Genomic DNA, 71,156 nt, shown 5'->3' with positions numbered 1-71,156 from the left:
CAGAACTCCCTTTGGAGTTCAATTATGCTTGTCACAGCCTTGATCTTTGTTCCACCCCTAATGTCTCCTGGCCCCACCCCCAAAGTCCCCAGATATTTCTTGAATTGGACTTGAATTGCACCCCCCCCGGTCCAATCTTTTTGAAACTTGGGGGGTATTTTGGGAAGAGGCACTAGATGCTATCCTGAAAATTTGGTGCCTCTACCTCAAAAAACAGCCCCCCCCCCAGAGCCCCAGATACCCGCAGATCAATTCTATATTATTTTCTATGGGAATAAATCTCCATAGGGAATATGTTGAGTATCGGACTCTGCACCCGCGCCGCGCAAGCCGGGACGTCCTCGGGTTACCTGGCGCAGCGCGGGAAAAGTCACCACCAATCAAGACCAAGCGCGGGAAGTTTAACTGGCCAGGATTGGGCTGGCCAGCAGGGGGGTTGATCCGGGGTGCATGTATATATTAGCGGACCCGGCCGCGTGTTCCCCAGTTCTGTAATGTATCAGCGATTAAAGACCAATGCCTTTACCACGTCTCGTCTCCCAGTACATTACACTGGCGACGAGGATGGGATCTAGATAGGTCCGGCCGGAGACGAGGAAGGCGAGAGACCGCAGGATCGGGCAGCCCGCCGCCACCATGGCGAACTCGAGCGTAACGACGGGCCATCTTGCGGAATTCAACCCGGAGCACCCCGAGAGATGGGAGACCTACACCGAAAGGGTCGAGTGCTACCTGCGGGCGAACCTGATCGACGATGACGAGAGAAAGAGAGACGTCCTGCTGAGCGTCTGTGGCGAAGAGACCTTCGAGATCGCACGAGGTCTCTCCGCTCCAGCTAAGCTGACGGAGAGGACCTACCGGGAAGTCGTGAGGCTCCTCACGGGCCACTTTTCACCCCAACCGTCCATCGTCGCCCGCCGATTCCTCTTCCACAAGAGGGACCAAAAGTCGGGGGAGACAGCGGCGGTCTACCTGGCAGCCCTTCGGCAGATCGCCGGAAATTGCAACTTTGACAAAAGGGACGAAGCCCTGCGGGACCGTTTCGTCTGGGGCCTCCGCGACGAGCGATTGCAGCAGAAGCTCTTCGCGAAGGAGGAGCTAACGCTACAACAAGCCTTCAACGAGGCAACGGCCTTCGAGAGGGCCACCAAGGCGTTCGGCCAGCCACGAGGTGAAGCAGTCCACCAAGGGGAAACGGAGCCAGAAGACCGAACAGAGGAAGAAGCGTTTCAACTCCGGCGGCCCCAAAGAACGGACACAAGGGCCCCCACTAGACAGCGAGCGACGGAGAGGGCCACCGCCACCACCGGTCCCAGATGCGCCAGCTGCGGCGACCCCCACGAGCGCCGGGACTGCCCGTACCGCAACCTGGACTGCCGCAGCTGCGGAAAGACGGGCCACATCGCTCGGGCTTGCCGGGCCAAGAACAGCCGCCGACAACCATCAGCGCATCACGACTCCCTGGACACCCACACGACGGCATCCACCACTCTGCAGGTATTGAACTTGCCCCTATCGGCCCCAGACAAGGTCAAAATGTCGGTCCTAATCGAGGGCGCCCCCTGCACCATGGAAGTGGACTCGGGTTCCTCCATCTCCATCATTTCGGAGGAAACCCTCAAGAAACTATGCCCCCACCGCCGCCTTCAAACGAGGCCAGCGGACTTCGTACTGAGGGACTTTCAGAAGAACCCAGTACACATCGTGGGGTGGGCCCGGGTGCATGTGGAAAGAAGGGGTTTCAGAGGGCCCCTGGACATCCTAGTGGTCAAGCGCCAACTGACCACACTTCTAGGGTTGGCTTGGTTCAATCCCCTGGGGATCCAGCTGGTGGGGGTGGACCACTTGCAGGCAAGCAATTTCGACGGGGTCTGCCATGAGTTCCCCGAGGTCTTTGATGGGTCTTTGGGGAGCTATAAGGGTCCGCCCATCACCCTACCGATTGACCCAATGGTCAGGCCCATAAGGCTTAAAGCGAGGCGCGTCCCGTTCGCCCTTAAGCCTAAAATAGAGGCAGAACTGGACCGCCTAACGGCCCAGGGCGTCCTAGAACCGGTAACATACGCGGAATGGGAAACCCCCATAGTAACGCCCGTCAAACCCAATGGGGAGGTGAGGATCTGCGCTGACTACAAGTGCACGATCAATAAGGCGCTACAAGACAACCCCTACCCAGTCCCGGTGGTCAGCCACGTCCTAGCAGCGCTAGCCGGGGCGAAGGTTTTTGGGAAGCTGGACTTAGCACAAGCATACCAGCAACTGCCGGTCGACGCTAAGACAGCGGAGGCGCAGACGATCGTGACCCACAGGGGCGCGTTCAGGGTTAAACGGCTGCAGTTCGGGGTCAGTGTGGCTCCGGGGATATTCCAGAGCATAATGGACTCTCTCCTTAAAGGGATCCCCGGAGTTCAACCCTTCTTTGACGACGTTTTAATCGCCGCCCCCAATGAAGGAGAGTTCTGCTGCCGCCTGCGCGAGGTCCTCAGGCGGTTCCAAGCGGCGGGGCTGAGAGTCAAAAAGGAGAAATGTTTGTTAGGGGTCCCGCGAGTGGAGTTCCTGGGGTTCGCCGTGGACGCGGCGGGGATACACCCGACGGCGGACAAGACCAGGGCCATAGTCCAGGCTCCGGCGCCCAAATGCAAGGCAGAACTACAGAGTTTTTTAGGATTGTTGAACTTTTATCACACGTTCCTACCGCACAAAGCCGCCGTAGCGGAACCGTTGCACCGTTTGCTGGATAAACAGGCCCCGTGGGTCTGGGGCCAACGCCAAGCCGCGGCGTTCCAAGCGGTGAAGGACCTCTTGGTCTCTAACGCGGTACTTCACCACTACGACGAAAACCTACCCCTGATCCTAGCTTGCGACGCCTCCCCCTACGGAGTAGGAGCGGTTTTGGGGCACCAACTCCCGGACGGGAGGGAAGTGCCAGTCGCGTACTATTCACGGACTCTATCTCCAGCGGAGCGGAACTACGCTCAAATTGACAAGGAGGCCTTGGCGATCGTGGCGGGGGTGCACAAGTTCAACGACTACCTCTACGGTAGGCGTTTCACCATCGCCACGGACCACAAGCCGCTCCTGGGCCTCCTAGCTCCAGACCGTCAGACCCCCCAAATCCTATCCCAGAGGGTCCTGAGGTGGAACCAGTTCCTGAACTCCTACACGTATGAACTGATCCACCGCCCGGGTAAAGCCATGGGACACGCCGATGCCCTCAGCCGCCTGCCGCTCCCCATGACAGAACCGGATCCCGCCCCGGCACATGGGGTAATGCTCATTGAATCGCTCCCCGAGCGCCCCCTGCACGCGGCGGAGGTGGCTCGGGCAACAGGGAGGGACCGCATCCTGGCACGGGTCAGGGACTGGGTGGGGAGGGGGTGGCCATCAGGCAAAGTCGAAGACGCGTTCAGGCCATTCGCGTCCAGGAAGGACGAGCTATCAACCCACAAGGGGTGTGTGCTTTGGGGCAGTCGGGTGGTGGTTCCCCCCCCCTTGCGCAAGCAGGTGCTGGAAGACCTCCACGAGACCCACCCGGGCATCGTGAGGATGAAAGCCCTGGCCCGTAGTTATGTGTGGTGGCCGGGCATGGATGAGGAGATAGAGGGGTGGGTGAGGAGGTGCCAACCCTGCCAAGAATCCCGGCCCGATCCCCCATCAGCCCCGGTCCACAGATGGGAGTCTAACAGGCGACCATGGTCCCGCCTCCACTTAGATTTTGCAGGCCCGTATCAGGGCCAAATCTTTTTTATACTTGTGGATGCCTACACAAAATGGCTGGAGGTGATTCCAGTAGCCTCAACCTCCACAGCAGCAGCCGTCCGGGCACTCAGGAGGGTCCTATGCACGCACGGGATCCCAGACACCCTGGTGACGGATAACGGTACTGCATTCACCTCCCGGGAATTCCGGGAGTTCACGGAGAGGTACCTCATACGACACATAAGATCCGCACCCTTCCATCCGGCCACCAACGGCCAGGCAGAGCGGATGGTGCGGACCGCCAAGGAAGCACTGGGGAGAATAGTACAAGGGGATTGGGACCACCGCCTCTCAGCCTTCCTGTTCCACAACAGGATCACCCCAAACCCTATAACGGGATCCAGCCCCGCAGAACTGCTTATGGGGAGGAAACTGACAACACGCCTAGACAGGCTGCACCCCGACCGGGCCCCCGAGGTCCGCGGGTCCCCAGAGGTCCGGGAGGCGGTGCGGGGGTTCTTTCCGGGTGACCCGGTATACGCGAAGAACTTCGCAAGCGGTCCCGAGTGGGTCGCGGGGAGAGTCCTTAGGGTGACAGGTTCCAGGTCATACGAGGTGACCACCGAGGGGGGCCAGGTACTAAGGCGGCACATAGATCAGCTGCGCCGCCGCACCCTACCCGAAGAAACAGAGGAGGTAGGGAATAGGGATCCGCGGGCAACCGAAGGTCCGGAAGGGCGCTCGCCAATACAGGAACTACCCACTTATGACGCCCCCAGAGACACCGAACCAGAGCCGGAGCCTGAAACAGACCCCAACATCCCGCAGCCAGAAGCAGCATCGCCCACAACGGAACCAGCCTCCGCACCAAGAGCGACCCCGAGGAGATCGACACGGGAACGGAGAGCACCGGCGTACCTCCGGGACTATGTGGTTTAAACTAAGGGGGGAGGAGTGTTGAGTATCGGACTCTGCACCCGCGCCGCGCAAGCCGGGACGTCCTCGGGTTACCTGGCGCAGCGCGGGAAAAGTCACCACCAATCAAGACCAAGCGCGGGAAGTTTAACTGGCCAGGATTGGGCTGGCCAGCAGGGGGGTTGATCCGGGGTGCATGTATATATTAGCGGACCCGGCCGCGTGTTCCCCAGTTCTGTAATGTATCAGCGATTAAAGACCAATGCCTTTACCACGTCTCGTCTCCCAGTACATTACAGAATAATAGAGTTCCCAGCAGACATTTCCCTCCCCTCCCCCCCACCCTGCTTTTTGACGACCCTGAAGCAGGGGGAGGGCCTCCAAACCGGGGGATCCCCTGCCCCCACCTGGGGATTGGCAACCCTACGAAATGCTGATTGATGCTTTGGGGTCGGGAAACAATTTTTTCTCCAGGCCAGTTTGGCCCAGGGATCCTGGAGGATTTTTCCATCTTCTGGGCATGGGAGCCTGCAGGTATTTGTGAGTTCCCTGCATTGTGCAGGGGGTTGGACTAGATGACCCTGGAGGTCCCTTCCAATTCTAAGATTCTATGATTATATAATATAAAGCCTGTCACTAAAAACAAAAATTCTAATTATTCTGTCTCAGGGGTGGCCAAACTGTGGCACGGGAGCCACATGTGGCTCTTTCACATATATTGTGTGGCTCTCGAAGCCCCCAACACGCAATGACTTGGAAAAGGTGGTTCTCTCTTTAAATCACTTCTCCAAGCCAAGCCAGCTGGTGGCTTGGGGAATGCATTTAAAGTTAAAGTTGCTTTCTTTCCACTTGTCTCTCTCTCTCCTCTGCCTCCATTTGCTGGCCTTCCTTCCTTCCGGCTCTCAAACATCTAATGTTCATGTCTTGTGCCTCTCAGACATCTAATGTTTAGTCTATATGGCTCTTACATTAAACAAGTTTGGTTGCCCCTGTTTTATCTGAATAGGGCTGACCGTCCAACATCAGACCATCCTGGGTTATCCAGGTAAAGGCCATTCCACTACTGTGTGTTCTCAAGCGCTGGCAAGTCGCACCTGCCTCATGGTGACCACGTCAGGTTCTCGAAGTAAGAGATGTCAGAGGTAGTTTGCCATTTCTTGCCTCTGCGTGGAGACCCTGGACTTCCTTGTTGGTTTCCCATCCAAGAATTAAGCAGGGAGGAGGAGGAGAAGGAGGAGAAGGAAAAGAAGGAGGAGGAGGAGGAAAAGAAGGAGGAGGAGGAGAAGGAGAAGGAGGAGGAGGAGGAGAAGAAGGAGGAGAAGGAGAAGAAGAAGAAGAGGTGGTGATGGTCGTATTGGATTTATACCTCACCCTTCACTCTGAATCTCAGAGTGGTGTACAACCTTTTTTTACCCTCCTCCCCCACAACAGACACCCTGTGAGGTGGGTGGGGCTGAGAGGGGTCTTCCATAAGCTGCCCTTTCAAGGACAACTCCTGCAAGAGCTTTGTCTGACCCAAGGCCATTCCAGCAGCTGTAAGTGGAGGAGTAAGGAATCAAACCCGGTTCTACCAGATAAGAATCCGCACACTTAACCACTCCACCAAACCGGCTCTCAGAGGTGATATGATCACCATCTTCAAGTACTTGAAGGGCTGTCATATAGAGGATGGTGTGGAATTGTTTTATTTGGCCCCAGAAAGCTGCATCAGAACCAACAGGTTGACATTAATTCAAAATAGTTTCTGGTTCAACATTAGGAAAAACTTCTTGGCTGTTACAGCGATTCCTTGGTGGAACAGGCTTCCTCGGGAGGTGGCGGGCTCTCCTGCCTTGGAGGTTTCTAAACAGAGGCTAGATGGCCATCTGACAGCTATGAGGAGCCTGTGAATTTAGGGGGAGGTGTTTGTGAGTTTCCTGCATTGTGCAGGGGGTTGGACTAGATGACTCTGGAGGTCCCTTCTCATTCTATGATTCTATGACTGTTAAGAGTGGTTCCTCAGTGGAACAGGCTTCCTCCTCGGGAGGTGGTGGGCTCTCCTTCCTTGGAGGTTTTTAAACAGAGGCTAGATGGCCCTCTGACAGCAATGAGGATCCTGTGAATTTAGGGGGAGGTGTTTGTGAGTTTCCTGCATTGTGCAGGGGGTTGGACTAGATGACCCTGGGGGTCCCTTCCAACTTTATGATAACATGAGTATGATCGTGCTGTTGCAAAACCAAGGTGGGTCACCTAACCCAACCTGGCCCCAGTTGCCTACAATTTCACCTTCCTACTGAGGCTGAAGGAAGACTGTCTTCCCAAAGGCAGGGCTCAGAAAACCACAAGCGGATGAATTATCCCGAACTGCCCCGTTCTTTCTCGGAATATTGGGCTTTGTCTGTCTGCAAAACCTCAACTGCGTCACAAAGATTCGCTGTTCCACCACATCCATCTCAATTACAGGGTGTCACAAGCCACCATTAGGGAGGGCGTTGCAAGCCACACCCCCATTCCCCGCCCACACCCGAAACGCTTCACCGGGTTGCTTAAGTAAACTGTGCTCTGGATGAGGCAACAACCAACACTGATCACTAGAAATCCTTCCTGGAGGTATTCTTTCTCAACTCTGAATGGGACAACCTGGCATGAGATGGAGCCCTCTAGAGGGGAATAGAGGAGGGATGGCCATACTTGCTCAACATAAGAGCCACATAGAATACATGTCAGATGGCTGAGAGATTGACATCAGATGTTTGAGAGCCTCAAAACATGAACATCAGATGTTTGAGCACAGGCAGGGAAAGAAGGAAGGAAGGAAGGGAGGGAGGGAGGAAGGAAGGAAGGAAGGAAGGAAGGAAGGAAGGAAGGAAGGAAGGAAGGAAGGAAGGAAGGAAGGAAGGAAGGAGGGAAGGAAGGAAGGAGGGAAGGGAAGGAAGGAGGGAAAGAAGGAAGGAGGGAAGGAAGGAAGGAAGGAAGGAAGGAAGGAAGGAGGGAAGGGAAGGAAGGAGGGAAAGAAGGAAGGAGGGAAGGAAGGGAGGAAGGAAGGAAGGGAGGGAATGAAGGGAGGGAAGGAGGGATGGAAGGAAGGAGGAAGGGAGGGAGGGAAGGAAGGATGGAAGGAAGGAGGGAAGGAAGGAGAAGAAGAGGAAGAAGAAGATGATGATGATGATATTGGATTTATATCCCACCCTCCACTCCGAATCTCAGAGTGGCTCACAATCTCCTTTATCTTCCTCCTCCACAACAGACACACTGTGAGGTGGGTGGGGCTGGAGAGGGCTCTCACAGCAGCTGCCCTTTCAAGGGCAACCTCTGCCAGAGCTACGGCTGACCCAAGGCCATTCCAGCAGGTGCAAGTGGAGGAGTGGGTGCAAGTGGAGGTTCTCCCAGATAAGAGTCCGCAGACTTAACCACTACAACAAACAGGAAGGAAGGAAGGAAGGAAGGAAGGAAGGAAGGAAGGAAGGAAGGAAGGAAGGAAGGAAGGAAGGAAGGAAGGAAGGAAAATAAAATAAAATAGATTGGGGGAAGAGGGATGTGGAAAGAAAGCAACTTTATATGAATTCTCCAAGCCACCGGCTGGCTTGGCTTGGAGAAGTCATTTAAAGAGAGAAATGCCTTTTCTAAGTTGGCCAATAGGGCGGTGGGGGTTTCGAGAACCACACACTCCTATCCCAGGGGGAACTGCCGTTTGACCACCCTGGGGACAGCATATTTGTCAGAGAAGGATGGACGGAGATGAGAGCAAAACGGACTGGCTGAATCTCACCTGTCCTGGCTGCAAACTCTTCAACAGGGCCATCCTAAACCCTTCTGAGCCCACTGACACCCATGGATTTAGAAGGGAGCAATTCAGCGCGGCCAAGGTGGAAGTGCTCCTGCACTCTGCCTTTCCAACCCGTGCCATCTATCAGGTGGGAATACTTATCCTGCGTCGCAGGGATGTTTTAAAAATGGTTTATTCAAACAGCCAAGGCACATTTTCCCTTAAAAAATTAATGTGGCCAGTTATCAGGGCTTTTTTTAGTAGCGAAAGCCCCAGCAGGAACTCATTTGCGTATTAGGCCACACCCCTGACATCGCCATCGTTTCACGTGGGGTCTTTTCAGTAGAAAAAGCCTGGCAGTAACTTATTTCCATATTAGGCCACACCCCCTTGATGTCAAGTCAGCCGGAACTGCGTTCCTGTGAGTTCCTACTCTCAAAAAAAACCCACAACCCTGTTAGTAAACATTTGAGCAAACCGAACGATCGGTCATAAAACCCAAATCAGCATGCTTACTACTAAACTACTACTAGTATACTACTTGTAGCAGCAGCGCCTTAGAGGTCAACAAGGCGATTAGGGCATAAACATTCCAGAATCAAAGTTCCCTTTGTAAGATACAACTCAGAACAGAGGGTCCTTACAATCCCAGTCAGAAGGGAGGTGTTGTAAGTACGGCTGCCAAGTCCCCGGTTCCTAACCCATCGGCCCACATTGGGCCAGCGGGGGGAACCTCCCCTGATGTTGTCGGCATGATGACGTCAGCCAGAAGTGACGTCATCGAGCCGGCAACATCGCATGGTGACCACTCTAGGCGTTTCCGGGGAAACTCTGTGGTTTTCCCGGACGCTCTAGCCATTTGGGAGGGGAAAACTCTATGATACCATAGAGTTCCCCCCCTCCCAAATGGCTAGAGCGTCCGGGAAGACCATAGAGTTTCCCCGAAACGCCTCGAGAGGTGTAATAGAGAATTGCTCTGTAGGTACCTGAGGCTCTGGGAAGGCTGTTTTTTTGAGGTAGAGGCAAACAGATTTGCAGCATAACCTCCAATGCCTCTTCTCAAAACACCCTCCAAGTTTCAAAAGGATTGGACGAGGGGGTCCACTTCTATGAGCCCCCAAAGAAAGTGGCCCTATCCATTATTTCCAATGGAGGGACGGCATTTCAAAGGCATGCAGTCCCTTTAAATGTGATGGCCAGAACTCCCTTTGGAGTTCAATTATGCTTGTCCCAACCTTGCTCCTGGCTCCACCCCCAAAGTCTCCTGGCTCCACCCCCAAAGTCCCCAGATATCTCTTGAATTGGACTTGGCAACCCTAGAGAAGCCAGCGTGCCTTTGCAATCAGTGGCTCTTGCACTGTTTTCCCGCGTTCGTGTGCTCTCCACGTTTCGTTCTTGAGCAACAAGCCGGGCGTCAGGCCAGCAAGAGACCAGTGGTGTAAAAAACATCGGGTCAAAAACCAAACCAAGCGTGGTGCCACAGTAGGGTTGCCAATCCCCAGGTGGGGGCAGGGGATCCCTCGGTTTGGAGACCCTCCCCCCGCTTCAGGGTCCTCAGAAAGCGGGGGGAGAGGGAAATGTCTGCTGGGAACTTTATTATTCCCTATGGAGATGTATTCCCATAGAAAATAATAGAGAATGGATCCACGAGTATCTGGGGCTCTGGAGGGGGGCTGTTTTTTTAGGTAGAGGCCCCACATTTTCAGTACAGCATCTAGTGCCTCTCCCCAAAATATCCCCTAAGTTTCAAAACGATTAGACCAGGGGGTCCAATTCTATGAGCCCCATAAGAAGGTGCCCCTATCCTTCATTATTTCCTATGGAAGGAAGGAATTGAAAAGGTGTGCCGTCCCTTTTAAATGTGATGGCCAGAACTCCCTTTGGAGTTCCATTATGCTTGCCACAGCCTTGATCTTGGCTCCACCCCAATGTCTCCTGGCTCCACCCCCAAAGCCTCCTGGCTCCACCCCCCAAAGTCTCCTGGCTCCACCCCCAAAGCCCCCAGATATTTCTTAAATTGGACTTGGCAACCCTATGCCACAGGCTCTTATAAGCATTGTTGGTGGTCATGTCCACTTATGATGGAATTTTGGGGAAAGGTTCAGGAACAGATGCATAACACAACAACCTATCATATACCCCACTCAGCAGAAACTGTCTTACTACACAGTTGGGATGAGTTTAAAATAGGGTTGCCAAGTCCAATTCAAGAAATATCTGGGGACTTTGGGGGTGGAGCCAGGAACAAGGGTGTGACAAGCATAATTTAACTCCAAATACCTTCCTTCCATAGAAAATAATGGATAGGGGTACCTTCTTTGGGGGCTCATAGAACTGGGCCCCCTGGTCCAATCCTTTTGAAACTTGGAGGGTATTTTGGGGAGAAGCACTGGATGCTATATTGAAAATTTGGGGCCTCTACCTCAAAAAACAGCCCTCCCAGAGTCCCAGATACCTGCGGATCAATTCTTCGTTATTGCCTATGGGAATAAGTCTCCATAGGGAATACCAGAGTTCCCAGCAGACATTTCCCTCCCCTCCCCCTGCTTTCTGATGACCCTGAAGCGGGGGGAGGGCCTCCAAACCGGGGGATCCCCTGCCCCCACCTGCGGATTGGCAACCCTAGTTTAAAATCCCCTCAATTCGTAAAGAATTCATCGCAATTTTATGCACGGCAGCAAAAGTGACATTCGCGACGTCTTGAAAGACCTTTCTGGTTTCGATTGTTCGTCTTGGCGACCTAATTTTGTGAAGACAAGCCTTCTTATTTAAACGGTACCCCTTCACTTTAATAATTTTGTACTCGTTCTGGTTTCCCCCCCCCCCCCTTCGTTTCTTTTTCTCCTTAAATATTCCATTTGTATTTGCGGGCATGCAGATGGGACCAAGGGCCGAATGAATGAGCACTGGATCGAGACTTACCCCTTTTAGCCCACAGAGCGATGACCAAGAAGAGCAAAGGGGCAGAGTTCATCTTTTAAGGTCCCACGCAGTCTCCTGAAATACAGCAGGTGCAGACCATCTGGAAGACTCAGTTTCCCTTTGGCGTGCAAAAAGCATCGGGTCAGAAATCAAACCAAGCATGGTGCCACAGGCTCTTATAAGCATTGCTGGTGGCAGGGGTCCTTTTGTAGAAAAATAGGCGGTGGAGCTCATTAGCATATGCTGTCCCCATCCCCGAAGCCAAATGGAAACCGATGCAAGAAAGGAAAGCCCCGGGCGAGCGAGGCCTGATTGGGCTGGCTAGAGATCCAGCCAGCCCAAGCAGGCCTCGCTCACCTGGGGCTCTCCTGGGCTGTCGCCCCCCCCCCCCAGTCAAAAGACCAGCAAGCCACCCGCCACCCAAAATCACATAAGAAGAAGAAGATATTGGATTTATATCCCGCCCTCCACTCCGAAGAGTCTCAGAGCGGCTCACAATCTCCTTTACCTTCCCCTCCCCACAACAGACACCCTGTGAGGTAGATGAAGATATTGGATTTATATCCCGCCCTCCACTCCGAAGAGGCTCACAATCTCCTTTACCTTCCCCCCCCCCCCACAACAGACACCCTGTGAGGTAGATGAAGATATTGGATTTATATCCCGCTCTCCACTCCGAAGAGTCTCAGAGTGGCTCACAATCTCCTTTCCCTTCCTCCCCCACAACAGACACCCTGTGAGGTGGGTGGGGCTGGAGAGGGCTCTCACAGCAGCTGCCCTTTCAAGGACAACCTCTGCCAGAGCTATGGCTGACCCAAGGCTATGCTAGCAGGTGCAAGTGGAGGAGTGGGGAATCAAACCCGGTTCTCCCAGATAAGAGTCCGCACACTTAACCACTACACCAAACTGGCTCTCCAGTGGAGAAAGGGTGAAGAAAGAAGTGGAGAAAGGGTGGCACAGACTTCTCCAGGGGGTTAATGAGGGCTGCTGGGGCTGTGGCAGAGCCCCTGGTGGCTGTCTGTCTGTCTGCTCTCCTAATCCAGGGATTGTTATGCAGCTGCACCTCCTATTCAATGGACAAAGTAGATAGGTGGGGAGGAAGATGGGGAACCCGCAGGAAGGTTCAGGAGCTGTGCTCCTGTGAGCTCCTGCTGAATCTGAGGCCTGGTTGGTGGTCATGTCCACTTATGGTGGAATTTTGAGGAAAGGTTCAGAAACAATATAACACAACAACCTATAACAGGGGTGGCCAATGGTAGCTCTCCAGATGTTTTTTGCCTACAACTCCCATCAGCCCCAGCCAACATGGCCAATGGCTGGGGCTGATGGGAGCTGTAGGGAAAAAACATCTGGAGAGCTACCGTTGGCCACCCCTGGCCTATAATATACCCGTCTCAGCAGAATCTGCTTTACTACACAGTTGGGACGAGTTTAAAATCCCCTCAATTCGTAAAGAATCAATAGCCATTTCATGCATGGCAGCAATAGCGGCATTTGCAAGGTGTTGGAAGGACACCCATGTACCTGCTATCAATAAATGGCTGAAAAAAAGCAATCGATTTTTGTCTAATGGCTAAAATTGCACATACATGAATCTGAAACAGGCTCAATTTGGATGCCATTTCTTACTTACCTTTCGAGTTTAGATTATCTGTCTTGGTGACCTAATTTTGTGAAAGCGACACTTCTCCTTTCAATTGTATCCCTTCACTTTAATAATTTTGTACTCGTTCTGGTTTTTTCCCCTTCGTTTCTTTTTTTCCCTTAAATATTCTATTTGTATTAGGATGTATGTATTTAATTTGCCGACCTTTGAATTTATTATTTTGTCCTGCTTATTATGACGCTGCTACTGTATTATTACTATCATTATTTTTTGAAAATTTGATACTTTTTTTGGGGGGGGGGAACCAAACCAAGAAACAGACAATTCCATCTCTGCAAAGCCTAACATGTCTCAGGGACCTTTTTGCCCCTTCCTTGGTCCCCTTTTCAGGGTCCCTTCTTTTCATGTTCCATCCACATCCCTTTATTTCATAGAATCAGAGTTGGAAGGGACCTCCAAGGTCATCTAGTCCAACCCCCTGGGTTCCAGTGAAAAATAAGCCTCCAAACTGAAGAAAGACGGATGAAACGTCTTGATATCTAGAACAGACATCTTTGGAAGGGCTTCCTTTAACCCCATGAACTAAATACTGGAATATGGATGTTCCTTTGTGATTGGAAAGTTTGTCGAACTACTTTTGAACTGATTTGTGGGGAAATCCTTTTGAAGCGTGTTTTTGTTCATTTGAAGTTCTCTGTGCAAGCCCGGTCACAACACCACTGACCTCCACATTGCATTGTCTTGTCATTTAAAAGTTATGGTGTCTCTTAGCAGTTTTTTATTTACCCACCTGGGCATTGGCACCTGTTATGTCTTGCATTTCAGTCTTGAGGTTCACAGCGAACGCTACAGAGGCGACCAGTGGAAGCCCACTGGTCCCCGGATGTCGCTCGCTAATACGCCCCGCCAATCAAGATCTGTGGCAGGAAGTTTAACTGGATAGGATTGGACCTGGCCAGACGGAGGGTTGTTCCGGGGGATGTATATAACCGGGGCACGGCCCGCGTTTCTTTCTCTTGTGATGTACTCGCCAATAAAGTATGTTGCCTTCAACACGTCTCATCACTCAGTACATTACAGCAAGGCTGTAATGGAGGCTTCCAACAGTGTGGGACTGGTGACATCACACCGCTCCTTGTCCTGCTTGGCCTGTCCCCCTAGAAGGCGACACCCCGGTTACCTGTTCGGCCACATCTACCTGCCTCTTCCTATCTGCGGATGAGGGCTGTAGGTTTAGGAATGCCTGGCACAAAACCCTGTCGGAAAGAACTGGCAGAGGAGTGATGGTATCTCAGGGTTTGGCTGCAGACAGCAGATGGGGTGGCGTGCGTTTGGAAAGGAGCTATCATTATGGCGGTAAATCAGCAATCCGTAGGTTTTCGGTGTCCTGACCCGGATGGCCCAGACTAGCCTGATCTTGGCCTTGGTTAATACTTGAATGGGAGACAGAGTTGCCATTCCTCGTGTGGGGAAGAGAGGAAACAAGTCCTAAGGCAGCCTCAAGAGTTTTATCAAACCAAAGCCTCAAGAGTTTTATCAAAAAGACCAGCCTCAAGAGTTTTATCAAACAGTTTAAGCAAAAGTGCAAAAAAATCACCCGGAAACCCAATGTCCTTTCAGTTCAGAGTAGACGTTCATAGTCTTTATGGTGGAGACCTGGGAAAGAAGAAGAAGAAGAAGAAGAAGAAGAAGAAGAAGAAGAAGAAGAAGAAGAAGAAGAAGAAGAAGAAGGAGGAGGAGGAGGAGGAGGAGGAGGAGGAGGAGAAGGAGGAGGAGGAGGAGGAGGAGGAGGAGGAGGAGAGGTGGGTGGGGCTGGAGAGGGCTCTCACAGCAGCTGCGTTTCAATGACAACCTCTGCCAGAGCTATGGCTGACCCAAGGCCATGCTAGCAGGTGCAAGTGGAGGAGTGGGGAATCAAACCTGGTTCTCCCAGATAAGACTCCGCACACTTAACCACTACACCAAACTGGCTCTCCGAAAGAAGAAGTTGGCAAAGCCGTGAATAGAGAGTCCAATGCTCCTGAGGTTTCTTTCAGCACACGTCGGTGTAGGGACAATCGGCAGCCCAGCACGAGAACGCAACAGGGAGGCGAGCATTGCCCTGTTTCACCGAAGGCTTTTACAAGCTTCAAAACACATTCAAACATTTGCAAGAGGCGCAAAGCTCAAATATTCTGGTACTCTGCAGAATATTTGAGCTTTGTGCCTCTTTGTGAATGTATTTTGAAGCTTGTAAAAGCCTTCAGTGAAACAGGGTAATACGCGCCTCCCTGTTGCGTTCTCGTGCTGGGCTGCCAATTGTCCCTACACTGGCGTGTGTTGAAAGAAACCTCTGGAGCGTCGGACTCTCCATTCACGGCTTTGCCAACTTCTTTCCCGGATCTCCACCATAAAGACTATGAACTTCTACTCTGAATTGAAAGGACATTGGTGTCAGGCAATGCCAATTCTCTTGAATGCAAAATGTGTAATAAATGTACATGCAATGTCTAACCCACATTACTAACCATAAAGTAAGCTGAGCCCATCAAAGTAGAATATTGCTAGCGCCCAGCTTGGGCCTTTCTCACAGTTACTAACAAATGCAAGAATTTGCCCTTTGAAGATAAAGCGCCTCCAGGGACGAGCTCTCCAGCTAGTCCCAGGAAGGAAAACCACAGGAAGAGATAAGAGACGATACAGTGCGAATATTCACACGTGAATACAGCTTTGTTTAGAATGTGTAGCTTTGTTTAGAAAACCTTTGATGTACCATCTTTAAGTATGCTCTGCAACATTACTTAGTATCAGTCCCAATTCTTGGCTCACTGCATATGGATTATCAAATAAAACCTTACTTTGTTTCGACTCAAAGACTGGTTACTTTGAAAGCTAATTGCCTGACGATTGGGTTTCCGGGTGACTTTTTTGCACTTTTGCTTAAACTGTTTGGTAAACTTTATATTTTCATACTTGAGGCTGGTCTTTCGTGGCTGCCTTAGGGCTCGTTTCCTCTTTTCCTTTCCACATTACTCTTTGTGTCGCTGCAGTCCCCAGGTGGGGGCAGGGGGTCCCCCGTTTGGAGGCCCTGCCCCCCACTTCAGGGTCATCAGAAAGTGTGGGGGAGGGGAGGGACGCCTACTGGGAAGAACCGTTCGTGCATACTGATAAGATATGGCTGTGAGCTGTTGCCAAAGCATGGGTTCCGGATTGTAAAAATAGCGGCCAGAGGAAGTGTAAAGGAAACACAAACTTGAACCTAAGACTCGTGTCGCTGCTAGTACACCTGTTGAATTACTAAGAGGAACGGCCAGGCTATCTGCGTCTCTCAACAGTAGGGTTGCCAATCCCCAGGTGGGGGCAGGGGATCCCCCGGTTTGGAGGCCTTCCCCCCACTTCAGGGTTGTCAGAAAGCAGGGGGAGGGGAGGGAAATGTCTGCTGGGAACTCTGGAGATTTATTCCCATAGAAAATCATGGAGAATTGATCTGCGGGTATCTGGGGCTCTGGGGAGGGGCTGTTTTTTGGGGTAGAGGCACCAAATTTTCAGTATAGCATCTAGTGCCTCTCCCCAAAATACCCCCCCACACACACGTTTCGAAAAGATTGGACCAGGGGGTCCAATTCTATGAGCCCCAAAAGCCCAATTCTATGAGCCCCGGCCCTCTTCCGACTGGCTTACAATTAACCGACACTGGGAACTTCGGATGGTGGTAGGGGCATTTTGATAGACCGCTGGTTTTATGTTTATGTTTTATTAACTTATTGTTTTAAAATGATGTTAATTGATGTTTTAAAAGTTAAACCCTATGTTAATTTTTATGTGTTGTGAGCCGCCCTGAGCCACTTCGGTGGGAAGGGCGGGATATAAATCAAAATATAAATAAATAAATAAATAAATAAATAAATAAATAAATAAATAAATAAATAAATAAATACATACATACATACATACATACATACATACATACATAAAAGGCACCCCTGTCCTTCATTATTTCCTATGGAAGGAAGGAAATTAAAAAGTGTGCTGTCCCTTTAAATGTGATGGCCAGAACTCCCTTTGGAGCTCAATGATGCTTGTCACAGCCTTGATCTTGGCTCCACCCCTAATGTCTCTTGGCTCCACCCCCAAAGTCTCCTGGCTCCACCCCCAAAGTCCCCAGATATTTCTTGAATTGGACTTGGCAACCCTACTCAACAGAAAGACAGCAGTTTTTCATTCCTGGCAACATTTAAAGTTTGAGTTTCTACTAAGGACTGTTTATTTGCTATGAAGGACATTTAGAATTACAGTTACAAAAGTGACTGAGCAAAAGAGTGCTTTGCACTTATATTGCAGTGTTTGGTTTTCTTGCTTTGCCTCGTCCCCAGGTGGGGGCAGGGGATCCCCCGGTTTGGAGGCCCTCCCCCCGCTTCAGGGTCCTCAGAAAGCGGGGGGAAGGGAGGGAAATGTCTGCTGGGAACTCTACTATTCCCTAGGGAGACTTCTTCCCATAGGAAATAATGGAGAATTGATCCGTGGGGGTCTGGGGGGGCCTTGTTTTTTGAGGCAGAGGCACCACATTTCCAGTATATCATCCAATCCCCCTCCCCAAAATACCCCCCAAGTTTCAAAAAGATTGAACCAGGGGGTGCAATTCTATGAGCCCTCCCCAAAAGGTGCCCCTATCCTTCGTTATTTCTAATGGAAGGAAGGCATTGAAAAGGTGTGGGGTCCCTTTCAATGTGATGGCCAGAACTCCCTTTGGAGTTCAATGACGCTTGTCACAGCCTTGTTCCTGGCTGCACCCCCAGTGTCTCCTGGCTCCACCCCCCAAAGTCTCCTGGCTCCACCCCCAAAGTCCCCAGATATTTCTTGAACTGGACCTGGCAACCCTGGAGACCACCAAGGAAATCCAGGGTCTCTAAGCAGAGGCAACCCACCTCTGAACGTCTTTTGCCTCGTAAACCCTATAGCGGGGGAGGGCCAAAGTGCCGCTCTTTAATCACACATATCGTACGGCTCCCAGAGGCTGAAGAGGAACTTCACGCAGGCTTACTCTCAAGTAAGTGCGCTTAGCATTGGGATCTTAGTCAGCCTCTGAGTGCTGACCCATAGGGAGGCGACTATTTCCACCGTGTGGGAAGCAGGGAAGGAGGGGGGAATCGGCAGGCTTGCAAGCTCTTCTCTTCTGCCACAGAGGTCGTCCAGAGACCTAAAGTGGGGAAAGAGAGTGCAAGAGCTGAAGGAGCCACTGAAAGGAGGGATGGGATTAAAGAGGGCAGTGCAGGGTTCCCCCTTAGTTTCACAGCTCGTGTAGGAGATGTATTTACTAACCTTGGTGTCAAGGTAAAGAGAGATGCCTAATGATGCAAACTGTGGTCAATGATTTATACAGTACATGTGCGTGCCTTTCTCCCACTGATGCCAAGAAATAACTCCCTAATCTTTCCCTATGCTGGTTTTATGAGGACTGTTATTCCCAACTTTTTATCTTTTCTTTTTTTAAAAAAAAAAAGCCTCTTTCTAGCATGGTCATGTTGTAAAGTGCATGCATATGTATTTTATCTTCCTGTGCAAAGAAAATATAAAGAGTTTTAATAAAGATGTGGGTGTGTGATATTTGTTCACGCCTTGAGGCTCTCAAACATCTGACATTCATTCTTTGTGGCTCTTACTTTAAGCAAGTTTGACCACCCTTGCCTTATAGAGTAATCATATGTTGGCTGCAAGGCCACACCCCTCTGATGTAGCCAATCCTCCAGGAGCTTACAAAAAAGAGCCTTGTAAGCTCTTGGAGGACTGGCTACATCAGGGTTGTGTGGCCTAATATGCAAAGGAGCTCCTGCTAGAATTCCACCCCTGGATAGAATCATAGAGTCACATAGAGTTGGAAGAGGCCATAGAGGCTGTCTAGTCCAACCCCCTGCTCAATGCAGGATCAACCTAGAGCAGGGGTGTCAAACATGTGGCCCGGGGCCGAATCAGGCCCCCAGAGGGCTCCTCTCAGGTCCCCGAGCCACTGACTATTATCTGCTCCCTCTCTCGTGCTTCCTTCTGCATCACTACTTGTTTTGCAAGGCTTGCTTACAGAGCATAACCTCTATTTTCTCCGTTGGCTGAGGCTCCTCCCTTGGGGAGGAAGGGGGGGAGGCAGAGCTTGTTTTTCCAGGCTCTCTCAATCACACAGCAGAGGTACTGAGCCAAGCCTCTCTTCTTTCTATTGGCTGAGGCTCCTCTCCCTCCTGGTTCTCTGGGGACAGAAGGAAGGAACCAGAGTTTCCTTTGCCCAGTTCCCTGGATCCCGTGGGAGAAATACAAAGAAAGTACCTTTGAAACTAACGAGTGCTAACGTTTCAAGTATGATTTAAGTTTGTTTGTTTTTTTAAATTGTGTTTGTCTGTGTCCTTTATAAAGTTTATATCTCCATGACCTAATCTTATATAGGGCCCGCAAGACTGCTCTTTTCCAACTGGCTTCTACTTAATAATTTCACAGCAATCAATTTTACTGTTGAAGGAATACCGTCGCCACGGAAAAAGTGTATGATGCATAACATCAAGATTTTAGCACCAGTTTAATCTTAGAAGGCTTTTAATTGCAAAAAATGACTAATTTTATAGTAGTATGATTTATAATATGTATGTACTTATAATATGTATTGTTTTAATTGTTGAAGTGTCTGTGTTGTAAGCTGCCCTGAGCCTGCTTCGGTGGGGAGGGCGGGATACAAATGAAATGTTGTTGCTATGGTTGTGGTGGTGGTGGTTGTGGTGGTTGTTGGTTGGTTGTGGTTGTTGGTTGTTGTTGGTGGTAATTTTGGTGGTTGTTGTTGTGGTTGTGGTAGTGGTTGTTGTGGTGGTTGTGGGTTGAATTTAAGGGGGGCAGTATGTCAAGCATGGTTAAATCTTATTGATAATTGATTGTTTTAGGGTCCTGACAAAGTCTAGTCTAGGAAATGTCATTAAGGACCCAGTTCTTTGAGTTTGTTATTCTTTCCTGTTTATTATCCTGCTTTATGGCTGTAGGTTAGAAGTAGTGAGAAGGGAACTAAATAATCAGTACCTTCCCATGTATCCTCCTGAGGAAGGACGAGACATCTGGGCATAGCAAGGACAAAGTTCTGATAACGCCCTGGGAATGTGAATAGTTCGGACATTTTATGTGTGAACGCTCTCCCGCTTCCCCCTCCCCTTGGAATGCTTTTGAAGTAATCCTTAAAAGCTTTGTATCAATGTATCAGTTTCATTCTTCTCAAGAAATGGCTTCGGCCAAAGTATCGGTCTATCAATAAACGTAGTCGCCGCACCTCAAAAAGGATATTATAGCATTGGAGAAAGTTCATAAAAGGGCAACTAGAATGATTAAAGGGCTGGAACACCTTCCCTATGAAGACAATCGAAGACAATATTTTTTCGCTTGTGCACGTGAGAGTTTGCCGTGCTCTGAAGTGTCCTCATGATGTAAATGGAAGGCTGGATAAAGCAATAGCGAAATGGGGAAATTTGAGTATCGACTTTTCATCGCGCCGAGAATTATTTGTGCCTAGCTGTGCACTAAGAAATTTCCGTGCCAAGCCGCCCGTTTGAAGGACTGAGTTTTACTCCAGGTGGAATTATGAAGATGTGGGTTTAAACTACAGGAGGACAGATACAGGCTGGAGATTAGGAGGAACTTTTTTTTACAATTTTTTTTTTTGTTCGACAGCGGAATCGGCTCCCGAGGGAGTTGGCGAGTTTCCCCTCCCTGGCAGTCTTGGAGCAGCATTTGTCATGAGGGCCGAATCTGACATAAATGAGACCTTGTTGGGCTGCGCCATGTTAGGTTGGGCCGGGCCATGTGTGTGACAACAACAGCAGCAGCCACCACCACCACAACAACCACCACAACCACAACCAACCGCCACTGTCAAGCATGCGGGTTCAATGACGAGTCGAGGTTGATACAAAGACTACATAAGAACATAAGAGAAGCCATGTTAGATCAGGCCAATGGCCTATCTAGTCCAACATTCTGTGTCACACAGCGGCCAAATATATATATATATATATATATATATATATATATATATATATATATATATATATATATACACACACACACACACACACACACGCACTGTGTCTAATAGCCACTGATGAACCTCTGCTCCTGATCCAACATGGCTTCTCTTATGTTCTTATGTGTGACACAGAGTGTTGGACTGGATGGGCCACTGGCCTGATCCAAAATGGCTTCTCTTATGTTCTTATGTGTGACACAGAGTGTTGGACTGGAGGGGCCACTGGCCTGATCCAACATGGCTTCTCTTAGGTTCTTATGTGTGTCACAGAGTGTTGGACTGGATGGGCCATTGGCCTGATCCAACATGGCTTCTCTTATGTTCTTATGTGTGACACAGAGTGTTGGACTGGATGGGCCACTGGTCTGATCCAACATGGCTTCTTTTATGTTCTCATGTCTGGGGCAGTGATGTTCTGTATTCTTGGTGCTGGGGGTGGGGGACAGTGGGAGAGCTTCTAGTGTTCTGGCCCCACTGATGGGCCTCCCGATGGTGCCTGGGTTTTTTTGGGCCACTGTGTGACACAGAGTGTTGGACTGGAAGAGCCATTGGCCTGATCCAACATGGCTTCTCTTATATTCTTATGGTGTGGCTTCAGTTTGTGGAAAAGCTAGAGGTTCTGGAACAACCTTTCTTCACTCCCGCCTCCTTTCCCATTTTTGTAGACTGTGCAACAAAATGCAGGTTTTTTTGGGGGGGGGGGTGGGGGGTGGAGAGAGCCTTCGGTTTGTACAACACCTGACACACCCCCATTCCAGATCTGAGGACTGAAAGGAGTTCTTATGGCACCCGGGCTACCGTACTGGCAGCATGATGCAAGTCATGTACACATATCAAAAGAGTTTCCAGCTAAACATTAGGAAGAACTTCCTGACCGTTAGAGCGATTCCTCAGTGGAACAGGCTTCCTCCTTGGGAGGTGGTGGGCTCTCCTTCCTTGGAGGTTTTGAAACAGAGGCTAAATGGCCTGTGAATGTAGGGGGAGGTGTTTGTGAGTTTCCTGCATTGTGCAGGGGGCTGGACTAGATGACCCTGGAGGTCCCTTCCCACTCTAGGATTCTATGATTAAATCAAAAGAGTTTCCGGCTCAACTTTAGGAAGAACTTCCTGACCATTAGAACGGTTCCTCAGTGGAACAGGCTTCCTCCTCAGGAGGTGATGGGCTCTCCTTCCTTGGAGGTTTTGAAACAGAGGCTTGATGGCCATCTGACAGCAATGAAGATCCTGTGAATTTAGGAGGAAGTGTTTGTGAGTTTCCTGCATTGTGCAGGGGGCTGGACTAGATGACCCTGGAGGTCCCTTCCAACTCCACGATTCTATGAAATACAAAGGAAGCACCTTTAAGGCCGACGAGCGCTAACATTTTAAGCATGCTTTAATTGTGTTTGTCTGTGTCCTTTATAAAGTTTCTGTCTCTGCTACCTAATCTCTGCTACACATGTGGAGTGGCCTGGCCTGACATGGCGGTCCCAATCCAGTTTGGTGTAGTGGTGAAGTGCGCGGGCTCTTATCCAGGAGAACCGGGTTTGATTCCCCACTCCTCCAATTGCAGCTGCTGGAATGGCCTTGAGTCAGCCACAGCTCTGGCAGAGCGGTCCTTGAAAGGGCAGCTTCTGTCAGAGCTCTCTCAGCCTCACCTATCTCACAGGGTGTCTGTTGCGGGGGGGAGGTAATCGTGAGCCACTCTGAGACTCTGCTCACGACTGGAGTTTGATCCCAGCGGAAGCTTTGTTCGAGTAGCCGGCTCCAGGTTGACTCAGCCTTCCATCCTTCCGAGGTCGGTCAAATGAGTCCCCAGCTTGCTGAGGGGGAAGTGGAGATGACTGGGGAAGGCAATGGCAAACCACCCTGTAAAAAGTCTGCTGTGAAAACGTTGTGAAAGCAACGTCACCCCAGTCGAAAACGACTGGTGCTTGCACAGGGGACTACCTTTACTTTTTATAAATCCAATATCTTCAAAATCCAATAAACCTCCTCTTCTCCAGACTGAAGAGGCAGCATAGAGATCGTCTTTGAAAAAATAGGATGCATTATCTGCTGTGGTCACCAGGATTCTTTTCTACTGATGCATTCCGGTTCTTCTACATTGTCTGTAATGAGACAATACCATTTTTCCTGCATTGCGTCTGCTGTCTGAATCATGTCTAATGCATGTTTTGGATTACTGCAGTCATCGTCCTGGTACGTCGTCCCCTTCAGTTGAACGCGTGGATTTACACTGAGTAATCTGCTTCAAGTCTCGGGAAGGTGGCTTGTAAACAAAGCAAAAGAATTTTAAAAGGCAAAATCAGAACTCTTGTCTAGCACGCTCCCATCCCATCCAGTCCAACACTCTGTGTCACACAGTGGCCAAAACAACCCAGGCGCCATTCGGAGGTTCAACAGTGGGGCCAGGACAATAGAAGCCGTCCCACTGTCCTCCCCACCCCCAAGCACCAAGAATACAGAACATCACTGCCCCTGACATAAGAACATAAGAGAAGCCCTGTTGGATCAGGCCAATGGCCCATCCAGTCCAATACTCTGTGTCACACAGTGGCCAAAAAAACCAGGTGCCATCCGGAGGTCCATCAGTGGGGCCTGGACAATAGAAGCCCTCCCACTGTGCCCCACCCCCAAGCACCAAGAATACAGAGCATCACTGCCCCAGACATAAGAACCTAAGAGAAGCCATGTTGGATCAGGCCAATGGGCCATCCAGCCCAACACTCTGTGTCACACAGTGGCCAAAAAAACCAGGCACCATCAGGAGGTCCATCAGTGGGGCCAGGACACTAGAAGCCCTCCCACTGTGCCCCCCTCCCCCCAAGCACCAAGAATCCAGAGCATCACTGCCCCAGACAAAGAGTTCCAACAATACACTGTGGCTAATAGCCACTGATGGACCTCTGCTCCAGATGTTTATGCAGTCTCCTCTTGAAGCTGGCTATGCTGGCACTCAGGCACTGAGCAGGGTACACAGCACTCCCTTTCCAATTTTATCCTCATAATAAACCCAGTGAGGATGAAAATCCACTTATCTCCAGACAAATAGCTAAATTTTGTTTACCATTTGGTAAAATGCCACAATAAGAAACACGATTCTGTATGATTTGTATGACCTGTCTGAATTGTTTGATTAATATGATTTTGTAGACATGTGATATTTGACATTTTAGACTTATTTTAAGACTTTCTGGATCCTTATAAGGTTTGAAGGTTTTTATGATCAAATGGACTTCTTGGAATCTCTTTGGTGAATTTATAGACATTTGATATTTTAGACTTATTTCAGACTATCTGGATTCTTATAAGATTTGAAAGTTTTATGATCAAACAGATTTCTGGGAATATTTTTGGTGGTTTAATAAGGATGTTTTATGGTGAATGGCCTGTGGCAGGTAAATAATGGTCTTTGACTGTAAATAAATATTCATTCTAATGGCAGAAAGTGAGGAGGACCTAAAGAACCTCTTGTTGACGGTGAAAGAGGAGAGCACAAAAGTAGGCTTGAAACTCAACATCAAAAAAATTAAAATCATGGCATCCGGCCCCATCACACCGTGACAAATAGAAGACATGGAAGAAGGGGAAGACATGGAAGCAGTGACAGACTTCACATTTCTGGGATCCAAGATCACTGCAGATGGTGACTCTAGCCATGAAATTAAAAGACGTTTGCTCCTTGGGAGGACAGCTATGGCGAACCTGGGCAGTATAATAAAAAGAAGAGAAATCACCCTGCCAACAAAAGTCTGTATAGTCAAAGCGATGGTATTCCCAGTAGTAATGTATGGCTGTGAGAGCTGGACCATAAGGAAGGCCGAGCGCAGAAGAATAGATGCTTTCGAGCTGTGGTGCTGGAGAAGACTCTGGAGTAGGGGTGGCCAGACTTGCTTGATCAGTTCCGCAGGGCCTGCAAGACCACCCTCTTTGAACTGGCGTTTACGAATAGCTGAACTATAAGTGCACAATAAAAGAAACATCAAAATGGTCCAGTCTGGAGATCCGCCATCAATACCAACTGACAGGCATAGCGTCAAATGATAATATTACTGTCAGATTTAATTTAATGCTATTAGGTTAGTAATGGTTCTTAATTAATGTATTAATTGGTTTTAAGGCTAATTTAATGTTTTATTAATGTATTGTTATTTTCTGTTGTTGTTAGCCGCCCTGAGCCTGCTTTGGCGGGGGAGGGCGGGATACAAATAAAATTTTACTTACTTACTTACTTACTTAACTGAAGAGCCACATAGAATAAACATCAGATGTCTGAGAGCCGCAAGGCAGGCAGGGAAGGAAGGAAGGAGGGAAGGAAGGAAGGAAAGAAGGAAGGAAGGAAGGAAGGAAGGAAGGAAGGAAGGAAGGAAGGAAGGAAGGAAGGAAGGAAGGAAGGAAGGAAGGAAGGAAGGAAGGAAGGAAGGAAGGAGGGAGGGAGGGAGGGAGGGAGGGAAGGAGGGAAGGAAGGAAGAAGATGATATTGGATCTATATTCCGCCCTCCACTCCGAATCCCAGAGTGGATTCACAATCTCCTTTATCTTCCTCCTCCACAAGACACCCTGTTGAGTTGGTGGGGCTGAGAGAGCTCTCCCAGAAGCTGCCCTTTCAAGGACAACCTCTGTGAGAGCTATGGCTGACCCAAGGCCATTCCATCAGCTGCAAGTGAAGGAGTGGGGAATCAAACCTGGTTCTCTCAGATCTGAGTCCACACACTTAACCACCACACCAACCTGGCTCTCTGTCAAACCCAGACTGTTCCCTGGAAGGTCAGATGCTGAAGCTCAAATACGTTGGCCACCAAATGAGAAGGGAGCACTCCCTGGAGAAGACCCTGATGCTGGGAAAGATGGAAGGTAAAAGAAGAAGGGGACGGCAAAAGATGAGATGCTTAGACAGCGTTATCGATGCAATGGACACGAATTTGAGCAAAATTAGGAGGACAGTGGAAAATAGAAGGGCGTGATGTGGTCCACGGGGGGACAAAGAGTTGGACTCGACTCTGTGACTGAACAACAACAACGCAGGTCTCATACTTGTCCTCTCCCATTTAGACCCAACCAAGTTCTCATGCTTATCCAGGAGATGCTGAAGTCACAAACGAGGACATCTCTCATTGCCTTTGATTCTTCAGTCGGCCTCCTGTCCTCTCCCTCGCCGGAAATATCTGGATTGTTGTGCTTTCCTCCGGCCTTCCTGTTCTCGGGGGCTTTCGAGACGGCAGACGCAAGGGACGCTTGGTGGCAGAAAGAGCTACTTACGGTGACCCCACAGGGTTTTCAAGGCAAGAGGCTTCCAGAGGTGGTTTGCCATTGCCTGCCTCTGCGTTGCAACCCTGGACCTCCTTGGTGGTCTCCCATCTGAACATGAGTCAGGGCTTGCTCAGCTTCTGAGATCTGACAAGGTCGGACTAGCCGGGACTATCCAGGTCAGGGGAATACCAGATCAAAATTTCACTATATGAGAGATACTAAAGGAGGAGGAGGAGGAGGGAGAAGAAGGGAGGAGGAAGCAGGGAAAGGAGAAGAAATGAGATGATATTGGATTTATATCCTGCCCTACACTCTGAATCTCAGAGTGGCTCACAATCTCCTTTGCCTTCCCTCTCCACAACCACAACAGCCACCCTGTGAGGTGGGTGGGGCTGAGAGAGCTCACCCGGAAGCTGCCCTTTCAAGGACGACCTCTGCCAGAGCTATGGTTGACCCAAGGCTATTCCAGCAGCTGCAAGTGGAGGAGTGGGGAATCAAACCCGGATCTCCCAGGTAACAGAGCTCTGGCTGACCCAAGGCCATTCCAGCAGCTGCAAGTGGAGGAGTGGGGAATCAAACCCGGATCTCCCAGGTAAGAGAGCTCTGGCTGACCCAAGGCCATTCCAGCAGCTGCAAGTGGAGGAGTGGGGAATCAAACCCGGTTCTCCCAGATAAGAGAGCTACGGCTGATCCAAGGCCATTCCAGCAGCTGCAAGTGGAGGAGTGGGAATCAAACCCAGTTCTCCCAGATAAAAGAGCTACGGCTGATCCAAGGCCATTCCAGCAGCTGCAAGTGGAGGAGTGGGGAATCAAACCCGGATCTCCCAGGTAAGAGAGCTCTGGCTGACCCAAGGCCATTCCAGCAGCTGCAAGTGGAGGAGTGGGGAATCAAACCCGGTTCTCCCAGATAAGAGAGCTACGGCTGATCCAAGGCCATTCCAGCAGCTGCAAGTGGAGGAGTGGGGAATCAAACCCAGTTCTCCCAGATAAAAGAGCTACGGCTGATCCAAGGCCATTCCAGCAGCTGCAAGTGGAGGAGTGGGGAATCAAACCCGGATCTCCCAGGTAAGAGAGCTCTGGCTGACCCAAGGCCATACCAGCAGCTGCAAGTGGAGGAGTGGGGAATCAAACCCGGTTCTCCGAGATAAGAGAGCTCTGGCTGACCCAAGCCCATTCCAGCAGCTGCAAGTGGAGGAGTAAGGAATCAAACCCGGTTCTCCCAGATAAGAGAGCTACGGCTGACCCAAGGCCGTTCCACCAGCTGCAAGCGGAGGAGTGGGGAATCAAACCCGGTTCTCCCAGGTAAGAGAGCTCTGGCTGACCCAAGGCCATTCCAGCAGCTACACTCTCTTTCCTCCTCAGAACTTGGGACTTCCTCTGGTTGTGCGGTTGACTCTGCCTCCCGCAGCGGCCATCTTGTGGTTCAGCCCACCACCCTGGACCAAATTTCTAACAGTGCTCAACAATTCAGGAACGCTTGGTCTGGTGCGAACGCCTTGAGGCATAAGACCCTGCGGATGGTCAGTATTTCATAGGGGTTAGAGGGCTGGAGTTGCATCCCAGGGACCCACGTTCGAATCCCCATTTTGCCAGGGAAGCTGGCTGGACGATCTTCGACCAATCACATACTCAGCCTTACCCACGTCACAGGGTTGCTGTGAGGTAAAATGGAGGACAGGGAAATGATGGAAGCCACTTTGAGTACCCACTGGGGAGAAAGATGGGATATAAATGTAGTAAACTAAAAAAAGGAATAAGGAAGAACTCTGCTGGAACAAACCAGTGGTCCATCTTAGTCCAGCTTCTTGTCTCACACGGTGGCTAATCAGTTCATCTCGAGGTCCAGCAACAGGGCATAGAGGCTGAGGCATTGACCTGATAAGAACATCGAAAGAGCCCTGCTGGGTCAGACCAGTGAAGGTCCATCTAGTCCAGCATCGTGTCTCACAGTGGCCAAGCAGTTCCCCTGGACAGCCAACAACAGGGCAGAGAGGCCAAGGCCTTCCCCTGAGAAGAACATCAGAAGAGCCTGCTGGGTCAGACCAGTGAGGGTCCATCTAGTCCAGCTTCCTGTCTCACACAGGGGCCAACCAGTTCCTCTGGAGGGCCAACAACAGGGCACAGAGGCTGAGGCCCTCCCCTGAGAAGAACATCAGAAGAGCCTGCTGGGTCAGACCAGTGAGGGTCCATCTAGTCCAGCATCCGGTCTCACAGTGGTCAACCAGTTCCTCTGGAGGGCCAACAACAGGACAGAGAGGCTGAGGCTTTCATAAGAACATTAGAAGAGCCCTGCTGGATTAGAACAGTGGTCCATCTAGTCCAGCATCTTGTCTCACAGGGGCCAGCCAGATCCTCTGAAGGGCCAACCACGGGGCATAGAGGCTGAGGCCATTATAACATAAAAAGAGCCCTGCTGGATCAGAGCACCGGTTCATCTAGTCCAGCATCCTGTCAGCATCTGATTCAGAGAGAAGGGTGGGGTATAAATCTGCAATTCCTCTCCATCTTCCATGAATCCATCCAATCCCCCTTTTAAAGCTGTCTCTTGCCTGTGGCCATCATTACTTCCCCGGGCAGCGAATGCCTTCAGGTGGTCAAAAGAATTCCCCTCCCTGTCATGAGCCCTGACAAGGGGGAGCTGGAAGGGTTAACAGACCTGGAAGAGTTGCCAGCCAGTTTCTCAGCCGAACAACCAGCAGCTGGCCCATCAATCACTCTCCCCACATTCCAGGCACCAGTGACGGCTGTGGACGATCAATCTCCTCAAAGCTCCCCCCCTCCCATCTCAAGAGTTCGAAGCAGGCTCCGGAAAGAACTTTCAGAGCAAAGACATGAGGCACGCCGATGCTTCAGATCTCTCAGCCGTGAGTTCTAGCAGTCGCTGCCATCCAGGGAGCAGGCTGATTGAGGCGCCCATATAACTCCCACCCAGGACCTGGTAATCTCATGGAAGCAACAAGTCTATTCTCTGGCTTGCATCCACACTCCTTCCTGATTCCAGATCCTGACCAGCTTGAAATCCTTGGCACCCTGACCCTTTGGCTTTTGGACACTGACTTCCAATTCCAGTTTGCGATTTTGCTTTGGTGACTTGGCCCCTGCTTGACTCCCTGGACTCTGACCTTCGACTGACTGTGGACTCCCGCCTGCCTGAGCCCTGAGAACGTGACACTCCCAAAGTATTCCCCTCAACTCCTAATTTACCCCCAGGAAGGCCCTGATCCATGTGAAGGTGGGTCCATCTCCCCCCAACCACAGCTCCCTTTTGGATTTCTCACTTTAAAGAAGAATTGCAGATTTATACCCTGCCCTTCTCCTGGAATCAGAGACTCAGTGTGGCCTACAATCTTCTTTATCTTCCTCCTTCACAACACCCTGTGAGGTGGGTGGGGCTGAGAGGACTCTCACAGCAGCTGCCCTTTCAAGGACAACTCCTGTGATAGCTCTGGCTAACCCAAGGCCATTCCAGCAGCTGCAAGTGGAGGAGTGGGGAATCAAACCCGGTTCTACCAGATAAGAGAGCTCTGGCTGACCCAAGGTCATTCCAGCAGCTGCAAGTGGAGGAGTGGGGAATCAAACCCGGTTCTCCCAGATAAGAGAGCTCTGGCTGACCCAAGGCCATTCCAGCAGCTGCAAGCGGAGGAGTGAGGAATCAAACCCGGTTCTCCCAGATAAGAGAGCTCTGGCTGACCCAAGGCCATTCCAGCAGCTGCAAGCGGAGGAGTGGGGAATCAAACCCGGTTCTCCCAGATAAGAGAGCTCTGGCTAACCCAAGGCCATTCCAGCAGCTGCAAGTGGAGGAGTGGGGAATCAAACCCGGTTCTCCCAGATAAGAGTCCGCACACTTCACCACTACACCAAACCGGCTCTCAACAAAACCCCTAAGCCCCCAACAAACCCAGTGAGAGGATAGAAATAAAGTCACCAAGAGATAAAGGTAAGAACATCTTTATTCAAGTTCAAAAAGCACAGCACAGCATTCCTTCCTCTCCCCCTTTGTCTGACAAAATGATAGCAGGCAGAAAAAACATTCGATTCGAACCCAAGTCTTACAAAAGGCGATCCCACGGAAGGTCTTTGCTCCATGGCCTCATAACGACTGATGATTCAAGACACCTCAAGGACCTTGGAATGATTTATTCTTAAAACCCTCAGAAAGCTTTTTGGAATGTTTTGGCAATCTTATCCCTCACCCGGGCAAGAAGGACCATCAGCGACCTCAAGGGGGCAGCGTTGTTCACACAAACACAAGCTGTTGCTTTCCAGAATTTATTTTTTAAAAGGATCCCTCTTTTAAGTGTGGTACAAAATGCAAAATGCAGAATGGTGATTACTTGGAAGCACAGAACACAAGTGTCTTGAAGGGCCAGAAGCAGAGATGGAAAAAAATTTCCAGAAAGTCTTGACGCTACGGGAAAAAAAGCCCGTTTCCCCTCCCCCTCTGAAAAAACCCCAGGAATTTTAAGAAAAAAATGGTAAAAATGCAATACTAGTACTCTTTACAGACTGAAGGTCACTTTGTTACTTTGGGGAACATAAAACGCAGTGTCCATAAATTGGCTTGGCATTAAAGTATCACATGTGGTATATGAAAAAGTACAGCTTGTTCAAAAAAAAAATAAAATAAAATAAAATCACAAACAGACTTTACTTTTTTAAATGCTGTTTTTTTGTTACAAGTGAAACGACAAGGTCCTGAAATGTACGGAATACCTAAACTATAAGGAACCTCTTTTTGCCAGTTTATGACAGCATGATGTCTTTCTCCTTGGGACCACTGCAACGCCCCTAGAGACAGAAATGCACCTTTCTCGTGCGTTTTAAAGGATTGTGTCCTCAGCCGTGTTCCCTCTAAGCTGCGTTAGCATGAGCGAGTGGAGTTTTTTCAGTCTCCGGCTCACAAGTTTGTCTTCGCTCAGGAAAAACAGCCCCAGAGCCAACTCAATTTACGCAGTCGCTCACAACTTTAAGGCCAGGAGCTCACGAAGCGGGATTTTTGCTCACGAGACTCCACAGCTTAGAGGGAATGTCGATCCTCGGCATTTGAATGTTTCCAGCATTTGCTTATCCTCGACGTACAGACATGGCAATGATGTGATAGTTTTACATAGACTTACATAAAGGTCTTCATGCTACATAGCTTTAAGAAATAAAATTGGAAGGTTAACTATACGAACACCGCGTCATAAACAGTTGCATCGTTGTAAAATAAAATATTTCGTGATCCTTTCTTAAAAATTGTTTCCAGGGAAAAAAAAATGGGGCTTCTCCCCATTTTTATCTGTTTCTCCCAGGCCTTCCCCATCTCTAGCTAGAAGCAAGAGAGTTAAAGGCCACGAACGCACAATCTTTGCCTTCTCTCTGGAGAAGGCCGGGAAGGTCACAGAGGGCTGCTTATCCCAGCCTCCCTCCAAACAGGTACAAGAAACTAGCCAGGATCCCCATGGCCAGGATCAGGTAGTTGCTCTTGACGCTGGAGGCTCCGCTGATATTGCAAAGGGAAGACGAGCAGCAATTGATGGAGGCAGCTGCCAAACCGATGTCCACCCCGCCCTGGGGGCAAACAGGAACGCAACCTTTGCTGATCGACTGGCTGGAATAGCGGCCTGGCGGGAAGGAAAAAGAGGGGTTAAGCCGTTTGCAACCGGAATGCCCAGTATCCTCATGCCCCTGTATAAATCGATGGTGCGGCCTCACTTGGAGTACTGTGTACAATTCTGGTCACCGCACCTTTAGGAAAGATATTACAGCACTGGAAAAAAAATGCAGAAAAGGGCAACTAGAATGACTAAAGGGTTGGAACTCTTTCCCTATGAAGAAAGGTTGAAACGCTTGGGGCTCTTTAGCTCGGAGGAACGTCGACTGCGGGGTGACACGATAGAGGTTGATAAGATTATGCACGGGATGGAGAAAGCAGAGAAAGAAGTACTTTTCTCCCTTTCTCACAATACGAGAACTCGTGGGCATTCAATGAAATTGCTGAGCAGTCGGGTTAGAACGGATAAAAAGAAGTACTTCTTCATCCAAAGGGTGATTAACGCATGGAATTCACTGCCACAGGAGGTAGTGGCGGCTGCAAGCATAGCCAGCTTCGAGAGGGGATTGGATAAGCATATGGAGCAGAGGTCCATCAGTGGCTATTAGCCACAGGGTATTGCTGGAATTCTGTGTCTGGGGCAGCGATGCTCTGTCTTCTTAGTGCTTGGGTGGGGGGGCACAGTGGGAGGGCTTCTAGTGTCCTGTCCCCACTGGTGGACCTCCTGATGGCACTTGGGGTTTTTTGGCCACTGTGTGACACAGTGTTGAACTGGATGGGCCACTGGCCTGATCCAATATGGCTTCTCTTATGTTCTTATGTGTGACACAGAGTGTTGAACCAGATGGGCCATTGGCCTGATCCAAAATGGCTTCTCTTATGTGTGACACAGAGTGTTGGACTGGATGGGCAATTGGCCTAATCCAACATGGTTCTTCTTATGTTCTTATGCCAGACAAGCAATAATGGACTGGTGGGTTGTTTGCTGCCAAAGGGCTGGGGAAATGCTGGGCTGGGGAGAAAAGGAAGAGTACGAACAGGAACCTAAGAGCAGCTTCTGCCATTTCCTTCCCTGCAATGTGGTGATAATTTGAAGGTTTACTGTAAGACAGGCTTCCTCTACCTTTCTGAGCCTGTGGGCACTCCTGGAATTCTGACCCAGGGTGGTAGGTGCGACCACAAAATGGCTGCCAAAGAAGGCAGAGCCAACTGCAAAATGGCTGCCAAACGTGGCGGGGCCAACCACAAAAATGTAGTTTTATTTTATTTTGTTACATTTGTATCCCGCCCTCCCCTGACAGGCTCAGGGCGGCTAACAACAGTTAAAACGAGTGCTAAAATAAAATTACAACAAGATTAAAAACATTTCATACAATTTTGTACAGTTTAAAACAATCCTTCAGTTTCAGTTTCATTCCCTAAAGTCCAAGATGGCAGAGTTAGTTCTTATTGAGCACTGCATGTAATAATGATGTTAAGGTGTTGTTTAGTGCTCTACATTTATATTGGGATGGGTTCAAATACCAATGCTGTGGGAGGGTGGAATAGTGGTCGTTAAGAGTGAAGTCATACATAACTCGCATAGTAACTCTTTAACTTTCAGGCAGAAACTCTGTTTAACAGGATGCCTTTTAAAATGAGCATAATGTCTGAGGAATTTTCTCGCTTACCACACAGTTCACCTTCAGTCATTTTTTTTAAAAAAAACACTGCACAGCCAATCACATTTTCAGTGGCCAATCAGAATCCTGGCTGGGGAAAAGCCCCATTCTGGCCCTCCCACTTTCTAAAAACATTTGGCGGACACCAGGAAGCGTGATTACAGGCACACTAGCTATAAACTATTTAAGGACCCCTGCTGTAAGGAATGCCGGTCAGTGGGAATTGTCTTTTCTGAGGGGGAAGGAATGTGGCTCAGTGGCAGAGCATCTGCTTGGTAAGCAGAAGGCCCCAGGTTCAATCCCCGGCATCTCCAACTAAAAAGGGTCCAGGCAAATAGGCGTGAAAGACCTCAGCTTGAGCCCCTGGAGAGCCATGAATGGGGCTGTGGCTCAGTGGTAGAGGATCTGCTTGGTAAGCATTAGGCCCCAGGTTCAATCCCCGGCATCTCCAACTAAAAAGGGTCCAGGCAAATAGGCGTGAAAGACCTCAGCTTGAGCCCCTGGAGAGCCATGAATGAGGCTGTGGCTCAGTGGTAGAGCATCTGCTTGGTAAGAAGGTCCCAGGTTCAATCCCCAGCATCTCCAACTAAATAGGGTCCAGGCAAATAGGCATGAAAAACCTCAGCTGGAGACCCTGGAGAGCCATGAATGGGGCTGTGGCTCAGTGGTAGAGCATCTGCTTGGTAAGCATTAGGCCCCAGGTTCAATCCCCGGCATCTCCAACTAAATAGGGTCCAGGCAAGTAGGTGTGAAAAACCTCAGCTTGAGACCCTGGAGAGCTGCTGCCAGTCTGAGTAAACAAGACTAACTTTAGGGAGGGACGGTGGCTCAGTGGTAGAGCATCTGCTTGGTAAGCAGAAGATCCCAGGTTCAATCCCCGGCATCTCCAACTAAAAAGGGTCCAGGCAAATAGGTGTGAAAAACCTCAGCTTGAGACCCTGGAGAGCTGCTGCCAGTCTGAGTAGACAATACTACCTTTGATGGACCCAGGGTCTGATTCATAAGGCAGTTTCATATGTTCATGGGGAGGGGCAGTGGCTCAGTGGTAGAGCATCTGCTTGGGAAGCAGAAGATCCCAGATTCAATCCCCGGCATCTCCAACTAAAAAGGGTCCAGGCAAATAGGTGTGGAAAAACCTCAGCTTGAGACCCTGGAGAGCCACTGCCAGTCTGAGTAGACAATACTGACTTTGATGGACTGAGGGTCTGATTCAGTAGAAGGCAGCTTCAGATGTTCATGTGACCAGCAAGTGGCTCTCCAAGGTCTCAGGCAGAGGTCTTTCCCATCACCTCTTGCCTGGTCCTTTTTCACTGGAGATGCTGCTGGGGATTGAACCTGGGACCTTCTGCATACGAAACAGATGTTCTACCACTGAGCCATGGGTCCATCTTGTGTTATCACACAACAGCCAAAATGGGGTACCAGTACAAGAGAGATGTCACTTCTAGAGGAGACATACAAAACAACCCAGGTTATAGTGACCAAATTTAATTGGGTGTCAAACATGTGACCTGGAGGCTGAATCAGGCCCCCGGAGAGCTCCTATCAGACCCCCGAGCAACTGGCTGTCATCTGCTTCCTTCTCCCTCTCTCTTGCTTCCTTCTGCATCATAGCTTGCTTTGCCAGGCTTGCTCAATCGCACAGGAGCTACAGAGCAAAGTCTCTATTTTCTCCATTGGCTGAAGCTCCTCCCTTGGGGAGGAAGAGGGGAGGGAAAGCTTGCTTTGCCAGGCTCTCTCAATTGTGCGGCAGGGCTACTGAGTCAAGCCTCTCTTCCTTCTGTTGGCTGAGGCTCCTCCCCCTCCTGGTCCCTTGGGGAAGGAAGGAAGGAGCCAGAGCTGCTTTTGCCCAGTTCCCTGGATCACATGGGAGAGATACAAAGAAAGCACCTTTAAGAACGAGTGCTAATATTTTAAGCATGTTTTAAGTTTTAAAAAAAATTAATGTGTTTGTCTGTGTCCTTTGCTATCTAATCTTAAATAGGTACACACACGGCCCGACCCGACATGGCCTGGCCCAACAAGGTCTCATTTATGTCAGGTTTGGCCCTCATAAGAAATGAGTTTGACACCCCTGCTTTGAGGTGCTCCCGAACCCTTGGCTCTTCTCTGCCACTACAGGCAGACAAACACAGTGGCCCATCTTCTTCTTCTATGTGCATGCTCTTCACCGCATGGCACACAGAAGTCAGGTGACTTTTTTGGCTGACGGCTACTGCAGACATGGCTCTCTGCAACACGTGGTGCGACCCAGCCAGGCTGCTCTTAGAGATCTAGGACGGGGGTGGCCAAACTTGCTGAACTTAAGAGCCACAAAGGATAAATGTCAGCTGTTGGAGAGCCAGAAGGCATGAACGTCAAATGTGAGAGGGAGGGAGGAAGATGGAAGGGGAAGGGGAAGGGGGGGGGGGAAGGAAAGGAAAAGAAAGGAAAGGAAAGGAAAGGAAAGGAAAGGAAAGGAAAGGAAAGGAAAGGAAAGGAAAGGAAAGGAAAGGAAAGGAAAGGAAAGGGGGGAGGGAGGGAGGGGGGAAGGAAGGAAGGAAGGAAGGAAGGAAGGAAGGAAGGAAGGAAGGAAGGAAGGAAGGAAGGAAAATGGAAAGCGAGAGGTGGAAAGCCAGAAGACATGAACATCAGATGTGGGAGGGAGGGAGGAAGTAAGGGGAAAAAATGGGGAGGGAGAGGTGGAAAGCCAGAAGACATGAACGTCAGATGAGGAAGGAAGGAAGGAAGGAAGGAAGGAAGGAAGGAAGGAAGGAAGGAAGGAAGGAAGGAAGGAAGGAAGGAAGGAAAATGGAAAGGGAGAGGTGGAAAGCCAGAAGACATGAACGTCAGATGTTGGAGGGAGGGAGGGAAGGAAGATTGGGGGGAGGGAGATGCAGAAAGAAAGCAACTTTAAATGCATTATCCAAGTTATTGGCTGGCTTGTCTTGGAGAAGTGATTTAAAGAGAGAAATGCTTTCTCCAAGCCAGCCAGTGGGGCGGTGGGGGCTTCAAGAGCCACACCATGTGTGTCAAAGAGCTACATGCAGCTCCCGAGCCAGTTTGGCCACCTCTGATGTAAAAAGACCACAACTGTAAAAAAAAAAGGGGGGGCTCCTACCGATTCCTCCGCCGATGTATGTGGTTGCACAATAGTTGTCGGAATCCGAACACCACTGCCATCTCCAGCAGCCCCAGTTGGAGTCTGCGCCGTCACACCACCAGCATACCAGCGACAAAGCTGCAAAGACAGAAAGGTTTTCCCCCAACACACATTAAAGGCATGAAAAACTCCCAGTCCTCTGCCTAGAGAGGGAAGAAGGTGGAGTCCAGCGGGGAGAGGGGGAATTTCCAGCCACCGAGGGGAGTGATCCTCTCCAAAATCAAACTGAGAACCTCGGCTATTGAAGGAAGGAAGGATATTGAGAACTTATTGCTGGAATTTTCTGTCTGGGGCAGTGATGCTCTGTATTCTTGGTGCTTGGGGAAGGCTCCCGCTCTCCTGGCTTTCTTGCACAGTATGAAAAACTGAGCACGAGCACAGGAGCACCTCAAAGATTAATAAAATTTGTGGCAGGGAAGGAGCTTTCGGGAGTCACTGCTCACCTCTTCAGCTTTCTTCAGCAGTGACTCCTGAAAGCTCCTTCCCTGCCACAAATGTTGCTAGTCCTTAAGACACAACTGGACTCTTGCTCTTTTTCTACTGCTACAGACAAACATGGCCACCCATCTTGATCTAACCAGTTTGGTGTAGTGGTTAAATGCCCAGACTCTTATCTGGGAGAACCGGGTTTGATTCCCCACTCCTCCACTTGCAGCTGCTGGGATGGCCTTGGGTCAGCCAGAGCTCCCTTATCTGGGAGAACCGGGTTTGATTCCCCACTCCTCCACTTGCAGCTGCTGGGATGGCCTTGGGTCAGCCAGAGCTCTCTTACCTGGGAGAACCGGTTTGATTCCCCACTCCTCCAACTGCACCTGCTGGAATGGCCTTGGGTCAGCCAGAGCTCCCTTATCTGGGAGAACCGGGTTTGATTCCCCACTCCTCCACATGTACCTGCTGGGATGGCCTTGGGTCAGCCAGAGCTCCCTTATCTGGGAGTACCAGGTTTGATTCCCTCCTCCTCCACTTGCAGCTGCTGGAATGGCCTTGGGTCAGACATAGCTCTAGTACAAGGGTGGGGAACCTCTGTCCTGAGGGCCATATGCGGCCCTCGAGGTCACTTGGTGTGGCCCTCGGGGATTGCTGGACCGAACCGAGCCATGTGGCAGCCTCCCTGGGGCCTGGCTGGCCAGCAAGGATCGTGGGGCCCAGCCACGCTGTGCAGCAGCCTCCCCAGGGCCAGGCAGGGATCACAGGGCCCAGATGTACTGTGCGGCAGCCTCCCTGGGGCCTGGCTGGCCGGCCAGAATTGCTGCAGGGCCTGGAAAAGTTACTGTCACCGTTCAGTTTGCACGTGATTATCCCAGAGGGTGTGGCCTGATATACTAATGAGGGTGTGACCTAATATGCTAATATTAGGGGATGTGGTCTAATATGCCACTGAGTTCCTGCTGGGCTTTTTCTATGCATTTGCCTAAGGCGGCAGGCCAGGGAGGTGTGTGTGTGTCCCAGATTAGGCTCTCCTCACATGACTTCAAATAGAAAAACAATTATTTGCATTAATTTTGCCAGCCTGAATCGTTCTCCCTTGACGAAGCACTGGTTTTTAAGTCGATCATTTTTTATGGCCCGCAAATGATGTTATAAATATCCATAGGGCCCTTGGCAGAAAAAAGGTTCCCCATCCCTGCTCTTGCAGAGTTGTCCTTTAAGGGTAGCTGCTGTGACAGCTCTCTCAGTCCCACCTACCTCACAGGATGTGTGTTGTGTGTTGCGGGGGTGGGGTGGGGGAGGAGATTGTGACCGCTTTTGAGACTCAGATTCAGAGTATAGGGCCGCATATAAATCCAATATCATCATCATCTTCTATGCAACACTGAATTATTCAAGAGGGCTTTCTACACAGGCAATAGACGAGAAAAAAAGATTCGTCGGTTTCTTTGCCACTTTTTGGTGGGATAGTTTCCTTCAGACCCAAGGTATTCAAACAACAGCAGGTGTTAATTGGAGATCAAATTTAGAAATCTGGGGTTTTTTTAAAAAAGTATCTACTTAACGGCCTTGCAACTTGCAAACTAAGCAGACTTTTAAAAGTTACTTTAAATACACCTTAATGACCTAGTTTACGTCCTCTGCACTAGGCAGCAAGATTCACAAGTTGGGCATTAAAAACTGATGTTTGAGACCCACAAGATGGGAGGGAGGGAAGGAAATAGATAAGGGAGGGAGATGTAGAAAGAAAGCAACTTTAAATGCATTCTCCAAGCCTCCAGCTGGCTTGGCAAAATGACTTAAAGAGAGAAAAGCCTTCTCCAAGCCAACCGGTGGGGCGGTGGGGGCTTCAAGAGCCACACAATATTGAAGACGATGACATTGGATTTATATTCCGCCCTCCTCTCAAGAGTCTCAGAGCGGCTCACAATCTCCTTTACCTTCCTCCCCCACAACAGAAACCCTGTGAGGTGGGTGGGGCTGGAGAGGGCTCTCACAGCAGCTGCCCTTTCAAGGACAACCTCTGCCAGAGCCATGGCTGATCCGAGGCCATTCCAGCAGCTGCAAGTGGAGGAGTGGGGAATCAAACCTGGTTCTCCCAGATAAGAGTCCGCACACTTAACCGCTACACCAAACTGGCCCCAAACTTACAAATATATGTAAAAGAGCCACACGTGGCTCCCGAGCCGCAGTTTGGGCACCCCTGATGTATCCAATCCTCCTGGAGCTTACAGCAGGCCCTGTACTAAGGGCCCTATAAGCTTTTGGAGGATTGGCTACAGCAGGGGGGGCGTGGCTTTCAAGGCAAGAGATGAACAGAGGCCGTTTGCCACTGCTTGCCTCTGCACAGCAACCTTGGGACTTTCTTGGTGGTCTCCCAACCAAGTAAGGGGCGGTCTCCCAACCCAACTAAGCAGGGTCTCCAGCCCGACCCTGCTTAGCTTCCGAGATGTAACACGATGGAGGTAGCCGACGCCATCAGTGTGAAGGGCAAAGAATGGTGCAATAGCAGTTGCAAGCCTTTTAAGATTCCTCCTCCTTGACCCTGCGGCGAGTTCATCTCTAGCCTTGTAAGGGGAGTTGACATAGGGTTGCCAATCCCCAGGTGGGGGCAGGGGATCCCCCGGTTTGGAGGCCCTCCCCCCGCTTCAGGGTCGTCAGAAAGCGGGGGGAGGGGAGGGAAATGTCTGCTGGGAGCTCTGTTATTCCCTATGGAGATTTAATCCCATAGAAAATCATGGAGAATTGATCCACGGGTATCTGGGGCTCTGGGGGGGGGCTGTTTTTTGAGGTAGAGGCACCAAATTTTCAGTATAGCATCTAGTGCCTCTCCCCAAAGTGCCCCCCAAGTTTCAAAACGATTGGACCAGGGTCTAATTCTATGAGCCCCAAAAGAAGGTGCCCCTATCCATTATTTCCTTGTGGAAGGAAGGCATTGAAAAGGTGTGCCGTCCCTTTAAATGTGATGGCCAGAACTCCCTTTGGAGTTCAATTATGCTTGTCACAGCCTTGGTCTTGGCTCCACCCCCAATGTCTCCTGGCTCCACCCCCAAAGTCCCCAGATATTTCTTAAATTGGACTTGGCAACCCTAAGTTGACAGAAGCAGAAAATTAAGCCTGCGATCGCCTAATAGGCAGAGTGGAAGCCAGAAAGCCCAAGCCCTCGGAGTGGGAGTAGAATTTGGGGAAGAAGAAACAACGTTTTGAGTTGCAGTTGACGCCAGGGAGATATCTGCAATTTGTTTTATTTTGAAGAAGGATTGCAGATTTATACCCCGCCCTTCTCTCTGAATCAGAGCAGCTTACAATCTCCTATATCATCTTCTTCTGCAACAGACACCCTGTGAGGCGGGTGGGGTTGAGAGAGCTCTGACAGAAGCTACCCTTTCGAGGACAACTCTGTTAGAGGTATGGCTAACCTGAGGCCATCCCAGCAGCTGCAAGTGGAAGAGTGGGGAATCAAACCTGGGTCTCCCAGATAAGAGTCCGCACACTTCACCACTACATTAAACTGGCTCTCCAGTTTGTTGTTTGTTGTTGAAAATGACCCTCCTCGGAAGCCAGAGCGACGAACCCGCTAACAGCTTGGAATTGTTCCAGTGGTAACTATTGTGGAATTTATTTGGACTGGATAGCCTTGTTGTGCCTTTCTGCTTTCTTTCCCCACCCCACCCCTTTTTGGTCCTGGGAACTGATCCAATAAAAACGACCAGTGTATCATTTGACTCAGGAGTTCCCATCCTGGTGCAGTAAATAAGTCCCCAGTAGCCAGGTGGAAGAACAATATCTGGGAAGATCCCAGCGGGCAGCCGTGTTGGTCTGAAGCAATAGAACAAAGCAGTAGACAAGTGCACCTTAAAGACCAACTAAGTTTTATTCGGAATGGAAGCTTTCGTATGCTCTTAAGCAGGCTTCATCAGACAAAATGGGAATGGAAGCAGCAAATTTTAATATAAGTGGGCAGGGTAGAATCATGGGAATGTTTTTTGCAGATTAAAAGAATCACAAATAGGGATCTGTGTTTGTTAGTGTTAGGACAAAGCAGGGCTGAAACAACACTGGAGGGTGATAAAAAGCAGGCTGCTGTTGGGGGTGTGAAGTGCCATAAATCTAGGTAACATTCCGGCTTTGTTAGTTTAAATAGAGGGCATGGTTTCTGAAGAGATTATAACATCTATTATAGTTTGCCATTAGAAAAAAAGGAAGACATTAAAATACAGTGGAGGATGGGTTGGTATAAGGCCCAGAGGTAGGAAACATTGGCTCTCCAGATGTTTTTTGCCTACAACTCCCATCAGCCCCAGCCATTGGCCATACTGGCTGGGGCTGATGGAAGTTGTAGGCAAAAAACATCTGGAGAGCCAACGTTCCCCTACCCCTATGCAATAAGACAACCAGCCAATATCCCCCATTTGAGAATGTCAATAGGAAAAAAACCCCAAATATTCTGATACATTGTTCTAAAAGAGCAATAATATAAGTTAGCCCTTAGAAAAACAGGGTGCATTAAAGTATAGTGTAAGGTGGGTTAGTATATGTTATGAGACAAACAGCCCACATCCCTCATTTGAGAATGTCAACACACAAAAAACATTACTCTGATACACTGTTTTTCTAATGCACCCTGTTTTTCTAATGGCTAACTGATATTATTTCTCTCCTATCGGGGAAACTTGGGAGTGGCAGTCTTCTTTACAATCAGGTCAAGGCAAGAGGTAAGCGGCCCCGTGGCGCAGAGTGGTAAAGCAACAGTACTGTGATCGGAACTCTCTGCTCACGACCTGAGTTCGATCCCGGCAGAAGCTGGTTCAGGTAGCTGGGCCAAGGTTGACTCAGTCTTCCATCCTTCTGAGGCCGGTGAAATGACTCCCCAGCTTGCTGGGGGGGGGAGTGTAAAAGACTGGGGGAGGCCATGGCAAACCACCCTGTAAAATGTCTGCCGTGAAAACACTGTGAAAGCAACGTCACCCCAGAGTCGGAAACGACTGTTGCTTGCACAGGGGACCTTTCCTTTTCCAAGGCAAGAGATGTTCAGAGGTGCTTACTCCTTGCCTCTGCGTAGCAACCCTGGACTTCCTTACTTGTCTCCCATCCAAGTACCGGTACTAGCCACGGCTAACCCCGCTTAGCTTCTGAAATGTGACAAGAGCCAGTTTGGCGTAGCGGTGAAGTGCGCGAACTCTCATCTGGGAGAACTGGGTTTGATTCCCCGCTCCTCCACTTGCAGCTGCTGGAATGGCCTCGGGTCAGCCAGAGCTCTCGCAGAGCTAGCCTTGAAAGGGCAGCTTCTGTCAGAGCTCTCTCAGCCCCACCCACCTCACAGGGTGTCTATTGTGTGTGTGTGGGGGGAGGGGAAGTAGAGGAGACAGTGACCGCTCAGGGACTCTGAGATTCAGAGTATAGGGCAGGATATAAATCCAGTATCATCACAAAATCCAGCTAGCCTCGGTCACTTAGGAGAGCCAGTTTGGTGTAGTGGTTAAGTGTGCGGACTCTTATCTGGGAGAACCGGGTTTGATTCCCCACTCCTCCACTTGCACCTGTTAGCATGGCCTTGGGTCAGCCATAGCCCTGGCAGAGGTTGTCCTTGAAAGGGCAGCTGCTGTGAGAGCCCTCTCAGCCCCACCCACCTCACAGGGTGCCTGTTATGGGGGAGGAAGGTAAAGGAGATTGTGAGCCGCTCTGAGACTCTTCGGAGTGGAGGGCGGGATATAAATCCAATATCTTCATCTACCTCACAGGGTGTCTGTTTTGGGGGAGGAAGGTAAAGGAGATTGTGAGCCCCTCTGCGACTCTTCGGAGTGGAGGGCGGGATATAAATCTAATATCTTCATCTACCTCACAGGGTGTCCTGTTGTGGGGGGGTGGGAAGGTAAAGGAGATTGTGAGCCGCTCTGAGACTCTTCGAAATGGAGGGCGGGATATAAATCCAATATCTTCATCTACCTCACAGGGTGTCTGTTGTGGGGGAGGAAGGTAAAGGAGATTGTGAGCACCTCTGAGACTCTTCGGAGTGGAGGGCGGGATATAAATCCAATATCTTCATCTACCTCACAGGGTGTCTGTTGTGGGGGGGGGGGGAAGGGAAAGGAGATTGTGAGCCGCTCTGAGACTCTTCGGAGTGGAGGGCGGGATATAAATCCAATATCATCATCATCTTCTTCTTCTTCTTCTTATCCACCTTGGCCACTTTTCTTCTGTCCGAAGATATCTATCTATTTACCGAAAAGCAGGTTCTTGCGGTAAAAACCACAAAGAACAATAAGCTTGAGTCATTCCGGCTTAAAAGGAAACCAAGCGTCGGAGCACGCCTGTTTATCCGCCCAAAACGGAACTGTTGACAGAGACATCAATCAAACATACTGAAGACTGGCCTTGTATGTAAAAGAACGGGGATTTTTTTAAAAATAACCCACGTGTGAATCTCATGCATTTAGAAACATGCCCCGACAGATAAACTGCATTGTACTTGGAGAGCCAGTTTGGTGTAGTGGTTAAGTGTGCGGACTCTTATCTGGGAGAACCGGGTTTGATTCCCCACTCCTCCACTTGCACCTGCTGGCATGGCCTTGGGTCAGCCATAGCCCTGGCAGAGGTTGTCCTTGATAGGGCAGCTGCTGTGAGAGCCCTCTCCAGCCCCACCCACCTCACAGGGTGTCTGTTGTGGGGGAGGAAGGTAAAGGAGATTGTGAGCCGCTCTGAGACTCTTCGGAGTGGAGGGCGGGATATAAATCCAATATCTTCTTCTTCTTCTTCTTCTACTTCTAACGGTGAAAATCAAACAAAAGGGGATTGATATTTACTTTCCATTTCATGGGGAAGTTAACTCTGCCCAACAATCGTTGACTCTTCTAGAACGTTCTGAGCGGTGTGCCTTCAATTAAGTGATCTTACTAAGCGATCTTGCCAGTATTTTGTAGGTACAATGAGTGCTGAAAAAAAGGCAGTCCATCAGAAATCCTGAGTTTGGCCTCCTCCTCTGCTTGGTTTCAGATTTCTGCTGCGCTTTCTTTGTAGCAAGATCTACTTTGCATATTAGGCGACACACACCCTGATGTAGCCAATCCTCCAAGAACTTACAGTAGGCCCTGTATGAAGAGCCCTGGAAGTCAATTTGGAGTAGTGGTTGTTTGGTGTTGTGATTTAGTGCGTGGTTTGGTGTAGTGGTGAAGTGCGCGGACTCTTATCTGGGAGATCCGGGTTTGATTCCCCACTCCTCCACTTGCACCTGCTGGAATGGCCTTGGGTCAGCCAGAGCTCTCTTATCTGGGAGAACCGGGTTTGATTCCCCACTCCTCCACTTGCTCCTGGTGGAATGGCCTTGGGTCAGCCAGAGCTCTCTTATCTGGGAGAACCGGGTTGGATTCCCCACTCCTCTTCTTGCAGCTGCTGGAATGGCCTTGGGTCAGCCAGAGCTCTCTTATCTGGGGGAACCGGGTTTGATCCCCCACTCCTCCACTTGCAGCTGCTGGAATGGCCTTGGGTCAGCCATAGCTTTCATAGGAGTTGTCCTTGAAAGGGCAGCTGCTGTAAGAGCTCTCTCAGCCCCACCTACCTCACAGGATGTCTGTTGTGGGGGGGGGAAGGTAAAAGGAGATTGAGACCACTCTGAGACGCTGAGATTCAGAGTACAGGGCGGGATATAAAACCAATATCATCTTCTTCTCTTGGAGGATCAGCTACATTGGGGGGGGGGGGGTGGCCTAATATGCAAAGGAGATCCTGCTACCCAAAAAGCCCTGCTGCAATCCTAACTCCATTGCATTATTTACTGCACATCCACCGGTGCTATTGACTGCCCTGTACAGTCCACCTGGAGCTGCAGGGGGGAAAAGGTAGACTGCAAAGAAATAAATAAAAGGAGGCACCAATAAGATTGTCAGCTCTGTGTTGGGGAATACCTGCAGACTGGGGAGGCGGAGTCTGAAAAAGGCAAGGTTTGGCAATGCGAGGGAGGTATAATGAGGTATAGAGTCCACCTTCAATGAGGTATAATGTTATAGAGTCCACCTTCCAAGGCAGCCATATTCTCCAGGGGATCTCGGTGGCCTGGAAACCAGTTGTAATGGAGGGAGATGGCCAGTCGCCACTTGGAGATCAGCAAACCCTAGGTACCAACCACCTTTACCTTTTGGGAGAAATGGAAAACCAAATTCGCTCATCCATCCTTAAGCCATCTTTCCTTTAAATCTGGTTGCTTCAAACTGTCAAAACTGTGGCTCTTTCACGCATACTGTGTGGCTCTCGGAACCCACATTGTCCAGCTCAGAGAATGCGTTTCTCTCTTTAAATCACTTCGCCAAGCCAGCCGACAGCTGGGAGAAGGCATTCAAAGTTAAAGCTGCTTTCTTCCCACCTCTCTCTCCCACACGCTATTCTATTTGTTTTCCCTCCTTTCTGTTCTCAAACATCCGATGTCCATGTCCTTCAGCTCTCAGATATCCGATGTTTACTCTATGTGGCTCTTGAGTTAAGCAAGTTGGACTAACCCTGGGCTATGGTAAAAGAGAGAGGATCTCTAGAAAGGGGAACGATGAAGCATTTTTTTTGGAAGATAGAAGAGACTGGCATGATGCGGTCCATGGGGTCGTGAAGAGAAGAAGATGATATCGGATTTATATCCCACCTTCCACTCCGAAGAGTCTCAGAATGGCTCACAATCTCCTTTCCCTTCCTCCCCCACAACAGACACCCTGTGAGGTAGATGAAGATATTGGATTTATATCCCGCCCTCCACTCCGAAGAGTCTCAGAGTGGCTCACAATCTCCTTTACCTTCCCCCCTCCACAAAAGACACCCTGTGAGGTAGATGAAGATATTGGATTTATATCCCGCCCTCCACTCCGAAGAGTCTCAGAGCGGCTCACAATCTCCTTTACCTTCCCCCCTCCACAACAGACACCCTGTGAGGTAGATGAAGATATTGGATTTATATCCCGCCCTCCACTCCGAAGAGTCTCAGAGCGGCTCACAATCTCCTTTACCTTCCCCCCTCCACAACAGACACCCTGTGAGGTAGATGAAGATATTGGATTTATATCCCGCCCTCCACTCTGAAGAGTCTCAGAGCGGCTCACAATCTCCTTTCCCTTTCTCCCCACAACAGACACCCTGTGAGGTAGATGAAGATATTGGATTTATATCCCGCCCTCCACTCCGAAGAGTCTCAGAGCGGCTCACAATCTCCTTTCCCTTCCCCCACAACAGACACCCTTTGAGGTAGATGAAGATATTGGATTTATATCCCGCCCTCCACTCTGAAGAGTCTCAGAGCGGCTCACAATCTCCTTTCCCTTTCTCCCCACAACAGACACCCTGTGAGGTAGATGAAGATATTGGATTTATATCCCGCCCTCCACTCCGAAGAGTCTCAGAGCAGCTCATAATCTCCTTTCCCTTCCTCCCCCACCACAGACACCCTGTGAGGTGGGTGGGGCTGAGAGGGCTCTCCCAGCAGCTGCCCTTTCAAGGACAACCTCTGCCAGAGCTATGGCTGACCCAAGGACATTCCAGCAGGTGCAAGTGGAGGAGTGGGGAATCAAACCCAGTTCTCCCAGATAAGAGTCCGCACACTTAACCACTACACCAAACTGGCTCCTCCATCCGTCTCTTCACAAAACGGGCAGACGTTGGCTGCGAGGAGCCAGTACTAGGCTTCAGCATTGTCGTGGCGAGCTTTGGAGGGGGGGGGGGTGAACAGAGTGTGCCAGAAAGGGGGCAAGAGGAGCATAGCAGGGGGGGGAGGCGGAGCTTGCCTGGGGCACCAACGCCCAGGAGGGTAAATTCAAGCCCGATTTAAACGCAAAAAGGGAAACACAAAAAGGGATTTAATTACCAAAAAAAAAAAGGGAAACGGGTTACAGGAACAGGACCTAAAAGGCAAAAATAGTATCTCTTGGGGCAGCTAAGAGAACACCAGGTTATGGAATTCAGGCAGCTGAATCTGGAACATAAGAACATAAGGACATAAGAGAAGCCATGTTGGATCAGGCCAATGGCCCATCCAGTCCAACACCCTGTGTCACACATAAGGACATAAGAGAAGCCCTGTTGGATCAGGCCAATGGCCCATCCAGTCCAACACTCTGTGCCACACATAAGAACATAAGAGAAGCCCTGTTGGATCAGGCCAATGACCCATCCAGTCGAACACTCTGTGCCACACATAAGAACATAAGAGAAGCCATGTTGGATCAGGCCAATGGCCCATCCAGTCCAACACTCTGTGCCACACATAAGAACATAAGAGAAGCCCTGTTGGATCAGGCCAATGACCCATCCAGTCGAACACTCTGTGCCACACATAAGGACATAAGAGAAGCCCTGTTGGATCAGGCCAATGGCCCATCCAGTCCAACACTCTGTGCCACACATAAGAACATAAGAGAAGCCCTGTTGGATCAGGCCAATGACCCATCCAGTCCAACACTCTGTGCCACACATAAGAACATAACAGAAGCCATGTTGGATCAGGCCAATGGCCCATCCAGTCCAACACTCTGTGCCACACATAAGAACATAAGAGAAGCCCTGTTGGATCAGGCCAATGACCCATCCAGTCGAACACTCTGTGCCACACATAAGGACATAAGAGAAGCCATGTTGGATCAGGCCAATGGCCCATCCAGTCCAACACTCTGTGCCACACATAAGAACATAAGAGAAGCCCTGTTGGATCAGGCCAATGACCCATCCAGTCGAACACTCTGTGCCACACATAAGGACATAAGAGAAGCCCTGTTGGATCAGGCCAATGGCCCATCCAGTCCAACACTCTGTGCCACACATAAGAACATAAGAGAAGCCCTGTTGGATCAGGCCAATGACCCATCCAGTCGAACACTCTGTGCCACACATAAGAACATAAGAGAAGCCATGTTGGATCAGGCCAATGGCCCATCCAGTCCAACACTCTGTGCCACACATAAGAACGTAAGAGAAGCCCTGTTGGATCAGGCCAATGGCCCATCCAGTCCAACACTCTGTGTCACACAGTGGCCAAAAAAATTTATTTATATATATATATACACACACACACACTGTGGCTAATAGCCACTGGAAAGGAGACAGGCCAAGCCTTCTGGAAGGATGTTGGGTTGGATCCCAGAGATTTGCCCCACCCCATAAGCCAAAGAATGCCCCCCCCCCCCATGCAAGATGCTTCCAAGGGATAAACTCCTTTTGCCAGAAGAACATGTCTCTACCCGCAGAACAAAGCTCGGAGAGATCCGGCCCACTCATTCCAACGGGTTGAATCATATTTCACAGAAAAACTGACTTTCACCGTCTCTACTCTCAAACCAATTTTTTTTTTTTTTTTGCCACTTTGGAGAATCGGCCAAGAAGATGCCTTCGGGATCTAAAGGGAGATTGTGTTCATACCTTCCGTGTTCACCTAATCCGGGGTGGCCGATGGCAGCTCTCCAGATGTTTTTTGCTCACAGCTCCCATCAGGCCCAGCCATCAGCCATGCTAGCTGGGGCTGATGGGAGTTGTAGGCAAAAAACATCTGGAGAGCTACCGTTGGCCACCCCTGACCTAATCCACTACACACAGAATTCTTAGGTGTTCCTGGTATAAAGAGGCCCGTGTGAAATATACAGAGCCTGTACTCCGCTCTGAGCCCCCATGGGGGAATGGGCGGAATATAAATAAACTAATAAGAATAATAATATATTAAGGACAGATTCTGGGCTGCTGGAATCAGAATGTCTTAAATCTGCTTTCGGATGAAAACCAGCTCATTTCCGAAGCTGTTGCCAAGTTCTGCGCTGCCTGCTATAGCATCCGAAAGACTCGTTCTACTGCCTCTCGGTTTTAAGATGTTCTGTTTTAACTTGTGTCTTGACGTAACTCTTGTGCTGAACACATTAAGACCACTGTCCATCCTAATGCTTATTATAGCATAGATGCTACCTTTTGCGTTGAAGCTTTTACATTCTTGCGTTTTAATTGGTCTGTGATCGTAAAGAAACTGTCTATTAGACAGCTGCACAAAGAGAGTCTCTCTTTACCTGTTGAGTTTCTGTCTCACATTAAAGCATTAATTAAAGGCAGGAGAGCTGGAAAGGTAAGGGGGACTCCTCCCTCCACTGGCAACCCCAATCAACCCTCATTTTCCAAGCAAGCCCAATTCACGAACACCTGAATCTGACTTATACTGAATCAAACCACTGGTCCATCAAGAAGACCACCATAGATTTATACCCTGCCGTTCTCTGAATCAGAGTCTCAGAGCAGCTTACAATCTCCTATACCTTTCTCTCCCACAACAGACACCCCGTGAGGTAGGCGAGGCTGAGAGAGTTCTCCCAGAAGCTGCCCTTTCAAGGACAACTCTGCGAGACCTATGGCTGACCCAAGGCCATTCCAGCAGGTGCAAGCAGAGGAGTCGGGAATCAAACCCAGTTCTCCCAGATAAGAGTCCGCACACTTAACCACTACACCAAACTGGTCAGTCTTGTCTTCTCAGACTAGCAGCAGCTCTCTAGGGTCTTAGGCAAAGGTCTTTCGTATCACCTTCGCCCTGGTCCTTTCAACTGGACAAGCTTAGACTGTAGCTCTTCATGGTCTCAGGCTTCCACATTACCTGATCCTTTGTAACTGGAGATACCAGGGACTGAACCTGAGACCTTCTGCATGCCAAGCAGATGCTCTAACCACTGAGCCACATTCCCTCCCTCCTTTGCCTATCTAACAACAGTTGGTGACCTTCACCCGGCCCTGAATCGACTGATTCTTCTTTGGTTAGAACTAGTTTAAAACCAGGTTATCTTCGTAATGCCTCCACAGACACACGCCCCACATTTGCGTTGGGCATATGCAGCATCATCCCAACAGATATGCACTCCGATGCGTTTGATGAAGTGAGTTCCAAAATCAGGGATGCTTGCTTCCACTGGAGCAAGGAAACCGACCGGTCTTTCAGGTTCCACTGCTTTATTTCATCCTAATTATATATTCCGTTTGCGTCACACGATGTTATAGGTCAGGGGTGGCCGACGGTAGCTCCCCAGATGTTTTTTGCCGACAACTCCCATCAGCCCCAGACAGCACAGCCAATGGCTGGGGCTGATGGGAGTTGTAGGCAAAAAACATCTGGAGAGCTACCGTCGGCCACCCCTGTTATAGGTCATTTCCCCACGGATTGGATGCTGTTGGAAATGAGGGAGCTTTTTCCTGCCTCCCTACAATATTGTACACGTGAAGCTGCTTTCTACATGACTCAGGCTTTTGGTCCATTAAAGTTAGTCTTGTCTACTCAGACTGGCAGCCGCTCTCCAGGGTCTCAGGTGCAGGTTTGCAGCCTGGCCCCCCATCCAAGTAGTGACCACAGCTGACCCCGTTTATCTTTTTTGTTTAAAACAATTTATTATAATAGCATATTATCATTAGTTGTTAAGAGTTTATACACATACATTACATTTTCTCCACCCCTCCCCCTTTTGGTGACTCCCGGCAGGGCCGACCCATTTAGCAAACCATTCCCTATTGCTATTTTATTTAATTTCTTTAAAAGGCAATTAACTCAATCTATTAAATAATCTTTCTTCATAATTAAAAAAAAACTTCACAAAGAAAAAAACATCGGTTATAATCGTAATCCATCTTCATGGCAGTCCTTTTTAGTCATTCACAAAGAAACGAAAAAGATATAATCCCATCATCTCATTTTTTTTACTGTAACCTGAGACCCTGGAGAGCCGCTGCCAGTCTGAGAAGACAATTCTGACTTTGATGGACCGAGGGTCTGATTCAGTAGAAGGCAGCTTCATATGTTCATATGTTCTTTAAAGATTAACCATTGTCAAAGATCGCCGAATGTCCTTTAACGCTCCATTGTTTTTCAATATACTTTTGAAACTTTCCCCACTCATTTTTAAACTTCTCTAAGTCTTGTTCTTTTAAGATTCTTGTAAGCTTGTCCATTTCACTCCAATGCATAACTTTCAAAGTCTCCTCCCACACCCTGCTTAGCTTTTTTTTGTTTAAAACAAATTTATGATAATGTAATATATTATAATAGCGTATTATCATTTGTTGTTAAGAGTCAATACACATACATTACATTTTCTCCACCCCTCCCTCTTTTGGTAACTCCCAGCGGCGCCAACCCCTTTAGCAAACCATTCCCTATTGCTATTTTATTTAATTTGTTTAAAAGGTAATAAACTCAATCTATTAAATAATCTTTCTTCATAAATAAAAAAAAACTTCAAAAAGAAAAAAAAACATCGGTTATAATCGTAATCCATCTTCACGGCAGTCCTTTTTAGTCATTCACAAAGCTACGAAAAAGATATAATCCCATCATCTCATTTTTTTACTGCAATCCATATAAAGTTTCTTTAGAGATTAGCCATTGTCAAAGATCGCCGAATGTCCTTTAACGCTCCATTGTTTTTCAATATGCTTCGGAAACGTTCCCCACTCAGTTTTAAACTTCTCTAAATCTTGTTCTTTTAAGATTCTTGTAAGCTTGTCCATTTCACTGCAACTTTGCATAACTTTCAAAGTCCACTCCCACACTCTGCTTAGCTTCTGAGATCTAATGAAATCAGGCCAGCTTGGGCCATCAGGCCAAGGCAGGAAATGTTCAGACGGAGTTTGATGTCTGTCTGCCTCTGGCCTCCCATCCAGGCACTAACCACGACCGACCCTACTTAGCTTCCAAGACTGGGCTAACCTGAGCCATTCAGATCCAGGCAAGATACTAACAGAGGTGGTTAGCCACTGCGTCACGACTCTGGTACTCCTTGGAGGTCTCCTACCCAAATACTAGCTGGGACAGGGGTAGCCAAACTTGCTTAACATAAATCCACATAGGATAAATATCAGATTTTTGAGAGCCAAAAGATATGAGCGTCGGATGTTTGAGAGCCACAAGACGGACAGAAGGAAGGAAAATAGATAAGAGGAGGGAAGGAGAGGTGGAAAGAAGGCAACTGTAAATGCATTCTCCAACCTGTTGGCTGGTTTGGCTTGGCAAAGAAGACGACTGCAGATTTATACCCCGCCATTCTCTCTGAATCAAGAGTCTCAGAGCGGCTCACAATCTCCTTTATCTCCTTCACCCACAACAGACACCCTGTGAGGTGGGTGGGGCTGAGAGGGCTCTCCCAGCAGCTGCCCTTTCAAGGACAACTCCTACCAGAGCTATGGCTGACCCAAGGCCATTCCAGCAGCTGCAAGTGGAGGAAGAGTGGGGAATCAAACCTGGTTCTCCCAGGTAAGAGTCCACGCACCAAGCCGTCTCTCTCTTAAATCTCAGAAGGGATTTAAAGAGAGAAATGCCTTCTCCAAGCTGGCTAGTGGGACGGTAAGGGCTCTAAGAGCCACACAATATATGTGAAAGAGCCACATGTGGCTCCCGAGCCTCAGTTTTGCCACCCATGAGCTAGGTCAACCCACCTTAGCTTCTGAGATCTGTCAAGACTGGGTTAGCCTGCAGTATGCTTTGTTACGCCAAGAAAACAAATCCAGTGATCAGTGCTTTTTACTTTCTTTTCTTCAGAAGGGAAATATCCCCCGGTTGTGCTCACAGTGGAACAAACAACCTTTGCAAGCCCGGTCTGAGACTTGCAGATGTGAAAGCCGCAACTTCATCTCTCCCCCACAGCCAGCTTCAACAAACAGAAGTCTTCCTCAGTATGCGAAAGCCAAGATGTGCAGAAATGCAACTGACGAACCTGCTGGCTGACCTTTCTTAGCAATGACCTGATGTCCCACGGACAGTTTGGTTATTAACAGGTGCTAAACAGAGTCTGCATGACACCATCCAACCTTCAGTCATAAGAACATAAGAGAAGCCCTGTTGGATTAGGCCAGTGGCCCCTCCAGTCCAACACTCTGTGAGCTTTTTCACACAGCCTAAGTATTCCGGTATAGCAGCTGGCCAGTTACTGAACAGTAATGGGTTTCTGCTGGCATTTCAGACAGACCCGATTCAGTAACTGGCTGCTACCGGAATACTCTCACCTTTTCACACACTCCCGCGGCTGTCCCGGTAGTGAGGCGTGCCTGAGTCATCACAAACAAAGAGCAGCTTCTTCCACTTTTCAACCCCTCCTCCCGGGTTGAAATCGCTATGGGGTGCTGTGTGAAATGTCCAGTATCTAACCCGGGAGCAGTTTTCACGCCATTTTTCGCCCGCCGGCGCGCGATCTCCGGCTTTTTTTGGGGGGGGAACGTCAGTTTAGATCGATATAGCGATATATCGCTATATCGACCTGTCAAAACAGCACCACCATAGGGATGGCTAGGCTCCGTTGAGATCCCTATGGTGGTGCTGTTTTGATAGGTCGATATAGCGATATATCGCTATATCGATCTAAACTGACGTTCCAAAAAAAAAAAAAAGCCGGAGATTGCGCGCGCCGGCGGGCGAAAAACGGCGTGAAACCGGCTGGCGCTGGTGGAAGCGAGATAAGAGCGGAACAGTGTGAAATGGCTCGCTTCAATCACGCTTCAATCACGGAACCCTACCAGGGAAAAAAACATGTGTATGAAAACTCCCATCGCTGTCTCGGATTACTGCAAGCGGCACAATACCGACTCCCTTCCGGTTTCCACCGGTAAGTGTGAAAAGGCCCTGTGTCACGTAAGAACATAAGAGAAGCCATGTTGGATCAGGCCAGTGGCCCCTCCAGTCCAACACTCTGTGTCACGTAAGAACATAAGAGAAGCCATGCTGGATCAGGCCAGTGGCCCCTCCAGTCCAACACTCTGTGTCACATAAGAACATAAGAGAAGCCCTGTTGGATCAGGCCAATGGCCCCTCCAGTCCAACACTCTGTGTCACATTAGAACATAAGAGAAGCCATGCTGGATCAGGCCAATGGCCCCTCCAATCCAACACTCTGTGTCACCCATAAGAACCTAAGAGAAGCCATGTTGGATCAGGCCAATGGCCCATCCAGTCCAACACCCTGTGTCACACAGAAGAACATAAGAGAAGCCATGTTGGATCAGGCCAGTGGCCCATCCAGTTCAACAGTCTGTGACACACAGAAGAACCTTGGAGAAGCCATGTTGGATCAGGGCAATGGCCCATCCTGTCCAACACTCTGTGTCACACAGTGGCCAAAAAATCCAGGCGCCATCAGGAGGTTCATCAGTGGGGCCAGGACACTAGAAGCCCTCCCACTGTGCCCCTCCCAAGCACCAAGAATACAGAGCATCACTGCCCCACACAGAGTTCCAACAATAAGCTGAGCCAGTGATGGACCTCTGCTCCGTATGCTTATCCAATCCCGAATTCCCTCATTTGGCTTCTTCCTCAAGTTACTGGGTTGAATTCAAGGGCTATCTATCACATACAAAGCTTGGCATGCTCTTGGAGCTTCCTGGCTGCCGAACTGTATTGGGTGGGAGACCACCCTTTGCTCTGCTGTGACAGCTTCGCGTACTGGAGCAGAGTCTTCTAAAGATGCTGGTCCCAAAATGAGTAAGATCTACAAATGTCCATACGTGTGGTCTTCTCTGGTGTGGCCCCCACCTTGTGGAATGGCCTCCTCAAGGTGGATAGGAAAACTCCCCAGCTTATGTCATTCTACAAACTAAGTCAAACAGAATTGTTCCAGAGAGCATTTTAGTAAAGGAAATTGGGCTATATTACAATGCAGGGGTGGCCAAACTTGTTTCATTTAAGAGCCACACAGAATAAATGTCAGATTTCTGAGAGCTGCAGGACATGAACATCAGATGTTTGAGGAAGGAAGGAAGCAAGGAAGGAAAACAGATTGGGGAGGGAGAGGTGGAAAGAAAGTAACTTTAACTTTAAAAGCATTCTCCAAGCTGCTGGCTGGCTTGGCAAACTAATTTAGAGATAAATGCTTTGTCCAGACTTGCCGACAGGGTGGTGAGGGCTTCAACAGCCACACAATATGTGTGAAAGAGCCACATGGAGGAACGGTGGCTCAGTGGTAGAGCATCTGCTTGGGAAGCAGAAGGTCCCAGGGGTTCAATCCCCGGCATCTCCAAAAAAGGGTCCAGGCAAATAGGTGTGAAAAGCCTCAGCTTGAGACCCTGGAGAGCCGCTGCCAGTCTGAGAAGACAATACTGACTTTGATGGACCAAAGGTCTGATTCAGCATAAGGCAGCTTCATATGTTTCATATGTGCTCCCAAGCCACAGTTCGACCACCCGTTATAATGGAACAAGGGCACTCCCTGGTGCCTATGAAGTATTTTTTATAAAGTAGGAGGGATCATTTGTAGCCAGAGTGCTCCCAATTGGCCGCTGAAAACCTAATTGGCAGCGCAATCCCCCCCCCCCCCCGAGGTTTCCCTGTTTGTTTTAAACAGCATCCTGTTAAACAGAACTTCCACCTCAAATGCTGAAGAGTTCCCGTGATCGTTATGTGTAAGGTGCCTACGGGCTCAAAAACATTGCTCAAGAGAGCCAGTTTGGTGTAGCGGTTAAGCCCGGCAGACTCTAATCTGGGAGAACCAGGTTTGATTCCCCACGCCTCCACATGCAGCCAGCTGGGTGACCTTGAGTTAGTCACAGTTCTCTCCGAGCTCTCACAGCCCCGGTAACCTCACAGAGTGTCTGTTGTGGGGAGAAGAAGGCCAGGCAATTGTGAGCCACTCTGAGACTCTGAGTGAAGGGTGGGGTGTACAACCCAGTCTTCTTCTTCTATGTAATTAGCCTCCTTCCTTTGTTTTGCGCACTTACGTAATCTCATTCTCCACATTGTTTTAACGCATGCCTCATGTTTTATTTCCAACACCTATCATTCTAGTCCAATTACGTTGTTTACTAATGCCTCCTCTGATCAATTGCATGAATTTGCACATGAGTAATCTGCTGGACTCTCGGCAAGAAAGGTTGCCCACAAATGGCATCCGTAAACGAATAAAAGGAAGAAGGAAGAGGAGGAAGAAGAAGAGGGAGAAGAGAAGGAGGTGATTGGCTAGTGAAGCTGTAGAATGTAGATTCAGATTTGCACTAGAACATGCACAGAGTGCCAGATAGATTTGCACTAATCCTGATCATAGAACATATTTGCACTAACCTGCCTTAATATACATGACACAGGCTCATAGTGGTCTTTGAGAACAAAGAAAGAAGGCATATATATATCACAAAGTCCTTTTCTCTAGCAAGAATCCGTTATCAGAGTATGTTCTGCAAACGTCCTCTAGGAGAAACTAAACAATTCTCCTACCACCAGGGAAAAGCCTGGCTTGGAGGGCAGAATACCCCACGCAGTAGAGATTCCACTTACTGACACATCCTCTGGAACCAAGACAAAATTCATAGAATCATAGAGTTGGACGGGACCTCCAGAGTCAGGTAGCAAAATCTGAAACAAAGAACCTGTGCAACAACCCTTGGCCATCTGAACATTCTTAGAGAAACACCTAACCACAGAGTTCCGTCCAGATGCTGGATGCCAGGAAACCAGGAGACTGGGAATACAGATCAAAGAAATCCCCAGGGAATTACCTCATCCTGAAGGAGACAGGTTTCTTTAAGCCAATAAGCGGAGCTAAAATGCCCAAAACGAGAACTTTGTAACCAATCAACTAGACCTGTTTTGTTACCAAAATTGTATAAATATGCTACGTTTTGTAAAGGAGACCTGAGGAAAAATGGAGGATGTTGGTACAGAGAGAGAGAGAGAGAGTTGCTTTTCCTCTTGTCACTGGTGGCAATAAAGGAATCTCTGGATCTACCCACTTGGACCTCTGGCTGTTGAGTCTCTTAAATTGGGCTGGGGACTCAACTTTTGGAACTGACAGTGTGTGCAACAAAGGGCAGGGCATAACTCCAAAGGCGTCTCAGAGTGGCTTACAAATCTCCTTTCTCTTCTTCTCCCAACAGACGCCCGAGGTAGGTGGGGCTGAGAGAGCAGCTCTGTGAGAGCTATGACTGACCCAAAGTCACTCCAGAAGGTGCAAGTGGGGGAGCGGGAAATCAAACCCGGTTTCTCCCAGATAAGAGTCCGCACATTTCACCACCACACCAAACTGGATCTCAATAACAGGCCCACACTTATTATTAAACAACTGACTCACACTTGTTATTCGGTCACTGCAAGCCACCCAGCACTGTGCGGTTGTGATGTAGAGGTCAACCACACACATGCACTATTCAAGCCACAACCTGTCAAATATTCTCCACCCGTCACCACCAGCTAAACCCACCAAGTTACTGGAGAGGAACACTGCCTTCTACTGAATCAGGCTCTTGGTCCATCAAAGACAGTATTGTCTACTCAGACTGGCAGCAGCTCTCCAGGGTCTCAGCTGAGGCTTTTCCCATTATTGCCTACCTGGTCCTTTTTTAACTGGAGATGCTGGGGATTGAATCTGGGGCCTTCTACATGCCAAGCAGATGCTCTGCCACTGAGCAATGGCCCCTCCCCATCCTTGGTCCATCAAGGTCAATATTGCCTACTTGGACTGGCAGCGGCTCAGACAGACAAAGGTCTTTCCCATCACCTGCCGCCTGGTGCTCTTATACTGGAGATGCTGGGGACCTGCGTGCCAACCAGTTGCTCTAACATTGAGCCATGGTCCATCTCCATAGGTCCTCCAGGGTCTGAGGCAGAGGTCTTTCACATCACCTCCTGCCTGGTCCTTTTAACTGGAGATGCTGGGGATTGAACCTGGGACCTTCTGCATGCCAAGCAGTCGCTCTAACATTGAGCCATGGTCCATCTCCATAGGTCTCCAGGTTCTCAGGCTGAGGCCTTTTCCATCACCTCCTGCCTGGTCCTTTTAATTAGTGATGCTGGGGATCAAACCTGGGACCTTCTGCATGCCAAGCAAGTGTTCCACCACTGAGCCAGAGGCCTCCAAGTCCACTCATGTGACTTGTCTCAAACTACATGGAATGGCCAAACTTATTAACTCCCCCAACATTAACAAAAAAAATCAAAAAGCATCAGCGGACTCTGACCACAGAAAACTGCCTTGCAGAGAGCCAGATCTCTGGTTCTTCTAACTTAATTATGTCATTTCTGCCTGGTAGTGTCTTTCTGTGGTTCCCAGCATCTTGTAAACCCAAAGCCTCCTACATCCCAACTATGTGTCCCATGGGAATGAAAGCATCTTTGGGAGGGATAAGAACAAAAGAGCCTTGCTGGATCAGCCCAGGGGTCCATCCAGCCCGGCATCCTGTCTCACACAGCGGCCAACCAGTTCCTCTGGAGGGCCAACAACAGGGCAGAGAGGTTAAGGCCTTCCTCTGAGAAGAACACCAGAAGAGCCCTGCTGGATCAGACCAGTGAGGATCCAACTAGTCCAGCCTCCTGTCTCACACAGGGGCCAGCCAGTTCCTCTGGACAGCCAACAACAGAGCATAGAGGTTAAGGCCTTCCCTGAGGAAAACATCAGAAGAGCCCTGCTGGGTCAGACCAAAAGTCCATCTAGTCCAGCATCCTGTCTCATGCTGGCCAACCAGTTCCTCTGGACAGCCAACAACAGGGCACAAAGGTCGAGGCCTTTCCAGATGCTGCCTCCTGGCTCTGGGATTTGGAGGATTAGTGTCTCTGAATGTGGAGGTCCCTTTTACTCACCACAGGTAGTAGCTATTAATAGATTTATCCTCCATGAATCTGTCTAATCCCCTTTTGGACCTGTTAATTCCCGTGGCCATCTGGCAGCGAATGCCACGTTTGATCTCTCTGAGTAAAGTAGCATTTCCTTTTGTCCATCCTGAACCTCCTGCCCATAAGAACAAAAAGAGAGGCCATGTTGGATCAGGCCAGTGGCCCATCCAGTTCAGCACTCTGTGTCACATAAGAACATTAGAGAAGCCCTATTGGATCAGGCCAATGGTCCATCCAGTCCAACACTCTGTCACACATAAGAACATAAGAGAAGCCATGTTGGATCAGGCCAGTGGCCCCTCCAGTCCAACACTCTGGGTCACACATAAGAACCTAAGAGAAGCCATGTTGGATCAGGCCAGTGGCCCATCCAGTTCAGCACTCTGTGTCACATAAGAACATTAGAGAAGCCATGTTGGATCAGGCCAGTCCAACACTCTGTCCAACACTCTGTGCCACATAAGAGAAGCTCTATTGGATCAGGCCAATGGTCCATCCAGTCCAACACTCTGTCACACATAAGAACATAAGAGAAGCCATGTTGGATCAGGCCAGTGGCCCCTCCAGTCCAACACTCTGGGTCACACATAAGAACATAAGAGAAGCCATGTAGGATTAGGCCAGTGGCCCCTCCAGTCCAACACTCTCTGTCACATAAGAACATAAGCCATGTTGGATCAGGCCAGTGGCCCCTCCAGTCCAACACTCTGTGTCACATAAGAACATTAGAGAAGCCATGTTGGATCAGGCCAGTGGCCCCTCCAGTCCAACACTCTGTGTCACATAAGAGAAGCCCTATTGGATCAGGCCAATGGTCCATCCAGTCCAACACTCTGTCACATATAAGAACATAAGAGAAGCCATGTAGGATTAGGCCAGTGGCCCCTCCAGTCCAACACTCTCTGTCACATAAGAACATAAGCCATGTTGGATCAGGCCAGTGGCCCCTCCAGTCCAACACTCTGTGTCACATAAGAGAAGCCCTATTGGATCAGGCCAATGGTCCATCCAGTCCAACACTCTGTCACACATAAGAACATAAGAGAAGCCATGTTGGATCAGGCCAGTGGCCCCTCCAGTCCAACACTCTGGGTCACACATAAGAACATAAGAGAAGCCATGTAGGATTAGGCCAGTGGCCCCTCCAGTCCAACACTCTCTGTCACATAAGAACATAAGAGAAGCCATGATGGATCAAGCCAATGGCCCATCCGGTCCAACACTCTGTGTCACATAAGAACATAAGAGAAGCCATGCTGGATCAGGCCAATGGCCCCTCCAGTCCAACACTCTGGGTCACACAGTGGCCAAAATAACCAGGTGCTAGAAATTCTCACACTGTTGCCCCCCCCCCCAAGCACCAAGAATCCAGAGCATCACTGCCCCAGACAGAGTTCCAACAATACCCTGTGGCTAATAGCCACTGATGGACCTCTGCTCCAAATTTTTATCCAATCCCCTCTTGAAGCTGTCTATGCTTGCAGCCGCTACCACCTCCTGTGGCAGTGAATTCCACGTGTTCATCACCCTTTGGGTGAAGAAGTACTTCCTTTTATCCGTTTTAACCCGACTGCTCAGCAATTTCATTGAGCGTCCACAAGTTCTTGTATTGTGAGAAAGGGAGAAAAGGACTTCTTTCTCTACCTTCTCTATCCCATGGATAATCTTGTAAACCTCGATCATGTCATCCCTCAGTCAACATTTCTCCAGGCAGCTTCATTGGATGCCCTCGAGTTCTCGTCTTTTGGGGGAGGGAGAAAAAGTTCCCTCGGTAAACTATCTCCACCACATGCCTCATTTTAAAAACCTCTACCTCGTCCGCCCCTTAGTCATCTCTTTGCTAACCTGTAAAGTCCCAGAATCCTCAGCCTTTTCGCAGTGTGAAGGCGCTCCAAAGGACATACTGAGCAGCAACTCAATGAGGGGGGAAGGTAAAGTCGTTTCACCTCCAGTGCTAGGCCATGGAGTGGATTTTCATTTTTCTAAAAAAAATGAGGGAAACAACCAGAATTCTAGCAGGAGCTTCTTTGCATATTAGGCCACACACCCCTGATGTAGGCTCCTGTTTGTAAACTCTCGAAGGGTTGGCTACATCAGGGGTGTGTGGCCTAACATGCAAAGGAGATCCTGCTAGAATTCCACCCCTGGAAGCAACATATGACAGATTGTTGCCGCATATTGTTAGAGACGTGCAAAAGAAGCAAGTGTTTATCCTTGCCAGAGAAGCAGTTGTATGTGAGTCACCATAACGGTGGAAAGCCAGGGTTTCTCGGAAGAGTTGTCCTTGAAACGGCAACTTCTGGGAGAGCTCTCTCAGCCCCACCCACCTCACAGGGTGTCTGTTGTGGGGGAGGAAGATAAAGGAGACTGTGAGCCGCTCTGAGATTCGGAGTGAAGGATGGGGTATAAGTCCATTATCTTCATTGTCTTCTACTTTCATACAAACACTAATAGGACTAGGCCGGGGGTGGCCAAACTTGCTTAACGTAAGAGCCACATAGAATAAACATCCGATGTTTGAGAGTCACAAGACACAAATATCAGATGTCTGAGAGCTGCAAGAAGGAAGGCAAATAGATGCGGAAGGAGGGAGAGGCGGAAAGAAAGCAACTTTAACTTTAAATGCATTCTCCAAGCTAACAGCTGGCTTGGCTTGCAGAAGTGATTTAAAGAGAGAAATGCCTTTTCCAGGTCAGCTGATAGGGTGGGGGCTTCAAGAGACACACAATATGTGTGAAAGAGCCACATGTGGCTCCCGAGCCACGGTTTGGCCACCTCTGGTCTAGACAATGGGATGGTCAAGCTCCCCCCTCCCCATCAAGCAGGGAACAGAGATTTGGAGAGACTTGAAAGAAATGATGGAGTCTTCAGGAAAAGTTATCTGACATGGCCTGCAGGCGGGGAACAGAGGGGTGATAAAACTCATGGGAGCAAGAGGGAAGCTCTTCTTTGGTGGGGGGGGTCCATCAGAGCAGGCAAAACTCTTAACTGAGGTCTGGAGGAGGCCGTGGCTCAGTGGTGGAACATCTGCTTGGCATGCAGAAGATCCCAGCTACGATCCCCAGCATCTCCAGTTAGAAACTACCAGGCAGGAGGCGATGTGAAAGACCTCCACCTGAGGCCTGGAGTAGGCCTGCAGCTGCCAGTCTGAGTAGGCAATACTGACTTTGATGCACCAAGAATGGGGAGTGGCTGAGCATCTCCTAGGCATATAGATCTGTCCTGGATACCTGGAGGAAAATTCATGGTAAAGGCATGTAAAGGAGCCTGTCCTATATTTTAAGATGTGATACGGTATGCATGGGGGAGGGGAGAGAGGAATCGCGTTTTGCCCATTTCTTTTCGATTCCCTTGCTCAGTCTGGGGCTGTGCTAAAAGTACGCTCGTGAATGTTTCCTTTTCAATCAATACTTTCTAACAGGGGTGCATCAAACTTGCGTAACGTAAGAGCCACATACAATGAACAATAGAGGGCTGAGAGCTGTTAAGACATGAACATGAATGGGGAGGGACGGTGGCTCAGTGGTAGAGCATCTGCTTGGGAAGCAGAAGGTCCCAGGTTCAATCTCATCTCAGAGAGGCCTGAGAGGAACAGAACAGAGCAGAGCAGCTCTGATAAGCTGAGACAGCTGGAGAAGTTGCTAAGAATTTCTGCGTTTTGAAAGACTTCATTCTGAGGCTTGGGTGACTGCTGAAAAGGCTGAGTTGTGATAGCTGGGGAACTGCTGTACGTTTGGGTGAGTGGGCTAAAGGTGAAAGTGATTGATTGATTGATTGATTGATTGAGAGTAATTGTTGATGATTGCTTAGGAGTGGTCTGCTCCACCCTCTTTGCATTTTAAGCTGCGCCTTGCCAAAGGCGCGAGCCGAAGGGCGAGAGCTAAAGGGCTCTTGGCCTGTGGCTCTTTGCCTGGGGGCTTCCTAAGGACCAGGAACCCAGATCCCTGATTTCCTTGTTCTCCCAATAAGGTAAGTTGACCTTCCAGAAGGGGAGCCACGTAAACAACAGCATTTAAAGAGGACTGTATATTTAATATATATATATCATGAAGGTAGAATGCCAGCAGGGGGGTGGGGGCTTTCCAGTGTTTTGCACTGAGTGTCACATGTATGACTATCTGCCCACAGGACAGAAGTCTTGGGTGTGTGCTCGATGCAAGGAGCTCCTGGTCCTCAGGGAACGAGTTCGTACCCTTGAGGCCGAGGTGACTGCCCTGGAGAAGCAGAGACGGTCAGTTAGGCAATTGGGGAAGACTCTTGGGGGCGTATTAGATGAGCCCCACTCTGAATGTGGCAGCCCCGTTGCTGCCAGAGAGCGTGAGGGTCTAGAGGGAACAGGGCACCTTGCTGAGGATAAGGGGAATGCGCCCTCAGAAGGGACCTCTTCTTCGGTTGGTGAGCGGGTATCCTTTCACGCCAAGGAACCATCCCTGGGCAGGGGGAGAGGGGGGGTCTTGGTAGTTGGTGATTCGATCCTTAGGCAAGTAGACAGCTGGGTGGCGAAACCGCGTATTGACCGTATGGTGACTTGCCTGCCTGGTGCGAAGGTAGCGGACATTACGCGTGTAGTAGATAGGCTGATAGACAGTGCTGGGGAGGAGCCTGTGGTCATGGTGCATGTTGGCACCAACGATGTGGGGAAATGCAGTCGTGAGGTCCTGGAGGAGAAATTTAGGCTGCTAGGCGGGAGACTTAAGGCCAGGACCTCCAAGGTGGCCTTCTCGGAAGTGCTACCTGTTCCACGTGCAGGGCAGGAGAGACAGGCGCAAATTAGAAGTCTCAATGTGTGGATGAGACGATGGTGTAAGGAGGAAGGGTTTAAGTTTGTTAGGCACTGGGATGCTTTCTGGAACAAGCCGGAGCTGTACAAAAGAGACGGTCTCCACTTGTCTCCGGATGGAACCAGGCTGCTGGCGCTTAAAATCAAAAAGGTGGCAGAGCAGTTTTTAAACTAAATCTTGGGGGAAAGCCGACAGGAGATGGAATGTCTCTGGTTCGGGAGGACTCGTCTCAAAGAGATGAAGGGTTGGCTTCTATTTTTCTACCGAGTAACGGATCAGAGTTGTCCACTGTGATGGTGACAAACAGTATGGACTGTCTGCTAGAGTCTCGAGGCGGCAGGAGAGAGGTGGCGGGCCTAGCTTGCTTGGGAAATTATAAATGTTTGTATGCAAATGCTAGAAGTGTCCGAAGTAAAATTGGTGAATTGGAATGTTTAGTGTTGGGAGAAAACATAGACATTGTGGGAATTTCAGAAACTTGGTGGAATGAGGAGAATCAGTGGGACACGGTGATTCCTGGATATAAGTTATATCGGAAGGATAGGGAGGGAAGGGTTGGAGGTGGGGTGGCTCTGTATGTCAGAGAGGATATACGGTCCAGTAAGACTGAGGTCAGAGAATTAGATTCCCTTTTAGAAATGCTTTGGGTTGAAATAGAGGGCCCAAAAGGAAATTTAACTATGGGAGTTTGTTATCGCCCACCAAATCAAAAGAGAGAGGACGATTATAATATGATGGAGGGATTAAAGATAGCGGCTAAACATAAAAACTGTGTCGTAATAGGTGATTTTAACTACCCGCAGATTGATTGGGTCAATATGTGTTCTGGTCGAGAGAAAGAGATTGAGTTTCTTGATGCTCTCAATGACTGTGCTATGGAGCAGATGGTCTCAGAACCTACCAGGGGTGGGGCGATCCTGGATCTGGTCCTAAGTAATGCCCAAGACTTGGTGAGAGACGTAAAAGTGATTGCGCTGCTTGGGAACAGTGACCATAATGTTATTGATTTCACCATTTGTATAAATAGGGAGTTGCCCAAAAAGACCGCCACAACCACATTTAACTTTAAAAGGGGTAAATTCTCTGAGATGAGGAGGCATGTGAGGAGGAAACTGAAAGGAAAGGTAAATACGGTCAAAACCCTTGGGGAAGCTTGGAGACTATTTAAAACTATAATCCTAGAAGCTCAGATAAAATACATACCACAAGTTAGGAAAGGCACAAACAGGTATAAGAAGAGGCCAGCATGGTTAACAAACAAAGTAATGGAAGCTGTAAAAGGTAAGAAGGACTCCTTTAAGCGGTGGAAAACCAGTCCAAGTGAGATTAATAAAAGGGAACACAGGCAGTGGCAAATCAAATGCAAGACTGTGATCAGGCAGGCAAAAAGGGACTATGAGGAGCATATTGCAAAAAACATAAAGACCAACAATAAAAATTTCTTCAAATATATTAGAAGTAGGAAACCAGCCAGGGAAGCAGTGGGGCCCTTGGATGACCATGGGGTAAAAGGATTACTGAAGGAGGATGGGGAAATGGCTGAGAAGCTGAATGCATTTTTTGCCTCCGTCTTCACCGTGGAAGATGAGAAGTGTTTGCCCGCCCCAGAACCACTAATATTGGAAGGGGTGTTGAAAGACCTGAGTCAGATTGAGGTGACAAAAGAGGAGGTCCTACAACTGATAGACAAATTAAAAACTAATAAGTCACCGGGTCCGGATGGCATACATCCGAGAGTTCTGAAAGAACTCAAAGTTGAACTTGTGGATCTTCTAACAAAAATCTGTAATCTTTCATTGAAATCTGCCTCCGTTCCTGAGGACTGGAAGGTAGCAAATGTCACCCCCATCTTTAAAAAGGGTTCCAGAGGAGATCCGGGAAATTACAGGCCAGTCAGTCTGACTTCAATACCGGGAAAGTTGGTAGAAACCATTATCAAGGACAGAATGAGTAGGCACATTGATGAACACGGGTTATTGAGGAAGACTCAGCATGGGTTCTGCAAGGGAAGATCTTGCCTCACTAACCTGTTACATTTCTTTGAGGGGGTGAACAAACATGTGGACAAAGGAGACCCGATAGATGTTGTTTACCTTGACTTCCAGAAAGCTTTTGATAAAGTTCCTCATCAAAGGCTCCTTAGAAAGCTTGAGAGTCATGGAGTAAAAGGACAGGTCCTCTTGTGGATCAAAAACTGGCTGAGTAATAGGAAGCAGAGAGTGAGTATAAATGGGCAGTCTTCGCAGTGGAGGACGGTAAGCAGTGGGGTGCCGCAGGGCTCGGTACTGGGTCCCATGCTCTTTAACTTGTTCATAAATGATTTAGAGTTGGGAGTGAGCAGTGAAGTGGCCAAATTTGCAGATGACACTAAATTGTTCAGGGTGGTGAGAACCAGAGAGGATTGTGAGGAACTCCAAAGGGATCTGTTGAGGCTGGGTGAGTGGGCGTCAACGTGGCAGATGCGGTTCAATGTGGCCAAGTGCAAAGTAATGCATATTGGGGCCAAGAATCCCAGCTACAAATACAAGTTGATGGAGTGTGAACTGGCAGAGACAGACCAAGAGAGAGATCTTGGGGTCATGGTAGATAATTCACTGAAAATGTCAAGACAGTGTGCGTTTGCAATAAAAAAGGCCAACGCCATGCTGGGAATTATTAGGAAGGGAATTGAAAACAAATCAGCCAGTATCATAATGCCTCTGTATAAATCGATGGTGCGGTCTCATTTGGAGTACTGTGTGCAGTTCTGGTCGCCGCACCTCAAAAAGGATATTATAGCATTGGAGAAAGTTCAGAAAAGGGCAACTAAAATGATTAAAGGGCTGGAACACCTTCCCTATGAAGAAAGGTTGAAACGCTTAGGGCTCTTTAGCTTGGAGAAACGTCGACTGAGGGGTGACATGATAGAAGTTTACAAGATAATGCATGGGATGGAGAAAGTAGAGAAAGAAGTACTTTTCTCCCTTTCTCACAATACAAGAACTCGTGGGCATTCGATGAAATTGCTGAGCAGACAGGTTAAAACGGATAAAAGGAAGTACTTTTTCACCCAAAGGGTGATTAACATGTGGAATTCACTGCCACAGGAGGTGGTGGCGTCCGCAAGCATAGCCACCTTCAAGAAGGGGTTAGATAAAAATATGGAGCAGAGGTCCATCAGTGGCTATTAGCCACAGTGTGTGTGTGTGTGTGTGTGTGTGTCTCTCCCTCGGCTTGGCTTCGCGAACGAAGATTTAAGAAGGGTGCAATAGTGTGTGTGTGTATATATATATATATATATATATATATATATATATATATATATATATATATATATATATATTTGGCCGCTGTGTGACACAGAATGTTGGACTGGATGGGCCATTGGCCTGATCTAACATGGCTTCTCTTATGTTCTTATGTTCTTAATCCCTGGCATCTCCAAAAAAAGGGTCCAGGCAAACAGGTGTGAAAAACCTCAACTTGAAACCCTGGAGAGCCGCTGCCAGTCTGAGAAGACAATACTGACTTTGATGGACCAAGTGTCCGATTCAGTATAAGGCAGCTTCATATGTTCATGTTCATATGACAGAGAAGGAAGGGAGGGGAGGGGGAGGTGAAAATAAAGCATATTTAAAATTGATTTTGGGAAGAGAGCGAGAGAGATGAACAGAAAGCAACTTTAACTTTAAATGCATTCTCCATGCTGCCAGTTGGCTTGGAGAAGTGATTTTAAGGGACAAACGCCTTCTCCAAGCCAGTCGATGGGGCAGTGAGGGTTTGAGAGCCACACAAAACGCGTGAAAGAGCCACTTGTAGCTCTTGAGCCACAGTTCGGCCACCCTGATTCATAACTTTGGCTTCTGGGAGTGGTTCTCTGCACCAAAAAGACCTCCATTGTCCTGAACACAGTGCCGGGGAGGAGGCAGGCACCTGGTAAGTGGCTATTCGTCCAGAGGCGAGCAAGACAGGAAAGGGTCCCTAGGATGACCAGGCACTGGGGAAGTGGGAGACAGAGGGGCAAAGTCTCAGATCCGGGAAGGGAAGCTGGGAGTCCCGACCACACAGATTTTTAGCTTCCAGCTCACACATTTTCATCTTCGCTCAGGAAGGATGACCCCAGAGCAGGGGTGGTCAACGGTAGCTCTCCAGATGTTTTTTTGCCTACAACTCCCATCAGCCCCAGCCATGCTGGGGCTGATGGGAGTGGTAGGCAAAAAAAACACCCCCAGATCTGGAGAGCTACTGTTCACCACCCCTGCCCTAGAGGACACTCCTGTATGCAGTAGCTCACAACTTGAATGCCACGTAGATCGATCCAAGAGGGCATCCGTGCCGGTCCGAAGCAGCTTTACAAAGCAGGAGCCCAGCCGCACCTTTAAGGCCAACCAAGTTTTATGTGAGCTTTCCCTCGACTGAAGAAGTGTGCTTAGAGCGCACACGAAAGCTTACGTCCTCAATGAAGACTTGGTTGGTCTTAAAGGTGACGCCAGACTCCTGCTTTGTCCGACTTGAACGCCAGCAGCTCGCAAAGCAGAATTCTTGCTCACAAAACCTCTGCAGCTTAGAGGGGAACACTGGCCCTGACCCTCCTAGCCCCTCCAACAGGGCTGGCCAGTGGTAGGCTCTCCAGATGTTGTTTTGCCTACAACTCCCATCAGCCCAGCCATCGGCCGTGCTGGCTGGGGCTGACGGGAGTTGCAGGCAAAACAACATCTGGAGAGCTACCACTGGCCACCCCTGCCTTACAAAGTTCAGGTGGTGGCAGGGGGGGGGAGGGGGAGAAAGAGACCTCTCCAGCTGCTGGGAAAACCTTGGAGAGCAGGGTGGAACCTGCAGGCTGAAGAGGCCTACTCCGCTCCATCCACAAAGAACCAGGAATGAAACCACAAGAGGCCTGCGGGGAAACCAAACCCATCTCGCGCGCTCTCCTGGGTCTCCTCTTCCTCCTTCCCAATTCGGAGGGCGCAGCAGAGCACCGCTGGATCTCCGCTCGCCTAAAATCCGGGAAGGGGCGGGGACGCGTTCCCTGGCGCCGCAAAACAGCCCTGCCGCTCTCCAGACGCCGGGCCCCCCCCCCCTCCCCAATCTGCATCGTTGCCCTGAACCGTCTGCGGCTCTCCCAGTCTGCCACGTGCTCCTCCATCCACCTTTCCCGGCTCCAGCCTACAGGGGTAGGGAACGTCGGCTCTCCAGATGTGTTTTTGGCCTACAACTCCCATCAGCCCCAGCCAGCATGGCCAACGGCTGGGGCTGATGGGAGTTGTAGGCAAAAAAAAACATCTGGCGAGCCAACGTTCCCTACCCCCTGCGAGTCCCCTCCCATCCCGGCAGCCCCCTCCCCCTGGCCAGTTGCCAGGATTTCAATTTTTTTTTTTCCCCCAATTTCTCAAAGGGCGCTTTAATTAACGTAATTCTTTCTGGGCACTGCTGCTCCGTCTGTCTGACCTCTTCCACACTGTCGTGGGCAGCAACAAGGCACAGGTGGACCTTCCTTACTTCCCAAAGGGCCATCTCTTCCTACACCCGCCGCCCCCCGTCTCTGAACAGGAAGGACCGACCAACCTCTCCGAATCTGCCCACCAGCAGAGGCAGTAGGAAGGGAAGACTGTGGGTCAGGGGCCCTGAGTTAGGGGGCTTCGCCAGTAAGTCAAGGGGCACGGCCCACCCCCACCCCCCCCGTAGCTACAGGCCTGCCAGTTGCTTGCAAGAGGGGTGGAGGGAGGGGGGCTCGGCCGCCCGGCCAACGATGCGCCGCAGACGCAACAAAAGAGCCGTGCGCTTTTGGAGACGCGAAGGTGCGCGCCGGTGGCCCCGGCATCCGCGCTTTGCTCGGGACGCGAGAAGCAGCCCCCGGGGAAGGGGACCGAGAAGAAAGCAGCGTTCTTTCTCCCCCCCCCCCCCCCCGCTCCTCACCTCCCTGGCCGCCCAGGAGCGCCGTCAACAGAACCGCCCAAGCCGCCTTCATGGTTGCAAAAGCGCAGCGGGCGCGTCCTTCCTCCTCCTTTGGCGACGCCTCCGGCTCTTTACGCGCGGCCGCTGCTTGGAGAGGTTTGGCCGGCCAGGGGCGGGGGGGAGATCCGCCGCCCACGTGGAGCGCTCCTCGAATCCGAGGCGGCCAGCAGCGGCTGGGGGGGCGCGGCTCCGCCTGGCGGAGTCTCTCTTTCGTTTCCTCCATCCAGACCCTCCTTTGCAAAGAAAGGAAAGCGCAGGAAGGGAGGTTGGAGCGAGGTCGGGGGAGCGGCGGCGAGCCAGAGGCCTGGTGGCCGGGGGCGCGCGCGCTTGCAACGCCCAGAAGGCTTCTGGAAAGGGAAGGAGGGAGGGGGGTAGTTCGCTAGCTCTCTCTCTCCCCCCCCCCACCGTCGTGTTGTGGTTGCCAACTTCCAGGTGGGGGGGGTGGTCCTGGAGATCTGGCATCGCAGATGGCTTCCCTGGGTTCTTATACGGAACAGAAGTTCATCAGTGGCAGTTAGGCATAAGGCAAAATAGGTGTGAAAAACCTCGGCTTGGGACCCTGGGAGCCGCTGCCAGTCTGAGTAGACAAGACTGCCTTTGATGGACCAAGAGCCTGATTCAGTAGAAGGCAGCTTCATATGTCCATAAGGCAGGGGTGGCCACCGGTAGCTCTCCAGATGTGTGTGGGTTTTTTTGCCTAAGAGAACATAAGAGAAGCCATGTTAGATCAGGCCAATGGCCCATCCAGTCCAACACTCTGTGTCACACATAAGAGAAGCCATGTTAGATCAGGCCAATGGCTCATCCAGTCCAACACTCTGTGTCACATAAGAACATAAGAGAAGCCATGTTGGATCAGGCCAGTGGCCCCTCCAGTCCAACACTCTGTGTCACATAAGAACATAAGAGAAGCCCTGTTGGATCAGGACAATGGCCCCTGCAGTCCAACACTCTGAGTCACATAAGAACATAAGAGAAGCCCTGTTGGATCAGTCCAATGGCCCCTCCTGTCCAACACTCTGTGTCACATAAGAACATAAGAGAAGCCCTGTTGGATCAGGACAATGGCCCCTGCAGTCCAACACTCTGAGTCACATAAGAACATAAGAGAAGCCATGTTGGATCAGGCCAGTGGCCCCTCCAGTCCAACACTCTGTGTCACACATAAGAGAAGCCATGTTAGATCAGGCCAATGGCTCATCCAGTCCAACACTCTGTGTCACATAAGAACATAAGAGAAGCCATGTTGGATCAGGCCAATGGCCCATCCAGTCCAACACTCTGAGTCACATAAGAACATAAGAGAAGCCATGTTGGATCAGGCCAGTGGCCCCTCCAGTCCAACACTCTGTGTCACATAGGAACATAAGAGAAGCCATGTTGGATCAGGCCAGTGGCCCCTCCAGTCTAACACTCTGTGTCACACATTCTCTCTCGGCTTGGCTTCGCGAACGAAGATTTAAGAAGGGTGCAATAGTCCACGTTTGCTGCAGGCTCGCTGGTGGCTGACAAGACCAATGTGGGACAGGCAGGTCCGGCCACAGCGGCTGCAGGGAAAAGTCTGATTTGGGGTTGGTGCTGTAGCAGTGCGATTCTTCCTCAATCTCCTTTTGTCCTCAAGACCAGCTATGCGTGTGTTCTCAAAGGAAGAGACAGCCTGGTGGATGGTGTGCCTCCATGCTTTGCGATCTGAGGCTAGGTCAGACCACTGGTGATGGTTGATGTGACAGGTGCTAAGGGATTTCTTCAAGGAGTCCTTGTACCTCTTCTTTGGTGCCCCTCTATTTCGATGGCCGGTGGAGAGTTCGCCATACAGGGCAATCTTGGGAAGGCGGTGGTTTTCCATCCTAGAAATATGCCCTGCCCAGCGCAGCTGCGTCTTCAACAGCAGTGCCTCGATGCTGGTAACCTCTGCCCGCTTGAGGACTTCAGTGTTGGTCACAAAGTCACTCCAGTGGATGTTGAGGATG

At 49.7% G+C, this 71,156-nt stretch overlaps 1 protein-coding gene across 1 annotated transcript; it reads right to left on the bottom strand.

Moving 5' to 3' along the window:
- Positions 1-30,073: 30,073 nt before the first annotated feature.
- LOC132574683 (lymphocyte antigen 6E-like) lies at positions 30,074-69,288 on the bottom strand. The gene is made up of 3 exons (XM_060242918.1): positions 69,148-69,288; positions 36,439-36,558; positions 30,074-31,747 (listed from the first exon to the last, which is right to left on the bottom strand). Exons 1-3 carry the CDS (start codon positions 69,197-69,199, stop codon positions 31,536-31,538), a joined length of 384 nt encoding a protein of 127 aa, XP_060098901.1. The 5' UTR covers positions 69,200-69,288; the 3' UTR covers positions 30,074-31,535.
- Between the last annotated feature and the right edge of the window lie 1,868 nt (positions 69,289-71,156).

Source organism: Heteronotia binoei, chromosome 7 (genome assembly GCF_032191835.1).
Source record: "Heteronotia binoei isolate CCM8104 ecotype False Entrance Well chromosome 7, APGP_CSIRO_Hbin_v1, whole genome shotgun sequence".
Taxonomy (NCBI): domain Eukaryota; kingdom Metazoa; phylum Chordata; class Lepidosauria; order Squamata; family Gekkonidae; genus Heteronotia; species Heteronotia binoei.
This window is presented reverse-complemented; position numbering and strand designations above follow the sequence as displayed.

Excerpts from the sequence above, each read along its gene's own strand:
- LOC132574683 (XM_060242918.1), bottom strand. The coding sequence starts at position 69,199 with ATGAAGGCGGCTTGGGCGGTTCTGTTGACGGCGCTCCTGGGCGGCCAG. Across the intron at positions 36,559-69,147 it reads GCTCCTGGGCGGCCAGGGAG|CTTTGTCGCTGGTATGCTGG; the intron begins GTGAGGAGCGGG and ends CTGTCTTTGCAG. Across the intron at positions 31,748-36,438 it reads ATACATCGGCGGAGGAATCG|GCCGCTATTCCAGCCAGTCG; the intron begins GTAGGAGCCCCC and ends CCTTCCCGCCAG.